Source organism: Salvia hispanica, chromosome 1, assembly GCF_029641045.1.
Source record: "Salvia hispanica isolate PSC_SH4W2 chromosome 1, Shi_PSC_v1, whole genome shotgun sequence".
NCBI lineage: Eukaryota > Viridiplantae > Streptophyta > Magnoliopsida > Lamiales > Lamiaceae > Salvia > Salvia hispanica.
In genome coordinates, this window is record NC_142692.1 from 51,960,243 (window position 1) to 52,032,006 (window position 71,764).

Consider the following 71,764-nt stretch of genomic DNA (forward strand, 5'->3'; position numbering starts at 1 on the left):
AGTTTTGAAAAAAAAAATCGAAAATCGGGATGTCCGTCGAGTTACCACAATAGCGGACGAGACGACGGACGACCTCTCGTCCATCGGCCGCTTGTCCGTCGCAATAGTGGACGTCACCGACGGACGAGCCACTCACTGGTCGGACGTCCCGAGCGGCTCATCCATCGGTGACATCCGCTATTGTGGATGCTCTTAACCCCTAATATAGCGCATTATTAGTAGTACTAGTAGTACTGTTTTTTATCTGCAAAATGACCTAAGAAAAAGTTTGAGCCTTGAAATTATGAGTCATCCATTAAAATGATCAGAGACGCGTTTTTTAGATGAATTATGAGTTTATACAAATAGGAACAGTGTAACAGTGATGTGTTTCTAGAAGACAAGACACCTATATGAGGAGTATATAGAAAAAATGGCTTTTTGTTAATCAGATCTTAACATGATCTAATTTATGCACCAAGTGATTAGATTACATATTATTGTTAAGCACAACAATGTTTGTATGGATAATCATATATTTTTAAGGCTACTTGACCTAATTTAAGCACTAAAAAGACTAAAAGAGTAAGTTGTGCTTTCCAGTGTAATGGAGTGTTTACTTAAAGAATTCATAAGCTTTTGAAAATATAATCTTAAACATGTTAGAAGTCGTAAAAATAAGTTCCAACAACTTATATAATTTTTCCAAAAAATAAATTCTTATAAGATATTGTAATTAGTTTATAAGAATAATAATATGATTTATTTTTTTCTATATAACATTTACTCTTCTAATTGTATTTATATTCATTATATTGTTCTCTCTATAATTAGGATTTTTTTCTAAATCCAGATACTAGGAGTATGAGGCAACTTATAAGCTCTCAGTGGCTTATTAGCTCATGAAAATTTATATGATTTTGTAGTTTGCAATATGTCTATATACAAGCTTTTGTTGGAATGAAGAGATACGTCTGATTGAAAGAAATAATCAAGACTACAGTAAGAAATATATATATATTTAAGAAAGGAAGAAATTAATCAATCTAGATCAATCAAAGTTCATAATATAAAAAAGATTATTTACTTTTCTTATTAAGGTATAACCCTATATAAAGAGTTGGATGTAAATAGAACTAATTATCTAATTAATCCAATAAAATAATTCCTTCAAATATTTTAGTGTCTTTTATTTTCTCCATCCTATTTTCTTAGTACTTTTTAATCAAGCTTAGCCAAATAACCACTGATTAAATTTATGAGGTGAAAAGTTTAACTTAGTACTATTCAAAAAACTTATTTGAATAATTAAGCTTTTAAATACTCCCTCAATCCTCTAAAAATAAAAACTTTTGAAATGATACGAATTTTAATGCAAAATTGATAAAATAAGAAAGATAGAAAGAAAAATGTGTAAATGGAAAATGAGTCTCACTTCATTAGAGAAAAAATTTCTAAAATTAAAAGTTCTTATTTTCAGAGACGGACAAAAAAAAAATAATTTATATTTTTAGAGGACACTGATAGGTATCATCAATGATAAAAATTACTAATATAACCACAACAAAAGGTATTACATTTTTATTCTTTTAATGGAAAATTATAACCATGTGTTATTTTATTTCTCTCTCAAAAGTACGTTGTAATTTCATCGACCCGTATCTCCTTCGATGATTTGTCTAAACTCGAGTAAATAGGAGCAATATATAAAGCTTAATTGTCAAACATTTAAAAGAAACAGTTTATAATCTTGAAAACTTTTTTATGAAAAATTATGACCCAACGTGTATTTTGGGTGCAGGTATGTTTGGAATTCAACTCAAATGTAGATATAGTACGAACCAATAAAATTACGTAGTTGTGTTACTAATAATGAATTAATTATACTCATTAAGTTTATGGTAGTAATATAATTAGTAGATTTCGAAAGGAGAAAAATTTTTGGGCACTGAGTTGCATAAGTAGTGGGTAAGCACTTTTTCCCTTATCACTTGGACATCATGATGGAATTCCAACTCAAATTTATTCGCTTCCCACATATATGATGGATGAATTAACATGATCACAGTTGCAATTTTTGACTTTATCACTACTTACACATGTGCTATGTTGCCTTTGTTATTACTTATTAGTAATGTGATATTGCTTCATTTCAGCATTTATATGCTTATATGTTCTTAACCCATGGATGAATTTATATGTTATCCATAAAAGAGTGATAAAGTAATTAAGTAGTGTATCTTATCCTTCCCACAATCTCTCTCTTGCAACACATAAAGAAAGAAAGAATCAAGCATGTTCACATGAGTAGGTTATAGAATACCTGAACCATAGGAGCATATGAACCAAGCAATATCAATAATCTCAAATGAAAATCACCAAGTTTGTGCAAGAACATAGAGACCAAATATCCACACTCATAAGCATGTTTGGTACCAGCTCATGGCCAAATAAGACATGTATCACAAAAATCAAGTGTTTGGAAATATTGTTTGAGATGTCCTTTTAGAAAGCAAAATAAGTTAACATGAAACATAAAAAGGGACTATCTTCCTGATGGATTGTTTATTAGCACTAAAATAAATTTAAGTAGACATGTTAATTTAGTATAGCTAAAAGTAAGAATGAGTGTCGAATTATTAATTCAAAGTAGACACGAAATACTATATGGAAAAGGGGTTTAAGCTGAGTTTACTAAACTAAGAAACTGAAATAACAATTAAGTTAAACTAAAGTAGACAAGAGTTGAAATTAAATCAGGCAAAAGAGATCTCCTAGGGCTAGGATATTGATTTCAACAAACTATGAATAAATTTATCATGGCTATGATATCTTATGGCAACTTTAGGAATTACTTTGACACTCACTATGTATTCTAAACCTCCTTTTGGATAATCAAAATTGTTGATTACACGTGTGTGTGTGTGTGAATTGACCTAGTGGTAGAGTGATAATGTCTTATGCCAAAAGTTTCGGGTTCGAATCCACCGTGACGCAGCCTAACAGGTCAAGACAATTGTTCGAATGTGCAGATCGAGTCAATATTCGAATCTAGAGGCAGAAACAGTCTAATAGCTCAAGGCAATTTTTTACTCGTCCAGAGATAGGACCGTGGATCCAAAGCTCATCCATGGCCCCATTACTGGGAAAGGGACAGGGAAAAAGTAGTGAAAGAGACCTAGATGAATAGGAAACTCACAATTACATTAAACAAAACTATAGCCATACAAGCAAGAAAATTCCCAACCAGGTGCTTCCACAAATAGAGTAAAAACACCACCACCACTTAACCAACTGAAATGGCGAAAACAACCGGCGGCAACCCTACTAAATTAATAATCAACAACAAGACCGTGTGTCTCTCGAGTCTCGAGTCTCTAAACAATGTATACATGTATTTCACCTCCCATTTCAGAAAAAAAAGAAAAGAAAAAAGAATCCGGCTACGAGAAACGTCGTTTACTCAAATTTGCTCCTCGTCTATACATATTCAAAGAACTATCTTCAGTGAGAAATTGAACCTGTTACACGATTTTGCCTGTGCGGTGATGGTATTGATATTTCTTTGTCTGCCTCAGCAAGTCAGCATTGCTACGGGCCTTGTACAGTCTACGTGTATTTCCTTCTCTCTTTTTTCCTTTTGAGAGATCCTACAGTAAAGCATGCCAAAGGGCCTCTTCTCCTTCACCACATCGTTCGTGGACAAATTTGATCTTTTCTACAGATTTGCAGATTCCACTGCAGCTCCAGTCAAACGAGGCAATGCACACATTTCCTGCTTGTGCTTTCCATTCACAATCTGCACATTGTCAATGCGAAAGAATAAGACTGATGTTCGAACTTGTACAATAAAAGTCTTGAGGCATTATTAGTCGAGAAGCTTTTTTTCGTCTGAAATTACACAGAATTCTCTATCACATTTTTTTGCATCCCACTATTAGTTTCTTACATTTTTATTTTATTTTCTTCAATTCCAATTTCCTATAGTTTTGTTAACTTATCAATTATGAGGGTTGACTATATGCAGTTAAAATCACAAAATATGGGGTATTTTTGAAGATCCGAACTAAATTAAGCTCTCACATACCGGATGTAAAGGAGAGGTTAAACAAAATAATACCTGGCGGAGTACCACAGCACATATTACGCTCATCAATGTGCTCGACATCAAGGCCGATAAACCAAGAACCAAGCGACACATCTTCATTGGCATACTTGTGCAGTATGTGCCTACAAATTGCAATTTTTTTCAGTGTGTGTTATATTGTAGAGTTCAAAAGCAAAATTAAAGTTCGACTACAACCACACATCTTCATATGCTTACCACGGCATCTATAAACTAAATATAGGAAAAAATGAAAACTTCCAACTTCAGAAGACAGCAAAATACTTTAGGCCTTTTAACTTCATCAAGAGTATACACGAACAGTTTCGTGTCAAAATATGCAGGTTTTGTTACCCCAACTTTGTAACATACACTCGTTGCTAACTAAAGTGAAACGAAATAGAGGTGAGTAGGTTAAACCAGTAGCAGGAGGCTCTTACTGGTTAATCGAGATGTAAGTTGCCAAATCCTTTGAAATGGCATAAATCTGTCCTGTTGCATGCCGGAAGTATTTATTTCCCTCTTCTCCAAATTTCCAGTACTCAGGCTCGTGGTACTTAACCGACCTGAATAATGAACATATCCAGTTATTCAGCGTCCAAAATTAAGAGACAAAAAGGGTAATAGTAATTCATTGAGTCTTGAAGATTACTTCTGAGCTAGAACAGGTCCGGATTTCATGCAACCGATGTAGACTCTGGGTTTTGATCGATGACGAGCAAGAGTTGCAGCAAATGTACCTGTGGGATCAAAAGCTTAATGAGCACACAAATGCGAGATAAGGATTTTGAAGGAACTATCTGAAATGAGGAACGGCAGGTAGCAATTACCCAAATTAAGATGAACATCATCGTCCACCTTGACATAAAAATCAGCATCCCACTTTGCAACCGCAGTGGCAAAGAAAATTTTCGTTTTTGCTGACAACTCATGATATCCTTCAACATGCTCCTGCAATATTTTATGATGTGAAGAAGGTTTCCACGGAGCAAGAAGAGAAAATAAGACGGTGTGTGGAAAAAATGTTTTTACCAGCCTCAGGAAGTCCTTATGTTGAGCTTCTTCAGAGTCGAGAGCTCTATCTAATATACTGTTAGAAGTTGCACTGGATCAATCAAAAACACAGAGATTCCCCGTAAGTTCATTTCAACTTTTATAATTTCCCACAGTTGAAAAAAAACAAAGACGATCGAAAATTAAATATTGCACTTCATTCATCTCCTTCAGCAACTAGAAACAATACCCTCTCTTCACAATGACTAATCTGTGTGTATTTTTTTGTGAAGTCACCAATTCACACGAACATAGTAAAACTTTAAAGATAACTAAGTTGTTTGATACTCGTGATCTAGGATTACAACCTAGGTAAGAATAGTAATCAATGGACTTCATTTCTTAACCTCACTTCACATCGACACGTTAAGGTTAGAATTAAATGAAGAGGAAATAGCTTGAGCCAATGAAATCAATAGGTAATTCTATAAATATTGCAATGATTTTAAGGAAGCATATACAGAAAGAAAATCCAATGGAAAAGTTTCCCAAGTTTACAAATCGCAGCAGCATACCTATGCCCAATCATAAACCTCACAACAATCCCCTTCTCTTCTTCCAATCTGCGAAGTTTATCACCTGAAAACACAAGTAATCTCAGACCAGTTTTCTCAAAGAATAAAAGAATATAGTTATTACCTCGAGGCATCCAAGTCTCACGGACAGAATCACGCCTTTTTCGACTACTGAAAGCTGTGTTTATACCAATGACCATGAAGGCCTTCTTCCTGACAGGCAGTTGATTTGCAGTTGGGATCGGGCCATCACCTCTGCTCGCACTTCTAGATGCAGATAGCTCCATCTGGAGCATTGAAATCGACTTGTCTAATCCCCTGAAACGACCTCACATTGAGATTTGACCACACATTAAGTCTATTACTTGTAATATTAGGGAAGGGGGCTCACTGGATTGCTTCATGTGTTTTATAAACCTCCTTCATTACATCATTGTCCTTATCTTCTTCCTTCTACAGATGCACATAAATTCATACAATTAATTGAATACTACATAATTTCACAAAAAACTAGAGAAGGGGAGATTTGAATCAAAAGGAGCTTTACCAATCAGATTGAGAAAAGTAAGATAGTATAACTTCAGCTGATCTAATACAAAAAAATGAATCTCCACACCAAAAATATCAAAAAATCAATATAAAAATTCAACCTTTTTCTTAGTATTACAATCCTCTGAGACGATCTGCAGCTCTTGATCCCTTCTTTGCTGAGTTATGAGCTGATTATTCGATTCCAAAGAACCCCAAAATCTGCACACACAGAATCCGTTAGAGCTAAATCGCAAAAAACCTTGGAAAGGAAAATTAGCAAAGACGTACTTGTTGGTGAAAAGCATGCCAATGAAGAAGAAAGAAATGGAGAAAATAGGAATCCATTTCAGTGAAACCTTGGCAGTTTTACTCTTCATCACGAAGAATAAGGAGAAGAGACAAAACACAGGATTGGAACTGAATTCTGAGATAGATAAACTGAGAGATTGTCGGAGAGACGTGCGCCGATGGAGGTGGGAGAAAATGGAGAAGAATGTTGATGGAAATTCGGGAATAATATCACAAGACAATAGTAATGTGCAATAAATATATTTGAATTGTTGATTTTAATAAATGAAGAAATTTTGACGCCGGTTTAGACTTTGGACTTGGTGAATGAAACATCGGAGGTTTGGCCGAAATTAATTGGGTGGAAAGTTTCCATGTGGTTGTGTAGTGGCAAGATTTGTCAAATATTTTAATTTATTGAATCTAATTATTTGATTTCATCTTAATTCTTATCCTATTCCTATCAGTTCGGAATGCATAATATGATTAAAATCGAAATTTCGATTATAAGTAACAAATATCCAGAAAAAGATGAGATTAAAAGGTATGAATTGTGAACAGATGAGAATTGAATTTAAAATAATAACTAAAAACCAATTTTATTGTTTGGATATCAATATCCTAAGGTATCTAGATTATATTTTATGTTACTGGAACATTTTTTTATTTTCCTTTAATCTTGTACAAAAAGAGTATTATTGTCAAATTATTATTGTCTTTTTACACCCGAAAAATGAAATCAACATTATCCAACATATTAAAGCATATCAATTTACAATACAAAATGAAGTATATTAATTTTCTTTGACATCAATATCAATAAGTTAAACTAATTTGACAAAACATATTAATTTACACTCAAATTTTTATTTACACGATTAAAACGTGATATTATACCATTAAACTTGATTTTTAAACCCGATTTACATAATTTAAACTTGATTTACACCGACCTAGAGAATGAAATTAAAACATACTACTCCACTATATTTATCAAAAGAATATAAAATATAATTTTTAATAGCTCACTCAATCCAAACTCAACCTAAAATTATCAAGTTCCTAATGGGCCATACAATAAGGACATAAACTCAATAAGGCTTGACCATTAATTTTGTGCTTGTTCGCATCAGGCTTTTTGTATCATGTCGAAAGTTGTCAGTTTTACAGCATAATATTTTCTCCATCTTTATCTAATATGACATTTATATCAACTCACAGAAAATTCTACTGATTGGTTCTCATTCTCTCTCTTTTTGTTGATTGCTATGTGAGCTTGTAATCAACTATATACACTGAAAAAGGACACTTTACCGATGAATCACCGATGTTACAAAATCCCTTAATAATTACCGACGGTAAACAGTGTTATCGACGAAATTATTGTACTTCATTGCTCAAAAAAGTGATTGATGAACATTTTCCATCGGTAAAACTACTTACCAAGAAAAAAAATAAGATTTACTGATTAAAATTTCCAAAGGCAAAGTTGTTGTTGCAGTGATATCACAACTATCAATGATGCATCATTTATTTTATAGATTTTCTTGGTTTTTCCTCATGTAAATGACATTTTTAGGCATAAGAAATTTGAATGCATGAAATTATTAATATTTTCCAGAAGGAGTGAAGCCCATTAACCCAGCATTATTTTTTATAGCCGTAATATTGTAGTTAACATAATTACTTTGCCTTTAGCAAGCTGGTTACTTTTTTTGTTTTTTATGGAAAATCCTAATTATCGAAGATTATCCCAAAGACATGACATTTGGTTGACATAACTCTAAGGTAGTATTAAAAATATAGTTAAAGATATTTGAAGTTGACTACGTCCATGGGCAGAAACGAAGAACAGATCATATTCCGATTGTTTTCAGATTACAAAGTTATGTACCATATTTCTATATAAATAGGAACACGGACGATAGGCTAGGCCCAATATATTAATTCGGATCTAACACAGAAACATATCATAGCGTTGGACCAGTGGCACTATGTGACATCCCTAACCCACACCACATATTATCTTACATAATAGCATATATTATTGGTATTTATTATTCTGCAGTATTATAATTTACATTATAAAAATAATAAATAAGTATCAAAATGATATGCTGGTAAATTATGTGAAAGTAATATAGTAGTGTACATGTGTATAGAGTCAAGTGTAGCAGTATGCATGATGGACTTGGGTTTCGGTCGGGTGTGTAAATGCAAGAGTATATCCAACTGATCAGGATAAGATTCCCAACCTAGCTGAGTCGTTGACACGACAACCGGAACCTGGTATCAAATAAATTTCCTCAACCCACTTCTACTGGTTAGTATAGTGGAGGTAAGGGTCGAATCCCACAAGGATGGACACATTCGGATAACTGTGGTGATATTCCTTGGTGTTTTTGGTTAGCTACCACGCTTTTGGGGTTGGGATTCTACCTAGGCGATAAATAAATATGGTACTCTATTGACTAGTAGGCGTGAAAATGACAGACATGTGGTTGTGTTCGTGAAAATAGGGGATAAGGTAACTCAGAGACATGTGAAAAGTAAACAGTTACTAAATGAGGATACTTAGACAACATGGTATATCTGGTGGCTGAGTGGCTTTCTGACAGGTCTGGAAGGTACAACTGAAAAGTAAGAGACAAAAGCAAAAGTAACTAAAAAGCAAAAGTGGTCCAAGGCAAAAGTTGATTTTGACGTTTTCTTCTTCACCAAGTATTAATAGAAATCATATGAACACAAACTCCATGACTAAACTCAGATTCATAAATTCAAACTCAAGATCCATTAATTAAAATGCTCAACTTAAGATGAACAGCTGAAACTGCAGATTACTTCTACGGACTAACATGCAAGGTGGTAATAATAGCGCAGAACAAGAAACTCATGCACGAAAACTTAAACTGAAACATAACTACAAATTTCGATCAACAACTTCAGATCTAGCCTACTCGAAGGAAAACACATACACACACTTAGAAATTAAAAGCGATAACTAAATCTAACTCTCCTAGGCAGAATGAAGCAAACTCAAACCAAAGAGACATACGAAATAGAAACTTCATAACTTAAACATTTGGATCTTCACCAAGTACTTTAAAAGGCAACAAATATGAATGTTTGCAACAAATCCAACGAAGAAAGCAGGTAAAAATTAAACTAGAAAGCAAATAACGATTGTTTTGCCACTCCGGGCGGTGAAACTGCTAGACTACTACGACGAACTGATTGGAACAATGGAATGATAACTTCTCCGGCAGACTTTTGGACGTCAAGTGACCATAGCTGTGGCGAGGAACAAGAGACTGAATAATGCTGAAAGACTGATCTTCTAGAGAGAATTCTACTAAGTGTAGTGGTTGGACTTTCTTTCGAACTCCAAAAAACGGGAATTCCTTCTCTCTCTCTCCAAGTGGCTTCTTTTATAGGGAGGCTTGCCCTTGCTTTTAGGGTAGACTTCCTTCACGATTTGACTTTTCTGGCCTTGTTTATGATCATCCCAACTATCCTTTTTCTCCATCTCGATCCTTTTCTTTGGCATGCATCCTGGTCAGTATTGCACCCTTCTAGCGCTCTTTCCACCTGCGTCGTCCGAATCGTCTCCTACTGACTTGGATCCCTTAATCCTGCACACTTAAGCAACTGTTTTGCAGATAATACATGCATTTCACGACATACTGACCAGTAACCAAGGTTTAGAATACGACTTATCAATGCACATATGGGACGCCATTTTTATTTGGCTTTTAAAAGTGATTAAACTTTATCCTTTAATTATGCTTTAAATAATATTTAAATCTTTTGTGCATGGCAAATTGGATACTACACGTGTAAGTGGGAAGAAGGATTGCATGATCTTTGTGCTTAGGAGGATTACTCTAAAAAGTGAAGACTAATGAGCTAAGCAGGCGTTCAATACACACATGAGGAATTATAATTGGGAAAAGAAAAAAAAGAAAAGAAGAGAAAGTCAGAAGAAAAATATAGGGAGATATTATAGTAGAGGAATTGAGCGGAAGAAAACAAGTGGAATCAGGGGTTTGATCAAACTACTTATCATAATCTGGTGTGTATAAATAACACTTTTAATTTTATGTGTGATGTGGTATTGATGGAATATGATATGGATATTCAGTAGATATGTTTTATTATATGGCATTAGACTCATATGAATCATATAGCTAAAGAGGATTTGTGACGGTCTTGTCTGGATCTGAAATCACAATGGACGTATTGGGACCTTCGGGTCAATCACAATGGGACCTTCAGGTCAAATTATATTGGGACCTACGGGTCAAATCACAGTGGGACCTTCAGGTCAAATCATATTGGGACCTACGGGTCAAATCACAGTGGGACCTTCGGGTCAAATCATATTGGGACCTATGGGTCAAATCACAGTGGGACCTTCGGGTCAAATAATATTGGGACCTACGGGTCAAAGCATGTTTGGACCTTCGGGTCAAAGCATATTGGCATATTAGAAATTCCGAGCAGATACCAGGGTTGATTTGTCATAGAATAATAAACTGGACAGAGAGGCATATGCATATGTATGTGAAATTATTTATGATATTTAATGCTTATAATATGTGTTGGTTAAATAATATTTTTGATAATTGTAATGTGAAATTAAAGACAAAATTTATATACAATGAGTTGTGACTCATATAAACCACTAGTATTTTTAAGGAGCAAGATATCAATATATAGATAAATGTTGTTTGTTTGTTTGTTTGTTTTGGTAAAGAAAGCAGGCTAAGACTGAGAAGAAAGTAAACTAACGACAATAAGAAATGTCTAACCTATCATGAAGGAGCCAAATATTAAGACCTGATGGTGTTTGATCCAAAACATGCACCCCACGAGCAAAGCTATAGGCATGGTGCGATAAGAAGTCCGCCGCAAAGTTCCCCTCACGATGCACATGATGCACCACTGCTGAGTCAAATTCTGAGATTAATGTATCTGACATGAGTGTTTTATTTGACAATATATATAGATAAATGTTGGGTTTTTTTTAATGTATCTGATATGAGCGTTTTATTTGACATGTGCGTTAATAGTTTTAAATTTTTAGATTTATTTTACTATAATAGTATATGTTAGAGGGGTTGAGGTGTGATAGTTTGAGGGGTTGAGGTGTGATAGTTTAAGTGGTATCAGGGCAGGAATATGATCTCGCTGGGATAGTATACAATTGTATGTGTCATATGAAATATGTTGGTCATAAGTTAGAATTTGTATTTAACATGTCAAGAATATGGAAAATCTTAAGAATGTGCCACTGAGAAAAGAAGAGTCAGCCATCTTGCATCATTATTTAATTATATGAGTATTTTATACATATGTGGTATCACATGGAAATTCATCTTGCTTGGTAATAGGAGTATATGCACCAATAATAGTGTACAATTGATAAAAAGATGTACGTTGAGATTAAAGTTTATGATGTCTTGTGAATATCGGTAAGCAAAGTTTTTGTGTAACTCTGAATAAGAATTTTTTAAAAGTGTCTAAACATAATATTGTTGATGTTATGAATTAAAGCTCAATTTATCTTGAAACTCAATTTATCTTGAAACTTTGTTCATTTAAGAGGGAGACACTTATAGAGAATTTCGCATAAATATAGTGGTGGAAAGTGTTTTCAATCTTTTATAGATCATAAATAATGATGTATGGATTTTTATTTTTTTTTTTTTTCAAAAGTATTTGCAAAAGTCTAGTCTACGATTACCAATTAAGATTTTAATATCAGTTTATGAATTTTTTTTATTTATTTTTCAAAAGCATTTGCAAAAGACTAGTCTATAATTACCAATTAAGATTTTAACATCAGTTTTTATAGTTTTTAGAAGAGCTTATGATCTCTAGAAGATAAAGTAATTGAATAATAGTAGTTTATCGATTTTATAAGATCTTGAAATAAAAAGATGTACCATCATTTAAGCAAAAGATATCAGTATAAACCTTTAAATAGTTAGAATAGTTTGAAAATATATCATAAACCCTAATGATAAGAAGAACTCACATTTAGAGAAATGTGAAATGTTTCAACGGTACTAAGGAAGATATTAGTAATACATTATTACTGCAAAGAGAATGAGATGAAATGAGAATTGACAAAGTTTGTATTACCACATAGATATTAGAGTTTGAGATATTACACTAATATGAGAAAACTTATTTGTTTGTGTTTAAACACGATAACTTTGTTGAATACTAAATTTTGCGGACAAAATTCTTAAAGGGGGAAGATTGTAACATCCCTGACCCACATCACATATTATTTTACATAATAGCATATATTATTGGTATTTATTAATGAAGTATTATTATTTATAGTATAAAAATAATAAATAAGTATCAAAATGATGCGAAAATAAATTATGTGAAAGTAATATAGTAGTGTACATATGTAAGTGTACATGTGTATAGAGTAAAGTGTAGCAATATGCACATATGAGACGTAATTTTTATTTGGCTTTTAAAAGTGATTAAACTTTATCCTTTTAGGAGTATTTTGATTATGCTTAAAATAATATTTAAATCTTTTGTACATGACAAATTGGATACTACACGTATAAGTAGGAAAAATGATTGCATGATCTTTGTGCTTAGGTGCATTACCCTAAAAAGGGATGACTTATGGGCTAAGCAGACGTTCGATACACACGTGGCAATTTGGATACTACACGTGTAAGTAGGAAAAATGATTGCATGATCTTTGTGCTTAGGTGGATTACTCTAAAAAGGGATGACTAATGGGCTAAGCAGACGTTCGATACACACATGGGAATGATAATTAGGGAAAGAAAAAAATAAAAAGAAAAGAAGAGAAAGTCAGAAGAAAAATATAGGGAGATATTATAGTAGAGGAATTGAGCGGAAGAAAGCAAGTGGAATCAGGGGTTTGATCAAACTACTTATCATAATCAGGTGTGTATAAATAACACTTTTAATTTTATGTGTGATGTGATATTGATGGAATATGATATGGATATTCAGTAGATATGTTTTATTATATGGTATTAGACTCATATGAATCATATGACAAAAGAGGATTTGTGACGATCTTGCCTGGATCTGAAATCACAATAGACATATTGGGACCTTTGGGTCAAATCACAGTGGGAACTTCGAGTCAAATCATATTGGGACCTATGAGTCAAATCACAGTGGGACCTTCGGGTCAAATCATATTGGGACCTACGGGTCAAATCACAGTAGGACCTTTGAGTCACAACGTATTTGGACCTATAGGTCAAATCACAGTGAGACATTCAGGTCAAATCATATTGATATATTGGAAATCCCGGGCAGAGACCAGGGTTGATTTGTCACAGAATAATAAACTGGACAGAGAGACATATGCATATGGATGAGAAATTATTAATGATATTTAATGCTTATGGTTATATGTGTTGGTAAGAGAATATTTTTTTATAATTGTAATGTGAAATTAAAGACGAAATTTATATACAATGAGTTGTGACTTATATAAACCACTAGTTTTTTTAAGGAGCAAGATATCAATTATATATATATATATATATATATATATATAATTGATATCCCTATATATATATATATATATTGATTTTTATAATGCATCTGATATGAGTGTTTTATTTGACATGTGCGTTAATAGTATTAAATTTTTAGATTTATTTTACTATAATAGTATATGTTAGAAGGGTTGAGGTGTGATACACTACGCCCCCCCGGACCCCCAGGCAAGGGTGACTCACAGACCGAAAAAACTATACTGATTCAATAGGGCGTCGCCCCCCACCCCAGCGAGACCCCGGTTCGGCTAGCGGCAAACTATACTGATTCAAGGCATACTAACAAATCTCCACCTTGACTTGAATTCTCCTGACAGATGCATCATTACAATGCCAGGCGAATAGCTTGCCTCAGATTTTCCCTCCTCGGACAATTAACAGCTCATGACGTTAAGCAAGTCCAAACAATGTTAAAACTTGTTATGCGGGACCGGCTTGGTGAACATATCAGCAGGATTATCAGTAGTACCAACTTTCTTCACCTCAATTCTCTTCTCATTCTTCAGAAAATGATACCTCGCATCAATATGTTTGGTCCTCTCAGATGGACCTGATCCTTGGCTAAACAGATAGCGCTCTGACTATTACAGAACACAACAGCTTGCTCTTGATGTAAACCAAGATCACCAACTATCCCTTTCATCCATATTCCCTCTTTAGCGGCTTTTGTCAATGCCATATACTCTGCTTCAGTCGTATAGAAAGTAACTGCAGCCTGTAAAGTTGCCTTCCAACTAACAACAGAACCACCAAGAGTGAAAACATAGCCAGTCATAGATCTTCTACCGTCAACATCTTCAGCATAATCAGAATCAGAATAACCAATCACAGAACAGTGAGTATCACCTCCATAAACGAGACCAACATCAGACGTACCTCTCAAGTAACGAAAGATCCTCTTTATAGCCTGCCAGTGCTCATTTCCAGACTGCCCCATGAGCCTGTTGACAACACTAACAACATGTGCTATGTTTGGTTTAGTGCAGCATTCGAGTACGAAACTCGAGACATGTACTCCTCCTTAGCTTCATATTTCGGTGCATGATCAGATGACATATAAATGTTTATGGCACTTGGAGTATCAATAGGCTTTGATGTAGATATGGCAAATCTTTACAAAATCTTCTCAATGTAGCTCTTCTCTGACAGGAAAAGCTTATTCTTTGTTCTTTCCCTAGATATCTCCATACCCAAAATTTTCATTGCAGCACCCAAATCCTGCATATCAAACTCAGCACTGAGGTGAGCTTTCAACTTCTGAATTTTCAAACTTCCTCTCTGCAGCTATAAGCATATCATCCACATACAGAACAAAATAGATCATGGAACCATCATCAGCTTTGTTGTGATATACATAACAATCATACGAACTCCTGGTGCATCCCAACTAGATCATGTAGCTGTCAAATCTCTTATATCATTGCCTCAGAGATTTCTTTAGTTCATATAAGGACTTCTTTAGCTTGCAAATGTAATCCTCCTTACCCGGAACTGCAAATCCCTCGGACTGAGTCATGTAGATATCTTTCTAGAGCAGTCCGTGTAGGAAAACCATCTTCACATCTAGTTTCTCAAGCTCCTGATCATAATATGCAACTACCGCAAGTAACACTGTGATGGAAGTGTGTCTGACCACTGGTGAGAATATCTCATTATAGTCAACCCCCTCCTTCTGCGTGAACCCTCTTGCAACTAACCGAGCTTTGTATCTAACACCCTCATTTGTTGTGGTACCTTCCTTCTTCTTGTATATCCATTTGCATGTAACAATCTTCCACCCCTTAGGCCGTTTGACCAGTTCCCTAGTCAGATTCTTCCACAATGATTCCATCTCCTCTCCCATTGCAGCGAGCCATCTAGCACGCTCACTACCCGAAACAGCTTCCTTGTAGGTGGATGGTTCATCCTCCACCTCACTGGAAACCTGTAATGTATATGTCATCATGTCCTCAAAACCATACTTCGGCGGAGGCTTCACACTTGTCCTCCTAGTTCTATCAATAGCAATGCTTCTTTGACGAGTATCTGGATGAATATCAGAACTAGTAGGTTCAACAGTGGTGTGTTGATCTTCTCCACCTTGGAGTTGTGATTCACCCTCATGGTGAGTGACTTGTACCTCCACCTATTTATCAACACTACCAAAATCCTCTACACCGACAGACTTCACAACTGAGTTAAGTATAGAATTCTCATCAAACACCACATTCCGACCGTGAATAACTTTATTCTCCGAAGGTGACTAGATAAAATACCCCTTAACTCCTTCTCCATAACCAACAAATACTCCCTTCTTGGAGTTGTGATTCACCCTCATGGTGAGTGACTTGTAGCTCCACCTGTTTATCAACACTACAAGAATCCTCTACACCGACAGACTTCACAACTGAGTTTAGCATAGAATTCTCATCAAACACCACATTCCGACTATGAATAACTTTATTCTCCGAAGGTGACCAGACTCAATTCCCCTTAACTCCTTCTCCATAACCAACAAATACTCCCTTCTTGGAGTTGTGATTCACCCTCATGGTGAGTGACTTGTAGCTCCACCTGTTTATCAACTCTACCAGAATCCTCTACACCGACAGACTTCACAACTGAGTTTAGCATAGAATTCTAATCAAACACCACATTCCGACTGTGAATAACTTTATTCTCCGAAGGTGACCAGATTCAATTCCCCTTAACTCCTTCTCCATAACCAACAAATACTCCCTTCTTGGAGTTGTGATTCACCCTCATGGTGAGTGACTTGTAGCTCCACCTGTTTATCAACACTACCAGAATCCTCTGATACCACTTGTTCGGACAGATGCAGTCGACATATCGAGAGTTTACGGGCCCGACTCGAACTTGAGTCATCCTGAGCCCACTCGACCTCGCTCTGATACCACTTGTTCGGATTGTCGACTGCAACAGACTCTTGGGTGTGACTCAAAAATAAATCCGTGCGGGCTTGACCCAAAGCGGACAATATCAAACGTCTGTTGCAGTCGTCAATCCGAACAAGTGGTATCAGAGCCAGGTCGACTACGTCTGTCTGTTCCCGATATGATCTGGTTTGAGGGGGAGGTTTGTTGAGTACAAACTCATTCCACATCGGGAGTCTGAGGGAAGTTGGAAGGTGTATATAATTTTGTCCAAACCCAATTAGTTTGAGGCCTTTTGGGAGGGTGACGAAAAAAAAATCCGTGCGGACTTGACCCAAAACGGACAATATCAAACGTCTGTTGCAGTCGACAATCCGAACAAGTGGTAATAGAGCCAGGTCGACTGTGTCTGTGTTCCCGATGTGATCTGGATTGAGGGGAGGTTTGTTGAGTACAAACTCATCCCACACCGGGAGTCTGAGGGAAGTTAGAAGGTGTATATAATCCTGTCCAACTCCTAATCAATTTGAGGCCTTTTAGGGAGTGACTCAAAAATAAATCTGTACGGACTTGACCCAAAGCGGATATCAAGCGTCTGTTGCAATCGAGAATCCGAACATCTTTTAATACTTTTTCTATATGAGTAATGGGTAATGTTTATATAAATATTAGCAGTGGAGTACATAATATATATGCACTCTTGATGTGAATTTTCGTACCAAAAAACTAATCATCTATTTGAACATATTTGGTGGTAAGGTATTGACATTTGAACTAAACGTTTGAGAGTCAAATCATAATTAAGGGGGTCATTTGACTTTTTGTAATAATGTCTTCGGCCTTAGAAATATTTGGATGGATGATTTGATCAAAAAATTAATAAGTTGGATTGATTGCATTTTGTAGTGGACTAGTAGTATATTTTTATTGTAAGATCTAATTTAGCAGTGAGTATGGAACAACAAATATTTAATTACCAAATGCAAACTGCTTTTCTAATTGTTACAGACATTGACATATGGAATATTTATTTATCCAATGTCTTTTGTATCCATGTTGGAAAAGTAACTTGTTTGGTTGCAAAGAACATTATCTCTTTATTTTTTCTAATTCAAAGATATCTTATCAACTAATGAAAAACTAACATTTTCAGGAATTGTCACTACCATCTACTCCTAGTCAATAGAGGAACAAAGTAAGTAGCGAAGAACATTCGAGTACACAAAACATGATCCTCATTAGCACTATCCGCAACGCCTAGGCTTATTTTTACTTCTAATCACGGAATCATGCAAGAACTGACATCATAAGATTTTGTGACTATGATAAAGTTTTGATCCTAGATCTTAACATTATATAATTCCAGATTTATTTAAATACGTTCGATCAAAAACAAAAATGGCCACTCTTTTTCTAGCCAATAAATGGGCTTATTCTATTTTTCCAGGCCCTCAAACGTGCCCTTATGGAAAAAATCTACATGCCCTCGTATACAATTTGAAACACCCCCAATGAGCATCCACAGTGGTGCATTTTTCGTCGGGGCTATCCCTTATCCACGGTCGTCCGGCTATTGCAGGTCGGCGGACGAGCGGCACGCCCGAAAGTTCAGTCGCGAGTGAAGGCTTGCCCGACCTGTTAGGGTTGGTATTATGAAAAGCATGTTTCGAGCAAGTTTCGCGCGAATAGAATCTTGCTTGTATACATAAAACTCTACAAAAAATCCACTTTTAACCCGATTCAGTATTATTCGAGCAGTCTCGCACGAATAGAATCACTATTATTATTACACTGTGTTTGCTTGTGCATTTATAAGATGTTTTACAAACATTTAAATGCATAAGAAGTAAACAGAGTCTAAGTCTTTTGATTAGTAGACTGGTTGTGGGCGACGTCGACTTGAAGGTAACACGGTCAGATCTATGCAATGCTTTGCAAAAGAAAAAGAAGAATTTCACAACCCAGATAGGCTTAGACTACCTATCGTGAAAGGTTGCAATGTCAGATTATTTCTAAGCCTTACTGAAATAAGATGACATTGGTGTGGTATAGCACTGAACGAATCTAACAGCAAGACGTGTCTTTATGCTATCTACTGAAAGACTAGGTCTTGATAAAATACTATTTCTTAATCTACATATATTAGTATTGAGCATACGGTATTGATTATGCACTACTTTGACTTATCAAATGGTGCGGGTTTTTCGCAACCCAATAATCCTAATATATTGGGTAGTGGTGATTAATATCTAGTGGTGCTAGGATTGCTATTATGTTGAAACGTGCGCAAGGTGAGTCTCGTTTGATAATGTCCTCAAAAGGAGCTCGAACAAGGTTTTATTATTCAGAAAACTGGTCAGTTGGAGTTTTATCGCTCTATGAATAATAATTAAGTGTTTCTTGCTAAGTCCACTCTTGGAATTAATAAGATGTTAATTAATTAAGTCCATAGCATATATTAATTAATTAATGGATATTTATATCTTAAGCGCGGAAAATAAATAATAAACAAAGTGGAAATCCGGATTACTTGTAATTTCGGATTTGGATGGGGAGAGTTCAATATTATTTATGTAGTGGCTGCTCGTAATATTCCAATATAAGCTTGTATTAAATTGTGAGTTCAATTTAATTAGTAAAAAGCTAATTGGGGGAGCCCATATCCAAAACCTTCCATAGATCCATGTCTGGGCCCAAAAGGAACTTAATATAAATAAGAGAATAAAGGAGACAGAATTATTCATTAGTTCATTATTGAAAATTACGCCAACTCCCTTTTTGAGTGGGACGAATTTTTCTTTAATTTTCTCCTCCGTAAAAATTTTAGCTCCTCCTCCGTGAGGAATTTTCTGTCTTCTTTATTCGAGTCCTAATATTTTGATAAGATCAGCCCACCCTGATATCGACATACAGTTCGGGAACCAGGGAGAAGATCTGTGGTCTAGTATTGAAGATCATCACGTGGAGAAGGCGCGAGCAATCGACGATTCTTTGGAGAATCAAAATCGGTAACCCTAAACCGTAGAAATCATGTTTAGGATTTATATTTTCTAAGCATGAATTATTTGTGTTCTAGCATGTAATTAACTGTTTAACATGTGAATTGATTAATCGCATAATCGGTCAAATAGATCTGTATCTGATTTATTTGTTTTGTACAAGTCTTCCGCTGTGCAAGGGGCACCAAAACCTCAGCACGACCATCGTCTATAATTATAAGAAAAGTAATTTTTAATATAAAATTTTGATTTTAAATTAAAAAATCCTTTTTTAAATTAAAATAATAAAAACTATAATTTCACAAATGACCCATGACACCCATACTGAAAGACGGATCCGTGTATTAGTGAAAGATTATAATATTTTGTATAGAATATAATCATTCACACTAGATGAGCAAGTTTTACATTGCTTGAGTAAACCTTTTATAGATAAGTTTTCAAGTCAAACTTTCATTGTGACTTCGATGCCGGATAATTGGTAGTTTTCTAGATAGGTTTTCAACTCCAAGTTTCTTTATGGTTTTGATGTGGGGCATTAGTTTTACACTTAAAAGAGTTTTTGTTGCTTTATATAAAACTTTGTTTGATTTCAATACAAAATTTATGTTTAGCCTAGTGGTAAATGTGTTTTGAAAAATTATAGAGGTTGTGAGTTAATTTTGACTTTAATTATATTTTTTTCATTTTATTCGATTTTTTTTTATACTTTTTCTTATAAGCATGTTTATATTTTTATGGTAATATAAATTTAATTTAAGTAATGTAAGTATTTTATTTAAATTTGTTGTGTTTTATACTCCATCCATCCTCAAAGATTATACACTTTGAATTCGGCACGAGTTTTAATATAAAATTAGTAAAGTAAGAGACATTTAGAGAGTAAAAATGAAAGAATGCATATTCTTATGGGACGGAGGGAGTAATATATTATATTTTTCTATTTATTATTTGAAAACAAAAAAATAAAATAAAATATAAAATTTGTAACTTATTTTTAAAAATTAAATAATGTATATTTTTTTATAATTAAGTAATGTAGGTGTTTGTTGAAACTTTTTATTTAATATAATATTTTGATATTTTAGTAATTGAAAATAAAAAAAATTAGATTTAATTAATAGGAGAATCACTGCAGAAGGAAGGGTCTGATTAATAAATGTTAATGTGGTGATCAAGGGGTCCGAATGCTCTGTAAATTGGGTGACACTATGACAGCAAACTGTGGTCACAATGAATGCCATATCTGAAACAGAGAGAGCCATTAAATCTGGTTTGATGGAAGAAACTCTATCCCCCTCACTATTTAAAAGGTGCTACACGGTAACGCCTCCATCCCGACAAGATTTAGGTAAACCTTACTTTGCAATTTCGTATTTCGTTTATCGCATAGATTATTTGTTCTACTCATACTACAACTGAAGCGGCTTGTTTTATTTTATGGATTTTTTCCCTCCTTCAAATTTATGAATACTTCAACTATTGCGAGTTACGTAATACAACTCACTCATCAATAGTTACAATGCAATTAGGTAAAAACAAAACAACTTTTTAAGGAAAATCATGGCTCAACAGGTGTAGTTTTATTTGTATACAAAAATTAGGGTGACGCTGATGGAAGTGCAGCTCATAAAAGCGTTTTCTTTTTCTTAAACAAAAAATATATTTCTTGGTGGTCAGGCAAGGGTGGCAAACAGAAGTTGGCTAAGTTATTATCATCTCGGTGTAAGAAGGCTTGCAGGAAAGAAAGAACGGGACAATGCTGTATGCTCCATCTGCTTAGAGTCTCCTCACAATGCGGTCCTCCTGCTTTGTTCCTCGTTTGCCGTCCCTACATGTGTGCTACGAGCAACCCATACTCAAACTGTCTTCAACACTAAGGTAACGTCAAACTCACACATTTTGAGGCTGTGTTGAGTACAAATTTTGTTAGTTTTATATTTTTAAATTAGCTCAAGAATCGTTAAGATTAAAATTAAAATCTATTTTTATTCTAAACATAGCTCTTTTACAATTTTGGTACACCATTACTCTGTTTTAGCCATGAAATGACAGGACAACTTTAACAGACCATCTATTGATTAACTTAACAGATATATTTGTCCATCTATTATGGATCGAAAGAAAACTCATAATAAGGTAAGGTCGTGTTCATCAAAATCGTAGTCTCTTGATGTACGGATTGAGGACTCGATGAATGCGGCTTGATTTTACATGATATAAGGTGATATATTGACATGTACTACTATTACTATACTATGTGAACTCATAATAAGGTAAGGTCGTGTTCACATAATCAGATGATATAAGGAGTATATTTTAATCTTATGTGAACTTAGTGTGTCTAACTGGATATTATTGTGACATAATTAACATTTATGTATTTGAATATAATTAAATGTATTAATCATAATAATACACCAAATCATCATAAGTTAAATTTAAGAAAATGTAAAGGCCATCAACGAGATCAATCAGTTGGAAGAAGCAAAGCTCACCTTGCCACCTCCGGCCTCCGGGAGGCATAGGCAAGCAAAGCCACGCGAACCGGCCCCGACGATGGCCAGAAGTAGCTTGATAACATACTATAAGTTCATGATATTAGCTACTATTTGCCGCTGATAAAATGAAATGAACATGTTCACATAATCAGATACACTCATTGTTCAAAAATCCTTCAATTTAAATACAATCACTCGTCCCATTGTTGCATTTCCAAGCGCCACATATTTTCTTTAACAAGCACTTCAATTTCTTCTGCGCAAAACTAGATCAGTCAAGATGAAATTTAGGTTTCTTTTGTAAACAATGATTAAAAAATTACTTACACAAAGATGAAATTTATCTATTCTTCCATAGCTCCATTTGGCTTCACCCTCAATTGATTCATACTTCCATAGCCTCTTCTTCACCCTAGAGAATCCACAAAACAATCTTCTTATCCTGTCTCCGAATCTCCGCTTCTGTGCAATAAATAGAATTGCAAACTTAATTTAACTAAAAGAGATAGTGAAGATGTTAGGAATAATTCCATTTTGAAAAGAATTATAAATATTATGAATACCTTTGATTTAGGGGTGAGATTGTGAAAGGGTTTTGCATGGGCACTGTGAGTATATGAGAGGAGTTGGGCACGACGATCACCTCGGAATCTGTTGTTCCGATGGATTTTGTGATGAGATCGGAGAGTTTTTGATTCCACGTAAACACTGATCATCACTCCCTTTCTCTTTTCCACCATATTTTCTCTACATCAATCCACATTATTCATTTTCTTTTCTGTTTTTTATCACTCACAAGATACAGTTACTTCAGATGCTATAATATCGCCTATATATATGTTAGTTTAGGAATATGTCCAAATTCCAATTCTCAAAGTGGTGTTCATGTTAAATTTCTTTAATTGTTTAACTGAACTTACTCAATATGTCCTTTCTTCATCAAGAGTATATATGTGATTTGGAGACAGTATGTGTTTGTCATAATAAGAATTAATATGTAATTCATTTTTTACTTTAATTACTTAAAAATTGTACTATAGTAGTAGTATTTTATGTTTAGATAGTAGTATTTCATTTGTAATCTATTTTTTTTTTCTCTCCCTCCTCACTTCCATCTCTCATTCATCTCCCTCATCCCATCAAAAATCTCTCCATTCTTTTACCAAGCTAAAGCCGAAAATAATTCAGAGATCACGATTCGTCATTCTATTTACAAAGTATATATATAAACCACACAAAAATTTTCTTTTTCTAAAGAATGGTGATATACTGTGGAATTTCATTCAAAAATGAAAATGACAGATGATTCTGATAAGAGTCACATTTTGTCATTTTAGTCCATCCCACAATAAGAGTCACATTTCATTTTTACCATAAATGGTAGATATGTCTCACATTACACTAACTCACTTCATTCACATTCTATTATAAAACCAATATAAAAAAGTGGATCTCATATTCCATCAACTTTTCCAATCCACTATTCTTTATATTTCTTAAAACTCATGCACACACAAAATAGGATGGAGGGAGCAATGACGGACCCAGAAAATAAAATTCGTTGGGTCGAAAAAAATTTAATAGTAAAATTTATGTATATTAATTATTTAATTTATAATACTCCCTCTGTCCCATTAGAAATGAAACGTTTTCCTTTTTGCTCTGTCCCATTTAAAATGAAACGTTTCTAAAAATGAAAATAATACTCTCTCTACTTTTTCTTCTCTCTTACTTTACTCTCTATTCATTAACTCACAAAACAACACTATATAAAATCTTATTCCAAAAAGCAAATGTTGCATATTTAATGGGATGGAGGGAGTATATTATTAAAATAATCATATTTAAAAATATAATTTTTCTAGTTATGCTTTTATTAATTTTAAACTATAGTCGAAAACAAACTAAATGAAATTAATTAACATATTAAATATAATAGTGTTATTAATTAGAGTAGTAATCTAGTTACAGCATAAAAACTAAAAATAAAATATAATAAAATGGAGTACCATGTATCATCAATAAGAAAAATATTCCTTGGTTTACTAAATCGGCTCCTCTCTTCTTTTCTTCTTTTCCCCAATTCAGAGCTCTCATCTTCTACATTAGAGCTCTCCTCCTCAACTTCAAATGTTCAACATACTTAAATTTTTTAATTAACAACCATGTTTTTTTTTTCTATATCTCTCTTCTCCTCTCAATTATTCTCTAATTTTTCATAGAAGCGATGTTGTTATACATGGGGTCGGGAGGCGACCGTGGGTCAGGCAGATGAATACGTACGGAGCTTCACAGAAGCATTCACGGACCGACGGTGGGATCGGCGGACCCCGCCTGACCCCACCTGGGTCCGTCGTTGGGAGGGAGGATTTAAAGTAGGACAAGATTGAGTAGATAAATAAAAGGGCAAATTTTGTAAGTTGCAATATGAGAATGCAACGATGGGAACATAAAAAATACTAATGTTAAAAGTTTTTTAGAGAAAAGAAAGATAGAAAGGGAGAAACGCTTTTATATCTATTCAAAATAATAGTATTACGATTTTTTAGTCAAAACATAAATTATAATTATGGATATAAAGTGGATTTATCGTGTAAAAAAATTATTTTCCTACTCGAAATTATATGGGCATGTGTTGTGCTAGTGATAAAGTATTAATATTTAAGTCCAGGAGGCTCAAGTTGGATCATTATACTACAAAAAAAATTTCAATTACCAGTGGTAGGCAACTCTTGGTAATTACCGATGGAATTAGAATATGAAAAGATTTATTATCAAACATATGATATAAACTGAAAATAATTATGACACAAAATTTCACCCAAACTATTTTTCCGTTGTTATTAACAATAAAATCTAAAATTGGCTCATCTTTCAGATATTCACCCAAAATAAATTGTTTCCTCTTCTTTTTAGGCGACATTTTTAAGCCGACAGATGGAGAAATTCTCGTGCAAAATCCACATATCGACCTAGGTTTGCACATATTGTTGAAGAACTAAGGTTTTTCATTTCAGAATTATGTGAGAGAGATGGACAAGAGAGAGAGAGAGGAGAAAAAAGAGACGAACAAAAGAGAGTGAGCGTGAATTTTATTAGAATCGCGTGTAGTGGAAACAAATCCCAAAACAAAACTGAAAACTATCACATATATGGAGTACATAAACCGTTAATGTTGTTTTTTACATAATCTTTTGTTGATACTTGTTGATAATTGAACTGATATTCATAGGTTATGAGAGCATGCCTAACGTTGCGGGACCGCACCTGGGTCCCGGCCCGCAGCCCGTCGTGTTGGAGGGAGCAAAATCGCGGCCTGGGCCGCGCCCAGGTTCAGCCTGGCGTAGCGTTGGAGGAGCATGGGCCATGCCCCAACGAGTCTCGACCCGGCGTTGAATGGCCTTCGGGCCGGACCGCAAGCCCCAACCTTTTTTTTACGAATTTTTTTGTCTATTTATATCCCATCTCTTCAACATTCTTCCATCAATTTCTTCATTTCTATCCTTTGAATACTTTCAATGTTTGTGGCTGCGATGGAGTGGTTTAACAACGACGTTCGACGGATGAACGAGTTCGTCAACACCAACAATTGGTACCTACCGACATCGCCCAACCCAAATTCAACGCCTAGTCCGGGGGTGGCGTCCAACATGGACTTGCCATCGCCAGTTAGCACTGATGAGTACGACATTAGTGATATGGAGTCAGCTCAAGGGAAGGGCAAGGTTGCGGCTGCGGATGATGAGGGGCCGAAGAAGTATTGCACGTAGGAGACTTGTGGCTGGCCAAGAACTTCGTCGACGTCTCCGAGGATCCTATCATCGGAAACCAGCAGAGCTGCAATGTTCTAGGAGCGGATTGCTCAGAAATATAATGCTGGTCGACCAAGAGGGACGTTCGAGCGTAGCTACGTGAAGCTACGCAAGCATTGGGGTCGGGTCCAGAAGGAGATGACGAAGTGGAATGGCAAGTGGACTATAACATAGTCCGGATGTGGCCGAGCGGGCATAGCGAGATGGACCTCGTGGCGAAAGCCTGGGAGGAGTTTTACTCTGACGGGAAGAAGCACTTCAAGTACTACAACAATTGGAAGATTGTTGAGAAAAGCCCGAAGTACGCCGGTGGGGCAGAACCGGTGTGAAGTGGGGCGTCGAAGAGAACCAAAGTTTCCGCCTCCGGAAACTACTCTTCGTGCGAAGGAGGTCCGGCAATCAACCTCAACGTGACAGACGACGACGTCTTCATTTTATCCCCTAGTACTCAAAGCCGACCGATGGGAACTAAATCGGCAAAGAGGAAAGCGAAGGGGAAGACAACTACGAGTTACCCCACTATGCCGCCACTGCCACCCAATCCTTCTCTGGATAAGATATCCGACTCTATGTCGGATATGAGTATTACCTTGCGGATGGGCCATCTGACGGAATTGACATCGAGGGATACCTCGACAATGTCGGAGTTCGAGCTCGAGTTGCACCATGAGATGATCGCCTACATTCGCGTACAAATGAAGAATAAGTATAGTTTTTTTCATTTTTTTTTAATTTCTTAGACTTGTATTTTTTTTTTCTAGGACTTGTAATTTTCATTTTCTAGGATTTGTAATTTTTTTTTTCAACTGAACAATGAATTTTTCGTGTTTTAATTGTTCAACGTATTCTATTTTACGAGTAAAATATGTTGTAGTTGTGGATAGTGCAATTTAATAGTTGTTGCTTGGATGAGGCCTGCAGGGTTAGAGGAGTTTTGGCCTGAGATTGAAATTTAGGGAAATGATGACGTGGAGGGGACTTGGAACCTGAATTCAGGTCGGGGTTGGATGCCCTGAACATAGCCAAATCTGGACCATTCAATCCCAAATCTGATGGCTAGGGATCATCTTTGTTAGAGCATCTCCAATGGAGGCTAGCGATCGGCTAGCCTATCCGCTAGCCTCCATTGCGACCGGCCAGCGCGATTTCGGCTAGCCCATCGGCTAGCTCACGCCGATTCACGCGATCGGCTAGCCTCCATTGCAGCCTCCAAAATCGCTAGCGACCGGCTAGCGGTTTTTTTATATATTTTTTAGATATTTTAATTAATTATGTAATTTTTTTTGTATTTTAATTAATTCCTATCCTATCCTGATGATGTGGCAAAATGAGTTTCTAGTCCTGGATGACGTGACAGGAGGAGTTTTTAGTTAGGCTATTACTAGCCTATTGACATTAGAGATGCTCTTATGCACTAGGATGCTAGTATTTGTCTTATGCATGTGTGACCTTACATAAACCAAAAAGTGAGGTAAGAGTGAGTAGTTCACACGTGAATTCTACATTATGGACACATAAATCACAAAAGAATATAAATATTCTTACACCAAAATTAAACCAATGAAGCAAAAAATAAAAATCAAATAATCAAGAAATCAAAACAAGAATAAGGCCATATCCCATCTTCATAGCCGGAGGAAATCGCACTATTATCAGGGTTAACTCTTCAAATAAGAGAGTCTAATATTGGCAATATTATATTGCAACACTTTCCCAAAGCTTAGCTAGCCAAATACTCTCTCTGTCCATGAAATATTACCAGTTTTGTCATTTTGGTCTCTACACTTACATTCCTTTATAAAACTAATATATAAATGTGAGACTCTTATTTTATTAACTTTTTCAACTCATTTTTATTCACATTTCTTAAAATTCATGTCAAGTTTCATAAATAGTGAGAATAATTAATACTGAAGATTTTTTGTTGAGACCTGCAAAAGCATTGGCCGCCATGTTCAACTAACGGAGCAATCGATCAGTGAGTCGAATACCATTGGGGTGGGAACATCGGCTCATCAATTACCAAACTGTCCCTAAAAGATAACTGAGCCTATTCATTCACAAAGTTCGTGGTTGAGCTTTCACATGAGTATTAATTAAAACAAACTTTAATTGGAGTTTAGTTTATTAGCCGGTTCGAAACAACAATTAATTACTCCCTCCGTCCCGGCTAAGATGACACATTGCTTAGCCGGCACGAGATTTTAGGAGTTATTGGTTAAAGTGTTTAATTGGAGAGAGAGAAAATGAGTGTAAGTAATAAAGTAGAGAGATAAAGAAAGATGGATATTTTAATAAGAGTGAGAAAAAGTGGTTGAGTGTATTAATTGGAGAGAGAAAGTTACCAAAAAAGGAAATGTGTCATCTTAGTTGGGACAAACTAAAAAGGAAAACGTGTCATCTTAAGTGGGACGGAGGGAGTAGTAGTTTAATAATAAAGTGTTAGGTATTGAATCTCCTTTAATAAGAGCATCCACAATAGCGGCTAGCCCACCGGCTAGCCGATTCTTGTCGCTAGCCGGTCTGCTAGCCGAACTATTGGAATCGGCCAGCGCAAAATCGGCGAAGAAATCGGCTTGGGCTAGCCGATTTGAGGGCGCTGGCCGCCATCGTGCCGATCGGCCAGCGCTATTTTTTAATTTTTATTTTATTTTTTGAAAAACTATATAAACGCGATTTTAGTTTCATTTTATCCGGTTATATTTTTTTTAAATAGGCACACAGACGATGGGTTATGCCTAATACAAAATTAAGACCTAAAACAGAAACATGTCATAGCGTCGGGCCGGAGGCGGTGGCAAACTATAACGGATTCAACGTATACTAACATTTTTTAATGTATTTTTTTAATAAATTAATGAGGAGTAGAGTGGGGCGGTGGCTCGTGAGTGGAAGCCCGATTTTTTTTTTTATTATGTAATTTTTTTGATTTTTAGTTAATGTACTTTTTTTATTTAAATAAAATTAAAGAATTTTTCCCGTATATGTGTCGTAAATTTAATTCCGCAATTTAATCATAAATTTTATTCCATAAATGTAGTTGTCTTTTTGAATTATTTTTATTACGGTCGGCCTATGGCTGGCCTATTTGAGTAAAATGCTGATGTGGCTGGTGGATTTTTAGTGTTGATGACGTGGTAGGGAGAGAGAGTGGCTGGCCTATTCTTATCGTGGATGCTCTAATACGAGTACAACATAAATCAATAAACACTGGATTATTATAGCACTTCATGAATCAATCATAGACTTCCTTTAAGTACAACCCTAAACATAACTTTTATTTATCTTAAATACGAATAGAAACCCCTAATAATTTGTTCACTTTAATTAAACAAAATTAATAATAAATAAATATACATACATTTTGTTGTTTCCCATTTTCGAGTATACCATCTTTTTGTTTCTATAACAGACAATGGTGGGCGGGGATCGGCCGGCCGACGACGAGATGTTGGAGGCGGAGCCGCGGCAGCAGCCGGCAGATCAAATACCTGCGGCTCTCAGCCACGGCGGTCGCTTCATCCAGTACAACATCTTCGGCAACGTATTCGAGGTCACCTCCAGATACAAACCCCCAATCATGCCCATAGGAAAGGGCGCATACGGCATCGTTTGGTAACCAAAAAAATCCTATCTTTCTTTTGTGTTTACGTCGTAGCTGAGATTGATTTTTATGATTTTTCTTTTTTTTTTTTTTTGTTAGCTCGGCTGTGAATTCGGAGACGAGTGAGCACGTGGCTATTAAGAAGATAGCTAATGCTTTTGATAATAGAATCGATGCGAAGAGGACACTTCGAGAAATCAAGCTTTTGCGTCACATGGATCATGAAAATGTTAGTGCTTTTTTTTTTTTACTTTTTCTTTGGGAGCTTCAATTGAATGTAAGTTTTCATTTTCTATGAGTTTTAGTAGTATTTGTTTTCTAACTATTGCCGGGTGTGCATTTTGCATTTGATTATTCGTTTCAAAATGGGAAGATTGCTTCTTGGATCATGAATTGGGTGGTTCTGCTACTGTTTGATGTATGAGTTTGATTTAGTAGCTGATGGCTAATTTCCAAATCAAGATGATTATTATTGAAAATAGTGAAAGCTTGCTTTTTTTTTTAAGATCCAAAGGAACATCTTTCCTTCTAATTTATGTTCAATAATTATGCATAACCTTCCCAATTGATGGATATGGACCAGTTGTGAGCATAAGCAAACATGTTTTTTTGTTTTAATGTTCGGAAAAGTTGAAATACGAACCAAAAATGTAAGTGTGAAATTGGGAGTGTGACACGGATGGCTGATTAGCTGAATAGAACTAGTCTTGTTTGAACTTTTTGTGTCCATCATAAGTTCTTGGCTTTTCTTTTGATTCATGATAAGAGATACAGTCAAGCTTTAGTGTCCTATTTCAGAAAGACTGGCCCTTTTTAGTTACTCTTTTACCCTTTTGTCTTCTTTCTGTATAGATTTATGCAATTATGCTATGGCAAAAAATGGGGGAAGTCATTAGGATATAGTAGTATATCATATTGTAAAGCAGCTTATAGTTTTTTTCTGTTACTGTTGTAGCTAAAGATTAAAATCATTATTAATTACCTATACTCTCTATTCCTTAGTTTAAAGAAGGAAGTTCAATCTTAAATAGAAGTGTTACTAAATACTACATGGATTACTTTTGCATAAATGATGAACAGGTAGGAGTATGAGATGACTTTTTTTTCCTGAACTACTAATTGTTAGTACATTTACTGTATCTTCATGTTGGAATCATTCCTTTTACCGACATATATTCCTTTTCCTCTTGCAATTATCTTTCCTTTTCAGTGTTGAAGTTTTTGTTCTTGCTGTTGTGTGATTAGATAGAAGAATGTTGTTCATTAGCTGCCTTAGTTTAAGGCTTTGGTAGATAAATTCAATGAGCATTCACTTCTCTCAATAAAAACTCCCTATTCAGGCAGACATGGCTGCGGTGTTCACCAACTTTTGACAGTATCACTACGAAATATCCCATGCATGGAGCTAATTTTGTGGCACAACTTGTACAACCTACTTCACAAAATTATTGGATTGAGTCATAGGCTTGATAGGTTTGCAGTGTGTGGAACGCTTTTGTTGATAAATTAATGATCCAGATGTGTGATTTCTAGGATGGAAAATTGCAGATTAAGTAATAATGTGTGTTATGAATTGTTGTTGTATGCAACACTCATGGATATAATGATGACGCACAAAAAATTTAATTAGCTATTTTACAACTATTTCGTATTTATTGAACTTTTCATTTCAAAGGATATGCTAGGTAAGGGAAGAAAAGGTTGCCTTTTTCGTTGATGTACATGTTTAATGTGTGTGTGCTGCTGGGTTGAGCCACGCATTACTATTTTTTCTTATAAGATTATTTTACGTTTAGTTATATATTTAAGAGAGTGTTACATCAGAAATAACCAATTTTATTTTCCATTTCATCCATTCTTTTGAAATCAGAACTTTGGGTCTTCAGCTCAAAGAATTGATTCCAACAAAAGACCTTGTGCCGTAAATATTATCCTTTTTCATGTATGCCATTTGTGAACACAGCTCAGGCATTGACATTTACAGTCTGACCACGCCTGAACTAAAGCCTCAAATAGTCAAATTTTGCAGAAATAACCAACCTAATATTGTTTGAGGTTTCTGTTACCTCGGGAAAATTGGTCACATGTATACGGTTAATACTTTTTGTATTAGTTGGCTTGGTGGAACAATATCCAGCAACACCATGTCCTCTAATTATGTAAAAAAAGTCAGAGTTTTAGGAGTGTATCTAGAGAAATCCCAATTATTTTCATTCATTGGGCTGTCATGTGACTGTAACTACTTGTTCCGCATTTACTGCTTCAAAAGACAATTACACTTATGCTTATAACAGCCACTTTGCTTGGTAAGTTGTAGCACTACAGAGCCCAGCCTAATATAGAAAGTGACATCAGGGATAGTAATAGATTGAAATATGTTTTGGGGGGGAGGGGGAGATAATGGTGCACTTTTTTTGCCACGGTTATATTTATTATAATAATGTCGTCCAAATCTTGTATTGTGCAGATTATTGCAATCAGAGATGTAATTCCACCACCACAAAGGGAGGTTTTTAATGATGTCTACATTGCATATGAGCTTCTGGATACCGATCTCCATCAAATTATTAGATCTAATCAACCTTTGTCAGAAGAGCACTGCCAGGTTCAATTTAGCATTATTCATGTTATCAGTAGCTATTTTACTGGATCTGTGTTTTCTCATTTAGCATAGTATACAATTTATTGACTGGGCACCATTCCTTTGTTTTCTCTTATGAATCATGATGCAATTAGTTAGCAAGGAATCATGAGTTCAACTTTTGTTTAGGGTTTAGACTGCTTATACACCTACTCGTTGGCTTAACTTTTAGCTAAACTGATTTGGAAAGGTACTTTGCAATTTATTCAAACTAGTTGGACCAAAAAGTGTGCATAATATTGGGTTGATTACAATCATTAAAGATTCTCATTTTCAACTATGGCAAGTCAACTCAACCTTACTCATTGTGACAACAGATAAATAAAGTTGATTTGTAGGTTGTTCCTCCACCTGGCTCTCTGGTAGTATTGAAGTATATATAATATGTCAAAGCAATTGGTTAGTGAGAGCATTGTGAGGTATAATTTGGAGACCCATACGTACCAAAGTGTAAAAAGAAATCTCTCTCATTGTTAGAGACTTAGAGTTATGGATTGAGGAAGATAAGCTGTTGTTTATGTAACACGTTTTATACAGAGAGAGAAATTTTGATTGAGGTCAGAAAGGTAACTCCTTCAAGCGAAGGCTTCGACTTAGACAATGCCTTTCAATAAAATATTCTAAGATAATAATAATCCTCTTCAAAGATTATATAAGATCCTACCAAAAGAAGACAATGATTTATTCAATATTATAAGTAATTAAAGTTGCACTGAGAATCCACCTCTTCTGCTACCATGTAACCAATCTCTCATGCCCACCAAGGCACCACTGCCGATGTCTGCTCCATCATCCTGAAACGTCTCCTAGCCATAACACAATCAGAGCAACAGTCATCAAAACATTCACTTCCATCCACTCTATTTCATACGTCCTCCAGTACCTCGCACATCCTCCACAACATCCCTTCATTTAGCTGAATCCACCACCTTTCGGCCACCTCTCCAGTACACCGACAATGGATGTGTATCAATTGGCTGCCCCTCGGAAGCAGTCTTGTCCTCCAAGGCTGAAATAATGAAATTGTTCTCGCACGTTGATTTCATCCATCCAAGACACCTTCTCCTCCGCCAATCCAGTGCACTTGATCTTACGGAACCTCCTTCCCTTCATGATGCACAATCCTATAGGCTACAGCGGCTTCTAGCAAGAATGGAGGATCCACATCGGCCATTTTCTTCAGGCTACTTTGTCTGTGGTCAACATCTGCTCTAATCGCCTTCTTGAGCAAAGAGACGTGGAACACGGGGTGCACCTTGGACTCGCTAGGTAACTGTAGGCAAGCCACTGATCCAATCTGTGCAAGCACTTCTTCGAATGGTCCAAAAGAATGCAGTACTAACTTGTGAATTCACGGTGGAAACTATGAATATTTGGAGAGCTTGGTGGACCAGGGTAATTTGGTAAAAATCCAAGGCATGGGGCGATGGGGCGCACGCCCCACGAATGAGGGCGCACTAACTGTTCATCTATAACTCAACAGATTATCACTAACGAAGTGAGAAAAAATGTTCAGATTTTGTCTAGGATTGGGTGGGGATGGTTTCATGGAGCCTAAGATTTTTTAGATGGATAATATAGGCTATTTATTACTTTAGAATATCAAAAAAAATAATTGGAAGTGTAAATGATACTATTGAATATATACATTTAATAGTTTATTTCAAACGACATTAATAGTTTAAACGGCAGCCTTAGTTTCAAAAGGCAAGTTTTCTTTTTTAATTGGACAAAGGCTATTAATTAGGTTGTTATTGACGATATCAAAAGGCACATTAGTTAGATATAAATAACAATAATATGAACCTATCTTCTAACTTTCTATGCACACCATCGCCCCAGCTGCTCCCCCTTGCACCCTGCTCACCTTAGCACCTTGGGGCGACAGCAGGCGCGCCCCTAAAAACATTAATATAGACCAACTTCCCCATGTCGATCTGCATTTCACTTCTATGAATGTTAGCTTCCCCAACCATCCTCTGATGTGCTCGTTCTAAAAGAGAATGAAGTTGCTCCAAAATTGCATTCCTTGTCCGTAAGACCTCCGCAACCGATTGCACTCTAACTTCACCCAGTATTGCTAAAATATTGCACTGCTGCCATCGCGCCGAGGTGGTTGTGGTGAGCAGGGTGAAGGGGGCACAAGTGGGATTAAAGTTGATTGAAAAATAGTAGGAATTAAAGTTGATCACTTTCCTTTCACTTTATCAAGCTTTTATTATCGTGGTCAATATTTTCATAGTCATCTTGCAGTCCATAACTTTCTGCGCTTACAAGAAGGATGAAAGATTCTCAATTAGACCATTACCCACTTACCCGCCCTCTTCCCAAACTATGTACTATAGTTGTATGTTTGTGTCTGTGAATAAGTTGTTGTTTCCGTATTCTTATATTTAAACCAAAGTTGTAGTTGTGGTTTTCATGTAAGTTAAGGGATCAGGATTGAAGAAAAATTAGGGGCTGACCTGTGTCTGGGGTGGCACTTACTTTTTTGGAAGAAATTTATGCATTCATTGTTAGAGATTTGATGGCAAAATAACTCATATCTTCATTTTTGCAGTATTTTTTGTATCAAATCCTCCGCGGGTTGAAGTACATACATTCCGCAAATGTCCTACACAGGGATTTAAAGCCAAGCAATCTTCTTCTGAATGCAAATTGTGACCTAAAGATATGTGATTTTGGATTGGCACGAGTCACGTCTGAAACTGATTTTATGACTGAATATGTCGTCACAAGGTGGTATCGGCCACCAGAACTTTTGTTAAATTCATCCGATTACACTGCAGCCATTGATATATGGTCAGTGGGATGCATTTTTATGGAATTGTTGGACCGGAAGCCATTGTTCCCTGGTAGAGATCATGTTCACCAGTTACGCCTGCTCATAGAGGTATCTCTCGTGTATCTAAAATCTAATTTCAGATAAAGTCAGTGAATTATATTGTAAGTCATTCTTTGCCCTAGCATGGGGTTGCCTTTTAGCATTTGTATGTGAAAGTATGACTTTCTTTCTTTTTCCTTCTGGAAACTGCCACAAACATCTTAGATTTTGCATCTTCCATTGAAATAATGAGATAAATAAAAAATAAAGAATATATTGAGTTGATTCTGTAAATAATGTTGCAAAAGAAATTTGCCTCACATTTTTTGATTTCTTAATTAAAGTTTTCTCAACTGTAGTCACTCTTTGAGATCGATTTGTTCAATAACAGTCAGCCTGGTGTTGCATGTCTATTTCTATCGTCGTTGCATTTTTCATCTGCTTTGAATGTGGGTACATTAGGTGGTCATGTAACATGTTAGGTTTCATTGAAGGGGATTTGCTCGTCCATACTCACTCTTTTGTTGGAATGCATGCATTTGATTATCACACACATATATGTGTGTATTAGTTATCCGTGCTTTTGGAATGCACTTATGGATCATATCTCTTGGAAATTAGAACTGCGACTCATTGAAAACCATTTCAGGGTTAGGCTCCGTCAGGGGGGAAGATTGATGGATTTTACTTATTTGTACTGATGTCTGGCTTAGATGTCGCTGAGCTGTATCACTGCTGTCACGACGTATTCTTAAAATTCATTTCAAGCTAATTACTATCTAAGTATGACTACTTGCTTGGTTTGCAGCTGATTGGTACTCCAACAGAGGCTGAGTTAGGTCTTCTGAATGAAAATGCAAAACGATACATCAGGCAACTCCCTCCTTATCGTCGACAATCATTCACCGAAAAATTCCCTCAGGTGCACCCCCTTGCTGTTGATCTCGTCGAGAAGATGCTGACATTTGATCCTAGGCAACGGATCACAGGTTAGAACTGTCACTTTCCTAAGGCCTACAGTCTTGGAAGCTGTATTAATCATCATCGTATAAGGGAGCACATTTACTAAACGTAGTAAATTGTTTGCTTCACTCTCCGTGTTGCCTTAATCAAATCTGTTTCTTGTTGTTTGTGGTGAATATCCATCGTGGCTTCCAGTTGAAGGTGCATTAGCCCATCCATACCTGAACTCGCTCCACGACATCAGCGACGAGCCCACTTGTTCGAGCCCTTTCAGCTTCGACTTCGAGCAGCACGCTCTCACGGAAGATCAGATGAGGGAGTTGATCTTCCAGGAGGCACTCGCGTTCAATCCCGACTACCGGCGCACGTGAAGAAATTTGTTGGTCTGAGATTCTGTATTTAAGTAATGAATGATGTATGTGTTTTTTTATTGGGTAGTCTCAGTGGTGTACATACTCTTCCTTCCCAACTGGATGGCTTCCATTTTTAGAAATATTTAACGATGCCATAAAACAGCCATTTGATGTACTCATGTACTGCTTCACACATTAATAAAACTCATTTCAATTTTCAATTTTAATACCCCAAAATCACAAGGCTATTGTTCTCAACTTGTCTTTTTTCTGATACAGTGGTGAAGTCAGCCTTTCAGTTTAATTTGAAGGGAATTTGTGTTGATTTAATGCTTCCAGATAACATCCGTTACAAGAAAATAAAAACTACTCCATAACCTACTTTTTCTTCTCTGTCATTATTAATGGGCATTTTCATTTTTCTCAACTGGGAGGGGTGAATGAAAAGGAATTTGTATTAAGCTTAGAGTTTACCAAGTTTGTAGTAAGATTGCTATAATGTGCCCATTTCGATTTATGCTCATTGTGATTCTCCCAAAAAACTCATGCACTTTGATCAACAAGACTTCTGTGACATCGATGATGATGAGCGTCAATAATTTTATCTCCTCCAACGAACACTTCTTGTAGCTTTCACCCACAATAGAAGAGAAATCTTATTCTCTTGAAAGGATTGGTTGTGCATCTCATCCACTTGGTGGCGACAAAAAGCGGTAATACCACTTCTTTTAACCATGTGAAAAAAATATTTATAATTGTGCGACGCTGTATTCGGAATCCTTGAATTATATGGATCTTAACCCTTTTGTTGACAAAACGTTATGACACTATGACATCCTAGGCCAAGTCTGAAACTGAAAATATTGAATTATTTAACACTATGAATCTTAAGTATTTACTTACTTTTTATTACTCATATAGTTTTTTGCAAATGAACGTTATACTTACATACTATTTTATTCATTTTTCTTTATATTTTTTATACTAAAATCAAATCAAAATAAAATAATTAATCACAAACAAAGCATCTATATCATAATTGGAACTCCTTTTATTTCATAGCAGTGGAGGCGTGTCTTTTTGGCACGCAATTTAAAAAGAATTATGTTAAGTGGGTTAAGTAATGAAATAATAAAATAGAAAATGGAAAAGATAGAGAGATAAAAAGAGAATAAAGTAAAAAGAGAATAAAATAAGTGAAGAAATATTTTGAGTTTTAATAAAAAGAAAAATTACCCCATTACTATGAAACAGATGGAGTAGTACTCTATCACATGGGGGAGCCAGAAATATACAAAATTATGAACCCACTATCCACAAAAATATACTTCCTCCGTCCGCCATTAGGAGTCCCGGTTTACCATTTTAGTTCGTCAGCCATTAGGAGTCCCGATTCACTTTTACTATAAATGGTAGGTATACCTCACTTTCCACTAACTCATTCCACTCACATTCTATTATAAAACTAATATATAAAAATGGGCTCCACCTTCCACTATCTTTTCTCATCCACTTTTCTTTATATTTCTTAAAACTCATGCCGAACTCAAATGAGACTCCTAATAACGGACGGAGGGAGTACAACATTATGCACACACTATCCACAAAAATATAACAAAATTAGACAGAGTAAGAGAGAAATAGGAAAAAGTAAGAGAGTGAGAGGAAATGTAGTAAAATGAATGTTAGTTGATTATGGTGTTCATATTATAAATGACGTGTAGAATTATTATTTGTTGAAAACTTTCCATATTTACACTTAGTATAATTTTAGTGGACATCCCAAAATGAAATAGGAAAACTAATATAAGTATATTTTTTGTGGGCAAATTGAGTATATAAAGAAATTTTTAAGAAAGGACAAACAAGAAGAAATTTAAAAAAATTAATTCAAAAAGTGTATACCATCAAAATATTTGGTAAGATTATAAGAGCATCTCCACGGGGAGAGGTAAATGGAGGGGTAAAATTATATAACTACCATATTTACCTTTTCTTCATGAAAAATCATTTTCCAATGGGAGAAGTATTTGAGAAGGTATTATACCCTTTTCCATTTTGAGGAGGTATCTTTACCTCTCATCAATAGAGAGGGATGGATGGAGAGGTAAAATCATATAACCACCATATTTTCCTTCTTTTCATGAAAAATCATTCTTCAATGGGGAAGGTATTTGAGAAGGTATTACACTTTATGTTTTTTAATGCATTTTGTACTATTATTTTATTTTTTTTAAATGATATACCTTTATATATATCTTTTTCTTTTGGAATATATTACTTTTTGGAAATATATATTTCACTTTTTGAAAAGGTAAATAGCTGATATACCTCTTTCATTTACCTTTTCCTTGTTGGAGATGCTTAAAGGGGCATTTTCCCCCATCTAACCATAAAGTGGATCCACCCATAACCCGCAACACTCCCACACCATGCATTGCGAATACACTTTTAAAACACTACACATGAATAAATATCAGGACTTTTTAATTTATTAATATCCCAGAAAAAAAATATAAGAATGGTATTATTACAAGTTACTCTCTCCGTCGCACTTAAAATGCGTAAAGGATCACCTACTCCGATACTCCTATTTCATTCCTACTCCAACACTCACGACATAATAAAATGATGTTATAAACATGTAAGTGGCGGTGGGATATTATAACATTATTTTATTATATTATGAATGTTGGCATAGAAATGAAGCTGCAGTGTTGGAGTACGAGATCTGTATTTCCTTTTTAGTTTGTCCCAAGTCCCAACTAAGATGATACATTTCCTTTTTTGAAAATTTTCTCTTCAATTCATATATTCAACCATTTTTTCTCACTCCTATTAAAATAATAGAACTCATTTTTTTTTCTCTCTATTTTAATAATTACACCCATTTTTTCTATCTCCAATTAAACACATTAACAAATAACAACTCCTAAACTCTCGATCGCGAAGACCAAGAAATGTATCATCTTAACTGGGACGGAGAGAGTACAAGTTTATAACCTAATAAAGGATTGAATAGGGATGAACCGAATATTGTTTTACCAAGAACATTAATAAATACTACCAAGACAAAACACATTATAATTTTAGAGAGAACATTTTTTTAGGTCTACAAACTTTGTTAAAGTATCATTTTAGGTCCGTGAACTTTGAATATATCATTTTAGGTCCGTGAACTTTAAAAATATCATTTTATGTCCGTGAACTACAAGTTAATACTCCCTCCGTCCCATAAAAGTTGATACAAAACTTTTAGGCACGGAGATTAAGAATTTATATTAAATAAATAGGAGAGATGAAAAAAGTAGGAAAGATAAGAAAGAGTAAAGTAAATGATGGAATAAAGTAAGAGTGATTTGATGTTTTGTCTTTTGTTAAAAAAGGAAATGACTCAACTTTGTTGGGACGGACTAAAAAAGGAATACGACTCAACTTTTATGGGACGGAGGGAGTATCATTTGAGGTATTTAATCTTTTTTCGGACGAAAATACCCTTAAGGCCTTCAAAGGGCAATTTGGACAATTCTTTCGCTACTCATCTTGCGTCAAAGACCTAGAGTCCAACAATTTTTTTACTACTATTTAATTCAGTTACCATCCAAATTGAATTTAAATATAATTAAAAATTTTCGTAAAAAATGTGTTAGTTTTTCAATTATTAGATGACTAATTACTTAATGATATTGAATTGGAACTTGATACTTTATTTTATTTTTTCAATCTAAACTGCATTTTATTAACTTACTATACGTGATGTGTGAACTATATTTAGTTTATTTTTAAAAAAAATTAGATAGCTATTACTCCCGCCGTCCACGATTAAAAGTCTCATTTCTAAATGGCTCGAGTTTTAAGAAATGTTAAGAAAAGTGGGTGGAAGAAAGTTAGTGGAATAGGAGTCTCACTTGTATATATTAATTTTAAATGATATGTGAGTAGAATGAGTTAGTGGAATGTGGGATCTGTTTACCATTTATGGTAATTATGAACCGAGACTCTTATTCGTGGACTGACCAAAATGAAAAAACGAGACTCTTATTCGTGGACGGAGGGAGTAATTTGGATTGTCATTCGGAGATGAAATTTCAAAATGGAGATCAATTAACATCTAAATTGAATTTAAATATAAAAATTTTCCGTTAAAAATTGTTGGATTCTATGTCTCTCGCAAGATGATTGACGCAAGAATTGTCCAAATTGACCTTTGAAGGTCTTAAGGGCATTTTCGTCTAAAAAAAATTCAAAATACCTCAAATAGTATTAACCAGTAGTTGATGGACAAAAATGATATTTTCAAAATTTACGAACCTAAAATGATATTTTGACAAAGTTCGTGGACTTAAAAAAAAGTTCCCCCATAATTCTATAGGATCAAACACATTGTGCATTCACATAAACATCAGTAGGTTATAATATTACACAAAGGTGAGGAGATTTCCAATTTGCAGCAAATAAAACAAAACATTGTTTCCATATCACCCCACAAATAAATTCAAAATTTGAGGGAGATTATGAAAACACAGCCTTGTCAAATCACTGGACAAAAATCCTAACCATTACACAAATCATCCAACATTTTTCCTACAAGCAAACTCCACACACACACACAGCAACCTACATTACCTAAACCTCATCATGAGAGAGATACTCTACTAGGAGTAATTAGTACGAAACCCTAACTCCTCGCTTGGTTGATCAGTCTACCGACGACCACCGGAGAAGTAGCGTTGGTTCCACCACGTGGTGGATCGAACACCGCCGGCAAGAATTCGGGATTGTCACAACGAAAGGTGGAGCTCTCGAACCTTTTCACTAGCCTCTCTTTGCCCTAAAAAATCATATGGAGTGCTCAATTAATTGTGTATGTATCAAACTGCAGTTAAGCAACTAAAATTCAAATTAAGGTAGTACTCCACGTTATTAATTGTACCTGAATTCTTGCCCATGTTATGGCACAAATTTTCCTAGATGTGAAGATGCCCTTGTCCGTTTCCAAAGGTCCCCATTTGAAACCCTGAACTATTTTCTTGAACTTCAATGCATCTCCACCCTTTGTGAAGTTCACGAACGCATACCCAAGATTGTCCTTGCTCCTATCAATTCCAATTTAATTACAAATTAATATAAATCACAAAATTGGAGTCCAAATCATGACACCAATATTTAAAGCAGAATATTTCCATCATAGTATTTGATAAATAATCTCATAATTTTAAAATAAATCAATAATTGTGATATATAACAGCAATTAAATAAACAGGTTACCTGAAATCCATTGGGAGATACATGAAATCGTACTCCAAAGACTGTGAGGTGCAATAGCTATCCAGAAACTCGAGCATGAACTCCCTCCTAACACATTTACACAATCATGAAAAATCACCAAATTATTCTCAGTTGATATGGAATTTAAAATTTGATTTAAAGATGTTGAGACTCTGAAAAGTAAATTGATCTACTACTAGCTAGGAAGGCCTGCATTTAATCACTTGTGTCACATAATTAAAATTCACACGGTGCATGACATATACAACAGGTGGCATAGAATTGGAAATGAAGAGTCTCGATCTCCTAAAAAAAATACTACTAGTAATCATTTCTTATGATAAATGACAATTGAAACAGAATATTTATGAGATTGGAGATTAAGCGGCTGCCATTAACCTTCATCGGTATTTTTTTCTTTTTTTTTAAAATGCCCCCTTTTTCCAGTGAAATTGAATTTTCCTCAAACAATAGTAAAATACTCCCTCCGTTCTTCCACTGTAATAGACTTCGGCCAGCAATAAAGATATTTTATTTTCTGCACTCATTTTAAAAAAAAATAATAAATAGTTAAAGTGGACAGAAGAATTTTATCTATAATATTTTATCTTTTATTTTACTTTTTCTCTATTTTAATTATATATAATTATTTTTATAGGACGAGGCATTTTATTTTTAGCACTCGTTTTAAAAAAAATGATACTAATAAATAGTTAAACCGAATAGAAGAGTTTTATCAATAATATTCTCTCTCTTACTTTAATTTTTATTAACTTTAACTATTTATAATTATTTTTATAAAACGAGTGATGAAATGCGTCTATTACTATGAATTGAGGGACTAGTGCATTATGGTACTACAAATAAAGCCAAAAATTATGTTACTCCACCTCCTAAGAAAATTCATCTTTTTGCCTTAAAACTATCATATGGCGTAGGAACATTCATTTCATTACTACAATTTTACAAGAACACTCAGCCCTAAAATCCCAGAATAGTTCCAGGAAAGAATTAATTAGATGTCGGAAAAAATACCTTAAAACTTACTGAAAATAAGGTTGCAGCTATTGATTCAAAAAAAAAGAAAAAAAAAAAGAAGAGGATATATATATGTACCTTAACTGATTAGGAATGTTTCGCAGCATAACCGTGGTTCTTGATGAGGATGATGAAAAGTGATGAGTAAGATGAGACGCCTCTTTGTTCTTGGGTGGCTTAGACACACCTGATTTTTGGCCTTGTTTGACGATGGAGCAGTCCGATTTCTCGGAAGCATTCTTCCCCTGGCCGCTAAAGGGGATGGGCGGCGGTGGCGGAGGAAAGGAGTGGTAGAAGAAGTGAGGCAAAGCGCGTTGAAAGTAAGGCATGGGATGGTATTGATAGCAGTGTGGTTGAGGAGGAATATGCCATAGCAGTTTGTGAGGAGGAGAGGGGATATGGTTGAGTCTAGTTGGGCGCCATTCTTCAGCTTTAGGGTTTAGTGGTGGTGTAGGTCTCAACAGTGGAGAACTCTTGCAAGATTTGATACACATGATGATGCGGATGGTGTTAGAGAATCTCAGATTTGAATGTGATCGCAAGGGTTTGAGCTTTGTTGATGGTGGTAGTGATCGTTGCTCGAATATATAGAGAGAGGATGAGTAAAGCATAAACGTTGGAGTAGTAAATAATTAAGTTGGAGTAGTAAATAATATGGCAGATTTTTTAGTTAGCACCAGATTTTAGAAGTTAATTGATTAAGCTTTAAACGTTGGAGTAGTAAATAATTAAGTTGGAGTAGTAAATAATATGGCAGATTTTTTAGTTAGCACCAGATTTTAGAAGTTAATTGATTAATCTGATTAATTGAAGATAGCAAAAGTATATAGAAGTATTAAATAAGGAGAGAGAAAGACAGTTAAATATTTAATTGAAAAGTGAAAAAAGTATTTGGATGTATTAGTTGGAGAGAGAAAATTACTAAAATTAAAAATGTGTCATTTTTTTAGAATAAACTAAAAAGGAAAATGTGTTATCTTAAGCAAGACGGTCACTTAGAGTAGTAAATAATTTAAGTGAGGAGGTGATAGAAAATAAAAATATTTCCATCAAATAAGATAAATAGTTAAATATCATTAATAAGAGAAACTAACCTTAAATAGATACTCCACAAAATAATTTTGACAAACATATTAAATTAGAAACTATGACTGTTTTTTGAAAATAAATTAAGTGTAAAATTCATATTATGTAAGATTAAGCCTAGTTCTAATACGAACTAGCTAGAGTCTAAATTTTTGGTCCGCTTATTCGGCCGGTTCCGGTTCTAACCGGACTGGTTGATCGGTTAACCGATTTTAAATTTTCATAAATCCTAGAACCGGAACCGGAACCGATGTGTAATTTTAATCCGAATTTATTTATAATTTTAAATAGTTCAATACTAAAAAAATAATAAGCCAACATCTATAAATATAACAAATAATACCTAAAAAATCAAGTAAATACACAAAAGTACAAACCAACAATACAATATTCATATATGGATAAGAGTGATGTCAAGTGTAGTAGGTCGGACTAGTTTGTGTTAGCAATTTTTTAATAAAAAAATAGAAGTTCTAAACTTTAGCAATTTTTAAAAAAAATAAGTTTTAAAATTGAATTTCAATTCCCCTTTTTGGCTAAACAAATATTCAATGGAATTTGTAATATTACTAATTGATTTTGTTGTGATTTTTTGGTTTATAACGCAACAGTTAATAAATTTTTCACAAACATGTTAAAAGCGTATGTTAAATGAATTGTTACATATATTTGTTATAAAGTTAAATTTCTATCATATGAAATGATATTGTAATTGTATAAGTTCTTTTGAAAATTAAAAACAAACTTATGATGTTCTACTCATTGTAATTAGTTCATCAAAAATTGATTGGGGAAATAATTGTAGATTCAAAGTATCACGGTTTAAACATTTTAAATACTTCAGAAACAGAGCTCGCAAATCTAACACTTTTTAAATCTAAAAATCACTCAATGTTTCAAATTATTTTATTTTAATTCAAAATTAATTCAATTAAATTAGATTTATTAGTATATTAAATTATAAAAAAATAAAATTGAATTATAATCCGGTTCCCGGTTAGGAACCGGAACCGATTTTATTTAAAAAGTTGGAACCGGTACCGGAATCGGAACCGAAAAATCCGATTTCGGTTTCTTAATTAACCGGTCGGTTCCGGTTCTGATTCCGGTTAACCGAGAACCGGAGAACCGTTTAAGCACCCTTGCTAAATTTCTTCAATTTTAACATTTAAATGATACTTTAACAGTCGTATAGATAAAGTATTTTCCTGTCTTATAAGAATATACACTGATAATAAAATTCAATATATAATAATTGATAATTGATAAATTAAGAGAACAAAAGAAAAAATTATTGAAATATTATTAGTGGTCGGAGAATGCATCCCACCTCAAAAGAGATAAAGAGTTTTTACTGGTGAATACTTTGGCCGTCCACGACTTGTGAAATGTTGATAATATAGACTTTGATGGTAAGTCATTTAAAGAATATAGATCATTGTTTCAAAACACATAACACCAAAAGAAAATAGATCATTGAGCATAACTCATTATAAATCAATCTGAGTAAGAACAGTTTTTAAATTCTATTTTCAGTATATACAATTAGGTCACTTCAGTTTGTTGGATATTGATCAATTAAAGTAGTCTTAAAGTCATTTTTAAAAATGGCCAAAAGACACAAAAGTGTGAAATTTGAGATGGGGAAGAGAGTGGAGTGAAAGGTGTAAAATGAAGTAAAAAAATTAGTGATATATATAGAAAAAAATATAAAAAAAAAATTAAAAATGAAAAATGTGTGCATGTCCGGACTATCGTCTTTACCCCCTGCGATGGGGCGGACGATAGACCGGACTATGCAAAATTGTGTGCATAGTCCGCGGACGATGCATAGGGCACGGACTAGGAAATCGCATAGGGCGGGGTGCTGCAGTGGCGCCCTAAGGCGCGCCCAATGCATAGAGCGGGCTTTAGGGCGCCCCACTGTGGATTCTCTTATATCTCCTATTTTTTTCTCTTTTCTATTTTATTTTACTTCATTTAATCTATTCAAAGCAATTTCTTAACCTCTGTGCCCAAAAGTTTTGTATAAACTTAGTTGGGACGAAAGGAGTACTATATATACTGTTATGACAAATAGGGCAATTGTGAATCGAGAAACAAAAGAACGTAAATAGACACAAAATTTATGTGGTTCACCAACGTTGTGTTGGCTACGTCCACGGGCAAAAACGGAGAACAAATTGTATTATGACTACGGTTTTCAAATACAAATTTATGTGCTCTACTCCCATATATATAGACACACATTAGACAGACTGGGCCTAGGAAACATAATCCTATCCCAATTAGGAAACCTAATCCTATACAAATTCAAGGCATACTAACAAATCTTCACCTTGACTTGAATTCTCCCTTGCAGACGCATCATCATAACACCAGACGAACAAACTTCTCCATTCTTGCTTCAGATTTGCCCTCCACGGGCAACTAACAGCTCATGACATTAAGCAAGTCCAAACAATGTTGGAACTTGCTCTGCGGGACTGACTTAGTGAACATATCAGCAGAATTATCAGTAGTACCTACTTTCTTCACCTCAATTCTCTTCTCATCTCTTAGAAAATGATACCTCACATCAATATGCTTAGTCCTCTCATGATGGACTTGATCCTTGGCTAAACAAATAGCGCTCTGACTGTCACAGAATACAACAGCTTGATCTTGATGTAAACCAAGATCACCAACTAGCCCTTGCAACCATATTCCCTCTTTAGCAGCTTCTGTCAATGCCATATACTCTGCTTCAGTAGTAGACAAAGTAACTGCAGCCTGCAAAGTTGCTTTCCAACTAACAACAGAACCACTAAGAGTGAAAACATAACCGGTCATAGATCTTCTACTATCGACATCTCCAGCGTAGTCAGAATCAGAATAACCAGTCACTAAACAGTGAGTATCACCTCCATAAATGAGACCAACATCAGACGTACTCTCAAGTAACGAAAAATCCTCTTCACAGCCTGCCAGTGCTCCTTTCCAGGATTTCCCATGAACCTGCTAACAATGCTGATAGCATGCGCTATATCCCTAGTACAGACCATGACGTACATCAAACTCCCTACTGCATTAGAGTACGGGACTCGAGACATGTACTCCTCCTCAACTTCGGATTTTGGTGCAAAATCAGATGACAAATGAATGTTTGTGGCACTTGGAGTATCAATAGCCTTAGATGCAGACATGCCAAATCTTGACAAAATCTTCTCAATGTAGCTCTTCTGTGACAGAGAAAGCTTTTTCTTTTCTCTATCTCTAGAAATCTCCATGCCCAGAATTTTCTTCGCAACACCCAAATCCTTCATATCAAACTCAGCACTAAGCTGAGTTTTCAACTTCTGTACTTCAGACTTCGCAGCTATGAGCATATCATCCACATATAAAACAAGATAGACCATAGAACCATCATCAGCTTTGCTGTGATAGACACAACAATCATACGGACTCCTGCTGAATGCCAGCTTGATCATGTAACTGTCAAACCTCTTATACCAATGCCTCGGAGGCTGCTTTAGTCCATACAAGGACTTCTTCAACTTGCACACATAATCCTCCTTGCCCGGAACCACAAATCCCTCTAGCTGAGTCATGTAGATATCCTCCTCAAGCAATCCGTGTAGGAAAGTCGTCTTCACATCTAGTTGCTCAAGCTCCAAATCATAATGTGCAACTATCGCAAGTAACACTCTGATGGAAGTGTGTCTGACCACTGGTGAGAATATCTCATTATAGTCAACCCCCTCCTTTTGCGTGAACCCTCTTGCAACTAGACGAGCCTTGTATCTAATGCCCTCATCTGGTGAAGTGCCTTCCTTCTTCTTGAAAATCCATTTGCAAGTGACAATCTTTCTCCCCTTAGGCCGTGGAACCAGACCATACCTCGTACGGTGTCTTGCAGTCAATGCCAGTGTGAGGTCCACGGTTGATCAGATAACAAGTCGTGTTTACTGCCTCTGCCCAAAACTTCCTAGTCAAACCGGCTTGGAAGAGCATGCATCTTGCTCTCTCCAACAACGTCTGATTCATGCGTTCTGCCGCACCATTCTGCTGTGATATATGTCTAACGGTGTGATGGCGAACGATCCCTTCACTCCTATAGAACTCATCGAACTCAGACGAACAAAATTCCAGACCATTATTTGTTCTCAATCGCTTGATCTTCTTCCCAGTCTGGTTTACAATTAGAGTCTTCCACTCTTTGAACTTCTTGAATGCCTCACCTTTATGTTTCATCATAAACACCCAGGTCATTCTCGAGTAGTCATCAATCATCGACACAAAATACTTGTGTCCTCCAATAGACTCAACACGTGAGGGACCCCAACAATCCATATGAATATAGTCAAGTGTCCCCTTCGTTCGATGAACACCTTTCTTTGGAAACTTGCTGTGATGAAGCTTCCCCAACACACAGTGTTCGTAGAAATCAAGTTTCTGCACCTTATGGTCCAAAAGAAAATCACGATTCGACATGATTCTCATGCCACGTTCTCCCATATGACCGAGCCTCATATGCCACAGCTTGGTCATATCCTTGGTTGCAACCTCGGATGATGCAATATCAGCAGAATTTGCTCGATGGAACCTCTCAGAACATACAAGGTACCTCGTTTCAAAGCTGTCAGAACCACCTTCGAACCTTTCAAAATACGCATTACTCTACCTTCACCTTTGAAACTGAACCCCTCACTATCAAATGTACTCAGGGATATCAGATTCTTCGTCATCTGTGGAACATGCCTAACATCGTTCAAGGTGCAGAAGATCTGCACCCCATCATGAGTCCTAATCCTGATTGAGCCGATGCTAACCACCTTGCAGACTGCAGTGTTGGCCATGGTAACGTTGCCCCCATCTATCTGCTCATAAGTGTCGAAATACTCTCTGTGAGGACAGAGATGATATGACGCTCCAGAATCCAAAATCCACACATCATTACAGTGTGGTTGTTCATCCGCAACCAAGGCCAATTTTTCTTCCGAATTTGTGTCATCAGCTTCTGCCACAGTCGCATAACCGTTAGCATCTTCCTTCTTGCCCAATTTCTTCTTTATCCTTGGACAATCAGCCTTCCAATGCCTTGGTTCTTTACAATATCTGCAGATGTCATCTGGCTTAGGGCCTTTAGGACCTTTTGAACCTTTTGAGTTCTGCTTCTTCTGTCCGAATTTCTTCTGTCCTTTACCCGTACCAGATAATCCCGATGGCAGATCTTCTGTGGCTGAACTCGTTGCCTGTTAACGATCCTCTCTGATGTGGAGAGCAGATCGAACATCCTCCAACGAAAGGATTTCCTTGCCAATCATAAAAGACTCAACAAAATTTTCGTAAGATTCAGGCAGAGACACAAGCAAAATTAAAGCAGCATCCTCGTCTTCTACTTTAACTTCAACATTACGCAATCTAGCAAAATTTTATTCAAATTTTCCAGATGATCCCGAAGGGGCGTACCTTCCTGCATGCGTAACCGAAACAAATGTCGCTTCAAGAGCAACTTGTTGGTTAGAGACTTCGTCATGTATAGACTCTCCAACTTCGCCCAAAGAGCAGCAGTCGTCTCCTGATCCGCAACTTCGATGATAACATCGTCAGACAGGCTCAATATGATGGTCGAGTATGCCTTTTCGTCTAAGGTTGTCCACTCCTTATCATCCTCCGTAGCCTTCTTTGTTTTGAGCGGCTCCCACAAACCCTGCTGCTTAGAGATCACATCTTGATCTGCCATAAACCAAAACTATTTCTCCCGGTGAATTTGTCAACCTTCACGTTCAGAGCAGACATCTCGATTTACCGGACAAAACCCTCGCAGCGGAATTCAAAATCCTAGTTCGAAAACCAAGGCTCTAAATACCAGTTTGTTATGACAAATAGGACAATTGTGATTCGAGAAACAAAAGAACGTAAATAGACACAGAATTTACGTGGTTCACCAACGTTGTGTTGGCTATGTCTACGGGCAAAAACGGAGAACAAATTGTATTATGACTGGTGGTTTTCAGATACAGATTTATGTGCTCTACTCCCATATATATAGACACACATTAGACAGACTGGGCCTAGGAAACATAATCCTATCCCAATTAGGAAACCTAATCCTATACAAATTCAAGGCATACTAATATATTCTATGCATTCACGAATAGTAGTCTTGATTTTCCATATTAGCTTATTCGAGAATCGGAATCTTAGTTCATTTTTAATATCAATGATAATAGAGTCACACATTTCTCTAAGTCATTTCAATCCTATTTCACCAATTTCTTAATATATTTTAAAATTTGTATTACTAAAAAATGAAAATCTTAATAGTCGGAATAAACTAAAAAATTTGTACTGTAATATATTCGCATAGGACAAGGATTCTAAAATATAAATGTTGATATAAAATGACTATCCTGATTTAAACTGACTATATACTCCTTCTGTCCCCGATTAAGAGTCACACTTTTATCGGGCACGAATTTTAAAAAATGTAAAGAAAAATTGGTTGAAAAAGTTAGTGGAATGTGAGATCCACTTTTTTATATTAGTTTTATAATAAAATGTGAGTGAATTTAGTTAGTGAAATATCTGACCTATTTACCATTTATAGTAAAAATGAAATGTTACTTTTAATTAGAAATGGATCGAAGTAGAAAAGTGTGACTATTAATCGGAGCGGAAAGAGTATAAAATTGTCCGTAAATCATAAACAATTTGCGTAAGGCTGTCATTGATTTAGTGAAATTGATCAACCAACACCATGGAGAGAACAGTATAAAATCCTGAAAGATAAATGTTGGGATTACAATCAAATCGAATGATGGCCTTCATTAATTGTGAGCGATGTGACAAAATTTTGATTTGAGATTTGGCGGCCAAAACCTCCCACTTTCCATGCGTAGTGTACGACAGTATTTACGGCACAATCTTCAAGAACCAAACCCCACCCTATTTGTTAACCATAAATATATGCAACCAAATTTTGTCAAAACCAAAAATTAATTTATTTAAAAAAAAAAAATTATTTATACATTTAATTAAAAATTATAGACATATATATAATGTAGGGAACGTGCATAATATTATGATATTTTTGTATAAATTTTAATTTTTTTAAACTATAAAATATAATTAATGTATACTTTAATTCAAATTTGAAAAATAATAGAAAAATAATTCAAATATAAAAATAAAAAATTGAAAATAAGGCCAAAGACTAATAAAGTTTTTTAATTTGTTAACTAACTATATTTATTATTTTAATATTTATTAACACATTAAAATTACTAATATAATCTTAATATAATTTTATTTTGATGGTACTAAATTTGATTGTTTATTATTATTTGTTTATTAATTACACACACTTTAATTTTCTCTATAAAATTGATATACCCCATTTAATCTCGAATAAGTATGTACTTATGTTCTAGGACATGAACATTAAGAATCTGAAAATAAGCTTCGTCAGAATCTAATTTTATCATGTCACATCAATATTTTTTATTTACTAGTAAAATTTAAAAAGGATGAATTAGGGATTGCGGTGGAAGTGGATAATACCACGGAAAGGATGAGAAAAAAGATAAAGTCAGTCTTTTTCAATTTCCAACAGCCTATGCTCTAATTTACTCCCTTCGACCCAGTTCCATTTAGGGTTTTAAAATCTTTTTGGAGTGCGTGTGTGATAGTAAAGTTTGGACCCACTTACTACTACTACTATTACTCATTTTTAAAAGAGTGATGCTAAATGGCCATATTATGGCCAGCCATAATATTAAAAAAATATTGATATTCTGTGTACTTAATTCTAAATTGGTGAAATTTATGCATCTAGAGAATTATGATTTTTTAAATACTAATATACCCTCAAATATTAAATACTTATGTAGTAATAGAATATATTGTATTTGTATCTTCAAATATACTCCTGATATTTCAATTCTATTATTAGTGATTATTTCTGTTTAGCTTCACTTATTTAATTTAAACTAATTTAAAGCACGGAGTATAACTTATCCTATTATTCAAACAAGTTGTGAATAAAATACATGTAAATACTATAACAATCTATTGATATAAAAACAATTCAATTTTAGTTATACTACATATTAATTTACTTACTGTTTAATTATAGTGCAATAATTTCATTTTAATGAAAACACATACTATTATATAATATTAATATTTTGTCAATATAATTCAGATTTAACTATTTACTAAATTTTATAACTAATTTTATTTATAAAATATATTTAACCTTGGTGTTATATCACAACCTACTCACTAATAAGGAAGTGTAATGCCACATATTCACAACTTATTTTGAAATTATATAGAAAATTGTTAAATTGATTTTTGATATTTCAATAGCTTGTAAAATAATGAATTTATATCGACTTTTAAAGTAATAAACTAAACGGAAAAAATGAAAAAAAACAATGCATAGATGGACTAAATTAGAATGGTATTAATGAATAAATCTCATGTAAAATATGTAGCATAGTAACTTAATTTCTCCCTCTTTATTTCTGAGTATGCTATACCATAACATCTTATGGTGTACATAAAATTAATAATTAAATCTAAATCTATTAGAACCCTCCATCTCACAATACTTTATCAATAATTTATATAAAATTAAATAATATAAAAAATTACTTTATTAATATATAAATATCATTTATTAAACAAAAATTATACAATGAAAAATAAAATCCATAAAGGAATCTCCATTGATTTACATTAAGCTCAAACTGATTTTTGAGTATATGTCACACTAAAATCCAACCATATACACTATTTTTGGGTATATGTCTCACAAAATTTTTGTGGTAATATTAGATGTTGTTCCGTAGAAAAACACAAAAATAAGTTTGAGTTTGCAATACGCTTGAAGAAATTTTTTACATAAAAAATGGCCTTTTGGTGTATGCTTGGAGATGATCTAAGTTATAAATTTGTAAGTTCAAAAATTAGATATAAGAACATATTTTAAAATATTCTGAATATAAATAAATTGTAGTATGAAATAATTATGATTAATAATTTCATAAGCGTGAGACATTATATTTATAAAAATTATTTAGTGTGAACACGATAAACTTCTACGACAAAATCGCAAGGAATTAAGTCTTATTGTTATAAACAAATTCTCAATTTAAGTATTGGAGTACTATATAATACAAATTCTCTTTTATCAATTTACTATTCTTAGTCGACTTATGCTACAATCAGTTTGAAGTTATATTAACTGAATAATCCCAAATAATAATTACGAAAAATGATTTTATAATTTTAATCAATTTTAACTACACTAGTACGATTTAATTCTAATAACATAATCTGTCGTAATTAAACACATGCATTAATAATGAAAATTTATGCAGCAACAATTATTTAATCTTCTCAGAATTGGATAAATTCTTTTAATTAATAACTAAAATTTTAGTTTTAACTAATTTTTTATTTAAAATACATATAATCATAATATTCAAGTAAGTTTTAAAATAGTGGTATTAATAAAAATATTATTTTAATATTTTCGAAAAAGAGTATTTCACTTAAAAATATAATGTCATATTTTGATATTTTCATTTAATTTATTATATATGTATATAATATTATAATATAATTTATATATAAATATTATTATTGACTTTTTGTAATATTTCATGATATGGTGGTGTATATACTGATTAGTATACTACATTATAGTATTATGTCACACAGTCACAGTATACTTGCTAGTCAAAAAATATATTATATTATAAATTTAAATATTATTTTGTTTTTATTCATTTTTTAGTTATTGGAAAAAAAGGACAAAATAAAGTTTGATTTTTAAGCAACTTATAAAAGTAATGAGTTCTATAACTTTTACCAATTCTGTCTTTCTTTCACTTAATTATATTTTTGATTGATCTCTTATTAAATCAATCGATTGTCAATTCAATTTTCTATGTGAAGATTTAAATTAAGCTGATAAAATATTGGATTCATACTTAGTTAAACTAGATGTTTTAATTAATATTATATTGAACTGGTAATTTCAATTAACCTTAAATTCATTTGAAAAAGTAAAAAAATAAACATATTATAGATAACTTCATCATTATCTTATTGATTAATATATTATGGAGTATTTTACTCGTAATAACTAAAATTAATAAAAACTACTATTATTAAGATTATATAATATAATAAAAAATAAAAATAAAGTAGTGAAAAAGTTGAGTACAAATTACTCAAAAAAATAATGGAATTATTAATGAATTAAAAAAAAACAACAATTAAGGAGTAAGGGTAATATTGTCAACTGAATTATGCATTTAATGAGACAATTAAACTATTAATATCCAAAAATACCTATATTTACTAAAATGCCATTTATAGCTAGCCACATTATGGCCACATAGCTTTATCCTTTTCAAAAATAGAAATCATTTGAAATAATTGTCATTTAAAAAAAGCTGTCTTTATTGTTTATATTGGATAATTTCCAACAGCCTATGCTCTAATTTACTCTCTTTATTTTGTAATAGCAGTCCCATTTTAAATTGGCACGAGTTCTGAGAAAGTTTTGAAATGTGTAATAACCGGTGTGTGAATGTGGAATTTGAACCCACCCGCTACTACTACTCATTTTCAAAAAAGAAATCATTTGAAATAATTGTCTTCATTTAAAAAAAGTTGTCTTTATTGTTTATATTGAATGATTGTGTTGGTTATTTTAGAAATAATTAACGTGGCATAGTTAACGTGGCACGACGCATGAAAACATGTGTGGGTTGATTAAATATACTCCCCTTCTATCTACAAAAATATAACACTTTAAATCTGAACGTATAATTAATAAAATAAAAGAAAAAAATAATTAAAATATTATTAATATAGAATAACTCTTTCCAAAGAGTTATAAAATCACAATATTCTACGACTTTAAATATGTGTTTTTAAATAAAGAAATATTAGTCCATATAACTATGAATTTTGCCAAAATTTGATATTTCCCAATAATTTTAACATTGGTTTAAAATATTATAAACTTTGCATTTTGTTTGGTATTTTCTGCGGCATTTCAATCACCATATTTGACTAACTTACGAGGCTTTTTTTATCATACTTGACACGATTAAATCAATGTTGTTTTCTATGTAACTTTTTATCCTACTTGTTATGAACTTAAAAGGTGGTTTAAAATACCATAAAACATATCACAGTTTCCCATGTAAAATAAGATTTTAATAAAAATATCTTATATGGGTCGGTTTGAAAAATACCAAACAAATTGCAAAGTTTGTGATATTCATATTCTAGATCAAATTTAAAGTTCATAGGAAATACCAAATTTTGGGCAGGGTTCATGATTTTAAAGACAATACCCCTTAAATAAATTAATAGAAAGGTGAGATTAAAAAAAAATTGTCTATCATAAATGTATGGTTTGTATATTAACAAAAGAATTGTGCGTAATTAGAGCAATATCTTTAAAAAGCATATTTAATAAAAATTAATCTGATTTCTTAAATTGAAAGGATAATAAATTTAAAGGGTAATAAAGTCTATAAACATAACATAATTTTACGTAAAAAAATAATATAAGGCACAATTATTATCTAATCCTCATTATTGCATGCCATTATGTCAAAAAATCATTTCCCTAATTAATAATCAACCTCATGTCAAATAATGAATACAGAGTTGAGAAAAAATAGGTTAGTTAAATCATTTCCCTAATTAATATTCTAGTTTTCGTTTTATTTCCTTTTGAATTTCCAGAGTTTTCTAAACGGTTATAAATAGCGGAGATCTTTGTTTTGACTATAATTTTATAATATTATATTTTTATTTCAATGAATTAGTGATTACGATAACCTCCCAGTTCAGTCATTCTTTATTCGTATTTTATTTTGCGTCACTAGCATCTTTAATTGTTTACCTCTTCATTTCGCGCTCACTTTTAACTATATAAGTTTGCATGCATGAACCTATTTAATACTCCATTGATCACACCATAAGTGATGTACTTTTTTTTTGCACTCGTTTTCGAAGAATGATACTTTATCTGTGCCATGTTACTTGAGTTGCTTCTTTTTTTTTGCACTCGTTTTGAAAAAAATATAATCTTTTAAATAGTTAAAATGGAGAGAGAGTAAAACAAGAGAGAGAATAAGAACAAGGAGACTCTCTCCTTTACATTATTCTCTTTCCACTTTAAGATTTTATTATCATTTTCTCAATACAAGTGCAAAAAAGAAATGACTCAAATAACGTAGGGTGGATGAAGTATTAATATAATAATTAAAATGAAGAAAAAGTAAAGTAAGAGATCTCTATATTATTCTCTCTCTTACTTTACTTTCTCCTATTACACTATTAAATGCTATCATCTTCCCTATTGCAGAAAATAAACATCTTACTATGATTCAACACTCCATCATTCCGATTTTCCTCTCCACCGTATGCCCCACACTTCTATATATAGATGCATTGATACTCTCATTTACCGATTCCCACTGACCAACACATGTTTTCTTACTCAAAAAACACATATAATGAGAATGAGCAAATGAAGATATTCATCCGAAAAAACATGGAAATAGTAAAAAATTACTTCGATTGATATTAACTCATAGTTGACGAACCTCAAATGATATTTTCAAAGTTCACGGACCAAAAAAGATAATCACTCTAAAATTTAAGCATAACAAATTAAATTAGTGAGCCTAAGAGAGTTTAATGATCGATATTATCGTTACTTATAATGACTTTATTATTTTTTTCTGATTTGGTTGCGAAGATTGAATATATTTTTTGACTTGAAAAGGATGGGATTAATAAATTTTAAAGTTGTGATAGAATCGTTAACTAAAGTTCATTTTTGGTCTCCTACATTTATCTCAAAAACTTTTTGGACATTTGGTCTTAAATAATAATACTTTTTCCGTTCTATAGTAATAGATGCTTTTCTTTTCGACATGAAGATTAAGAAAAATTGTATTAGGTGAGTTAAGTAAAGTGAGAACAAAGTGGAAAATGAAAAATGTAGAGAGATGAAGAAAGAAAAAAAGTAAAAGAAAGTAAAGTAGGTGTGGAAAAATGTGTTGACTTTTACTAAATGGAGAAATGACTCTATTAGTATGGAACGTACCAAAATGACAAAATGACTCTATTACTATGGAACAGAGGGAGTATGTTTTAGTCAAAATTTAATTTTTTCGTTAAAACTAACGGTCGTTTGACCAAATTAATAACTTAATTATAATCTAATAAAACTAATTAGCTTAATTAATTTAATATTAAAATTTATAAAAAAAAAAATTACTGATAGTCTCGAATTTCGGTCGGGTGTGTAAATACAAGATGTATCCAACTGATCAGGATAAGATTCCCAACCTAGCTAAGTCGTTGGCACGACAACTGGAACCTGGTATCAAATAAATTTCCTCAACCCACTTCTACTGGTTAGTATAGTGGAGGTAAGGGTCGAATCCCACAAGGATGGACACGTTCGGATAACTGTGGTGATATTCCTGGGTGTTTTTGGTTAGCTATCACGCTTTTGGGGTTGAGATTCTATCTAGGCGAGAAATAAAGATGATACTCTACTGACTAGTAGGCGTGAAAACGACAGACATGTGGTTGTGTTCGTGAAAATAGGGGACAAGGTATCTCAGAGACATGTGAAAAGTAAACATTTACTAAAAGAGTAGACAACAGGAATATCTGGTGGCTGGGTGGCTTTCTGACAGGTCAGGGAGGTACAACTGAAAAGTAAAAGACAAAAACAAAAGTAACTAAAAAGCAAAAGTGGTCCAAGGCAAAAGTTGATTTTGACGTTTTCTTCTTCACCAAGTATTGACAGAAATCATATGAACACAGACTCCATGACTAAACTCAGATTCATAAATTCAAACTCAAGATCCATTAATTAAAATGCCCAGCTTAAGATGAACAGCTGAAACTGCAGACTACTTCTACTGACTAACATGCATGGTGGTAATAACTATGCAGAACAAGAAACTCATGTGCGAAAACTTAAACTGAAACATAACTACAAATTTCGATCAACAACTTCAGATCTAGCCTACTCGAGGGAAAACACATGCAAACACTTAGAAATTAAAAGCGATAACTAAATCTAACTTTCTTAGGCAGAATGAAGCAAACTCAAACCAAAGAGACATATGAAATAGAAACTTCATAACTTAAACGTTTGGATCTTCACCAAGTACTTCAAAAGGCAACAAAGATAAATGTTTGCAACAGATCCAACGAAGAAAGCAGGTAAAAATTAAACTAGAAAGCAAATAACGATTGTTTTGCCACTCCGGGCGGTGAAACTGCTAGACTACTACAACGAACTGGCTGGATGGAATGATAACTTCTCCGGCAGACTTCTGGACGTCAAGTGACCATAGCTGTGGCGAGCAACGAGAGAATTCTACTAAATGTAGTGATTGAACTCTTTTTTCGAACTCTAAACTCCAGAACTCTTTCTCTCTTTTCAAGTGGCTTCTTTTATAGGAAGGCTTGCCCTTGCTTTTAGGGTAGATTTCCTTCACAATTTGCCTTTTCTGCCCTTGTTTATGATCATCCCAGCTATCCTTCTTCTCCATCTCGAGCCCTTTCTCTGGCAAGCATCCTGGTCAGTATTGCACCCGTCTAGCGCTCTTTTCACCTGCGTCGCCCGAATCGTCTCCTACTGACTTGGATCCCTTAATCCTGCACACTTAAGCAACTGTTTTGCAGATAATACATGCATTTCACGACATACTGACCAATAACCAAGGCTTAGAATACGACTTATCAATTATTTAAAATAAAAATGAATTAAATTAAGAGTGATTAAAGACCAAAAATGATCCTGAACATATGACGATTTTATAATTTTGATCGAGAACATTATCTATTGAATTAAGGTGATAAGGCCTAGTTAAGGTGCCTAAATGACCAACCAAACACACCCATACTAATTCTTTAACTTAGAATCAGGATTCTGATCCACTCGACCCGATTGGTATAAAACAAAACTGGGAAGCAATAGCCTATGCTGAAGCTCCCGTTTCTGGTGGTTAGGCCTACTTGTCTAATTTCCTCACCTCAAACCTCTGTATTTCGAGTTCGTATATCTACTCAAAAGGTAAATACTGCTCCAATCTTTAATTCGTAGTTGTCTAATTATATAATTCACGCACTTGCGTCGCGGAAATCTCTGTGTTGCTTTTGATAAATCGAACTACCTTTTGTTAGGGGGCATAGTTCAGTGACTTTGGATTTCACTGCTGTTTCTTCTTAAATCATTTTGTGAGATGTGTCTCAGAGCTTCAGCTTTAACCTTTTTTATCAGGCCTCGCATTCGATTATGTGAGGAAATGTGATGTTTGTTTCCCAAATAGATTTTGTATTTTTTTTGGCTTTAGGAAATTGGGTTGTGGAAGAATGGGAAAGACAATAATGATAGAGTGCTATGCAGAATTGATGCTTTAATTCTATGGTTAGTTCAGTTGTTTTGCTGAAATTGAGGGTTCAATTCTTGTTTGGTCCAAATGAGCAGGGCACTGGATGGCAGTCATTCCTTGTGGAACTACGCGGGTTGCGCTGTGGGGTGTTCAGCCTCAGTTTGTATTCGGATCCTCTTCTGTAACTAGAGCATCTGCACCTACGTGGTAGGCGTTTTCTTTGTTGTTTTTGAAAAACTTTAGGATCAACTTATCTAAGTGCCTAAGGCTATCTTTTGTTGCCGAGTAACTGCAGTTCCCGGTTCTTATGATTTTAGACGTTTGCAAACAAGCATCTGTTATTGATACTTATCTTTTATTTGTTTAGTAGCTGCAGTTGGTGATGCTTAGTGTTTTACCATGTTGCTCATAAGCATTTGATTATCAATCCTGGGGCAATTCGGTGTTTGTTGATGGCTTTGTGCTTTCTTTTCCTCTTATAGCTAGTATTAGTAAGTGCAGTTTGGTTTTTTGGCTCATCCCCGGGTAGCGTGTTGAGATTTAGGATTAGATATTTTGTAGAATGTGAGACATTAGAGTCCCGCTGGATCCCCACTTCCAATGCACGACTAGTTACTTACTAGGTCATAGTTATGCTGATTTGCAATTTGCAAATAACTATTTGTTGCCATCATACTAACATCTTTCTGTCTTCCTCACTTTAATGCTCATGCTTCTACTTTCTTCCCTACGTATATGTGCCTCATTCATGTGCACCCTGACGCACTATTGGCACATGTATAAAATTCATCCTCAGATTCTTTCTCTCATCGATGATCTCGTTGTCTATTGTGTGCAGTTTGTCCAAAAGATCTGCATTTCTAAGTTCAACAATTTTATATCAGAAATCCTTGGGTGAACATTTTGGTTTAGCATCACCCGCCAAACAATGCCAGAGAAGAGGTGCCCGCCTTGTTGTTCGAGCTGAACGAGTTAGTTGGCTACTGTTTATGGTTTTGTAGTCTTTCTAATAGTATTATGCTATCTGTTGGAGTTGACTAGTTGGCCCGAGGAGAACCTTAATTTTTACCGCATATCCCCACATCTATCCACATGCTCAAATCTACCATCAATTACTAAAAGTAAAATGAAGGAAAGTAATGAAAGAAAACCACAGAAAACTACACATAAACCTCTAATTTTATGCAGACATTGTTATGCCCATGAAAAGATCAAGTAAACTGCTACAGCTATCCTACTTGCGAATTGCAACAATTTTTCTTTACCTTAACAAAGAAAAAAAGGGAACCATTCACATCTTGTCACGTATTTCCCATATATATATATAACCTTTTCTATGCAGGATTACTACTCTGTCCTTGGCGTCTCTAAAAATGCAGACAAGTCTGAGATCAAAAGTGGTTAGTGTTATCTTGACTCTTTCTTGTGGTTTACTGTTGTCTACTTCTGCTTATCTAGCGACCTTGTTACCCAAGCTCTTGATTTAATGCTGAACTCCATTCAAGAATGGCTACCTTCATCTCTGCGTCCCATTTAACCATGTTTTCCCCTCCACTGACCTTTAGATCCAGCACATCTTTTGTTGGACTATGATATTTATGTTTGAATAATACATAGTCCTGTCTAAATGAGTCAATCGATTCAAAGACATATTTTAGTCAATGTTTTATGGTGACCATCAAATCTCTAATTCCTGCCATGCTATTTACTTCTCTGTTGACTTCTCATATTTGGGAATTGACATAAATATGTTTCATTCAAACTCTGTATATCATCATTTGTCATTGTTTTAGCCTCCCATTTAATAAATGTTTTTGTTACATGTTCCTTTCATTTTTTCCAATCTTCTCCGTTTGGAATTATATGCATGTTTAGTTTCCATTGTTTCTTTGTATCTGAATAATAATTATTAAGAGCTGTAGGCCGATTTAAGTTAATTTTACATGACAAATGCCTATTTTAATTAGTCAATCTGAATCCTCATATAATGCCATTGAACTAGTCTTTTTTTTTTTTTTCCTGATTTGCTTTTAGCGCTCCTATGTTAGTTTTTTTCTTATGCTGCATATGATTTAATTTATATCTCATTTGTTTTACTTTCTTCTTCAGCATATCGAAAGCTTGCTCGTAACTATCATCCAGACGTGAACAAGTAAGTCATAACGCATCTTTTGTTTTTATTGGATTTCAAATACTACTTTTTTTCATTTCTCTATTTATATTTGTTGTTTATAAGTTGGTTTGTTGTTCAATATTCATGTTCAAAATCAGCATGTCTTTGGTTCTGAAACTAAAAGCATGTCTTTTGTTTGTTGTCATTTCTGTGACCTTGTCAAGGAATAAGCTCTGAAACTGATGTAGAAATGATTTTGAAAATGAAATACTACTAAAACTGCTGGCGTTGAATATTTAAGCTGATATTAAAAGCCATTAACATGCGATTCTGTTGCTGAAGGATGCTTGTTTTAAGGTACTGCTGCACATAAATCTATGCACGTTTTGTAATCTATGGTAAAAAAATCTGCATCCTTGTGGAGAACTCTGCTAGATTCTCATCAATGTGATAGGGAAACATATAGTAGCGTACTATTATTATGCCTTTCTTTTTGTTATGTTTGAGGTTTTCTGTAATGATATGAAACTCTGTAAATTTAAAATACTCTTATTAAGATATACATCTGAAACGCAGAGAACCTGGAGCAGAAGAAAAGTTTAAGGAGATTAGTAATGCTTACGAGGTAGGAATCTGTTCCTTGTAAAATATACACACTTTACGCATTTTACTTGAGCATTCAACATACATCAATTTTCTAAATATTAAATTCCGTGACAGGTTTTATCAGATGATGAGAAACGTTCCATATATGACAAGTATGGTGAGGCCGGGCTTAAAGGTGCCGGCATGGGTATGGGGGTAAGTTATGTTGCCACTATTGGAATTCGTTAGCCATTAAAATAGTGGAACGATAAATATGGTTTAGGCACAAAACACCCTAGCTATTAGGCTAATGTTGAGATAGTCCATTTAACATATGCACTACAATCAATATTTTTTGTTGAAGTTATCAAATCATATATGCTTAACAGTATTAGAAATAGATGAATGGTTATTCGTAAATTTTAAGAGTAAGCTATCAATATAATAGAAAGTACATATTGGAATTGTTAAAGGATGTTTATATATAGTATGTAATGATATATAGAGTTTTAACTTTATAATTATTAAAGTACATGGCCTCTTATAAAAACATGAAACGTAGATGTAGAGGGGCTTAGTACATTAGCCACCTTCTATTGTTCTAGGTGCGGTGCAAATCACCCTTTATTGTTTGACATTGTTGGTTCGAGGGTGGTTATTTGCACCTAAAAGAAAGCTCCTTTATTGTTTTCACTTCAAGAGAAAAGAAGAAATTCAGTGGAATATACTCGATCTAACTGATACGCTTATTTTTGTACCTTAGCACTAAAGAATGTAGCAAAAGCAGATGTTACTTAATGGTGGTTTGTTATTGTTGCAAGTATTCTAACATTTGTCTACTTTCAATGGCAGGATTTTAACAACCCATTTGATATATTCGAGTCATTGTTTGAAGGCATGGGTGGCATGGGTGGTATGGGTATGGGAGGAAGGGGATCCCGCAGCCGAGCCACCGAAGGTGAAGATCAGGTCTACAATTTGACCCTCAACTTCAAAGATGCAGTGTTTGGCATCGAGAAGGATATTGAAATAACTCGTCTTGAGAGCTGCAGCACCTGTGATGGTTCGGGGGCGAAACCGGGAACAAGTTCGACCAAATGCAGCACGTGCGGAGGTCAAGGGCAAGTCGTAGCATCCACGAGGACACCACTTGGTGTCTTTCAACAGGTCATGACTTGTTCGACATGTGGTGGAGAGGGAGAGATATCGACTCCCTGCAACACATGAGGGGGCGAAGGCCGAGTAAGAAAGTCAAAGCGTATCAGCTTGAAAGTCCCAGCCGGGGTGGATTCTGGAAGCCGTTTGAGGGTGCGTAATGAGGGAAATGCCGGACGCAAAGGGGGTCCTCCCGGAGATCTTTTCGTCACCATTGACGTCCTCCCCGACCCCGTCCTGAGAAGGGACGACACCAATATTCTTTATACGTGCAAGGTTTCTTATACAGACGCCATCTTAGGAACGACAACCAAGGTACCAACGGTTGATGGAATGGTCGACCTCAAAATTCCGTCAGGCACGCAACCAGGGACGACCTTAGTCATGGCCAAGAAAGGCGTGCCTCTTCTTAACAAGAGGAACATGAGGGGAGACCAGCTCGTCAAAGTGCAAGTTGAGATCCCGAAACGTTTGAGTGGCGACGAAAGGGAACTCATTGAACAACTGGCTAGCCTAAAGAAGGAGAAGGCTCCCAGCGTGAGGTAACTGTTTTTGCGATATGTCATTACTTTAGGCTAGAGTAATAGATGTTGTATTTATAGGATTACAGCCATTTATAACCCACATTTCTACCTCAGAGAATCTAATGAGAGCTAAAGAATGCTTGAAATTTTGGTGCATATGTTTTTGAACAAATACCAATCAACATATAGTATACTATAATATATTTTGGATGTGAATTTGTATTGTGTTTAAAACATTACCAAACTAGAAAACACCTTCAAAAGTTGCATTAGACATATATGTTGAGGTTAATTCAACAAGTTTTCCAAAGAGTTGTGATGATCAATGTAAAAGCCATCATCATCCACTTGATCCCATTTACCCTCAATCCACTTGCTGCTGCACACACTAATTTGTCGTTATGGTATGAGCAAGCAGAATGGTTCCTGCCAAGAACAAGATCGAATTCTGACTGAAATAAATGTGACATTGGAATGTTGATAAGATTTATATATATTGGCATGGAATGTTGTTACCTGGACGAGCAGAAGGAGACGACGTAATCGGAGGCGGAGCAGGTGAAGATGCTGCTTGGATCGTCGTAAGCGTAGCTATAGGCGGTGGGGCAAGCCTTCTTGAAGATCTTCGAATACGACGTCGGTTGGCAGGTCACCGGATTCGCGTACAGCCCTTTGCAGCAGTACTCGTCTGTGCTAAACACGTCGCACGCGCTCCTGCACCCCACCACGCGGCCCCCTCCTCCCCGCACTGCCAGCTCCTTCGGGCAGCTCGGCCGGAGGTCCCCGTCACACCCGGCGGCACTGCAGTTTCCGCCGCTCCCGTTGATCGGCGTCACCGTGATCGGCAGGTTGAACCCGTCCACCAGGCTGACGTCATAGAAGTCCGGTGAGGCCAGGGTGAACTCCGCCAGAGATGCCGGCGTGTTGCCGGAGGCGCCGCACTTGAAGCTGGTGCCGCAGCTGCCGGTCTCGCATGATCCGTTGCCGCTGCTGTCGAACTTGCAGCCGGTGCGGCCCCATATGCGGCCGGACCAGCTTACCGGGGCGGTGAATATGCGGGACTCCCCGGTTTTTAGGGTGAATCCGCCGCCGTTGAAATTTTCACCGGGAAATACCGCCGGCCAGATTGTTTGGCCGCAGTAGTTGACGATGGTGAAGACTCTTGCGCCCTCTGAAGATTTCGGCCCTGCAAATCATGCAAACTCATTACAAAACTCCACCTCTCCATAAAAGTAAAATTATTATTTAATTTTATTGTATTGAATCATATAATTGAAAGTGTTAAAATAGAAAAATGAATGTAGCTGCTCATAAACATACATAAATATTATTACCTGATATGAAAATAACTGAAACCAGAAGTAATGGAAAAAAAAGATTTTTGACGAGTTCCATGATGTCTCCAAGTTCTGTTTCAACAATTATAGTAATTTGTGAAGATTAATGTGGACTATGATAGAACCATATATATACAAATATTTCGTTTATGATCTGTAGGTAAATGTGAATAAAATTATATATTTATGCATATTAAAGAGAAGAATACGTGCGGTGAAAAGCAATGGCAGTAGAAGTTATGAAAAGATTTATTTGTGATAAAGGGGAGAAGCATTCTTATGCTAATTGTGTTGCGTCAAAGTTTAGTATATTCCATTCTTTCGACATTCCTATGACGTTTCTCTTTTCATCATCAAAATGGAAGGCAAAGTTTCTTGTATTTCCCTAGTTATCTATGGTTAATTACACTACCTTTGAAGTTTGAATCATATTACAAAAATAAGCCCACATTCGTTAAAATCACGATCATTAAATATATGAATATTGATCCTTAAAACCATGAACTTTGGTAAATTCTAGTATTTCTCACAATCTTTAAAATTTATCTAAAATATCACAAACTTTATGTTGTTAGTTATTTTCCAACTAAACTCAAGTAAAAACTTATTCTAAGTGAACAACTGTGAAATATTTATGATTATTCTAAGCCACCTTTTAAGCTCGTGGAAAGTAAGATAAAAAGCCACGTAGAAAACCATAGTAATTTAGTAGTGTCAACTAGGATAAAAAAATGCACATAAGTGATCGGATATAATAATTGACCTGCCATATAAAATAACATTCAAATCATAAAATTTGTTATATTTTAAAACATTTTTAAAGTTTGTGGAGAATAACAAAATATGACCAAAGTTTATAATTCTTGAGACTAACATCCCTTAAATAAAGTAGCAAATGCAATTATGGAACATAGAAATTTGATAGACCGAGGGAAAAAGATTTTAGGTACCTTTGTGCATTTTTAAAAGACCAGACCATTTATGCAAATCAGTTCATAGTTTGGACCATAAACTATAATTAACTTTTGATATAAATTATTACTTATTACTCCATATTGTAATTTATGATACTATAAGATATGTCGAATTAATAATTTTATACTACTATACTACTTTTGAAGCTCAATCGCCTTTAGTCCAAGTAGGGTCGTTGAGCTCCTAGACAGATTAAATAAGTGATGGATTTGTTCTCATTATGTAATTAAAATAATTGAATTAGATTTCAAATGTTTCTAGCTCAGTTTGGTTAGGTATTTAGTTTTAATTACATAGTCTAGTTTGGTTTTAAATTCACAAAAAAAAAACTTTGTTCGAGAACCTAAATCATCCGGGTTCAAGAAAATAACAATTTCTCAGGGTTTCGTGAAAATAACAATCCGAGAACCACCAAGCTCAAACCCAGTGTTCCAATAATTGGATCGGATCAGATCGATTAGTTTGGCCGAGTCCGCTTTGCATGTTATAACTAGTTGAATATTGGACAGAATTGAATCGGAAAAACTGGCCGGTTTGACTGTGAACCGGCCAGCAGTCGATCGGTTCAACCATTCTCTCTCCTGATCACGCCGTTTTTTTGTTTATGCAAAAAAACGGGGCTGGGCTGTTCTGGACTATCAAGATATGATTTCACTACTAGTTTCCAAAACTAACTGTGTAGAAAAAACACACACAACATACCTAAGTTGAGCAACTGAACCGGGGCAACGTGACTTTGGGCTCGTGTAATCTCCAATGAACTGTCTGTAATGCTTAAATTCATATAATTCACACACACTGCAGCATTTCAGAATGATAATATATACTCCATACAACTGCAACAAGATACTAATGTTGCAAGTCATAACCTAAACACGATAAGCGACTAGTCACAACTCACAAGTTTATCCGGCTTGATCAGGAAATTAATGCAAGATCAAGACTTAAATCAGAATACGATGATCAACTTACAACTCTTAAATACTTCATAAAACGAGACTGAGCAGGATGTGAGTATGATACCTGCAGTGTTGAAGTACTCATCACACAAGTGATCAGCTCCACAGCCTACACGTCTTGTTTTGCAACGGAATCTCCATCGAAGGAACTCAAAAATCTGATTACATGCTCATAAACCTTAATCCCTTCTAAATAGACACTATCTTGGAGAAACTGTGGATGAAGAAAAATTGTTATCTCAAACAGCATGAATATACACTTGCACAACACAACACCTTACCAAAATTAGTAAACAGTAGAGTTACCTCATTGTGATCATGAAGCAATATGGGTGTATTCTTCATCGGAGAGAATCCAAAGGTAGGAATTCCTAACTGTCTCAGAAACCTAGCATCAGTTGTCGAAGCTAAGATTTCAGGCTTTGCAAGCCTTCCCCCAGCTGCTGCAATGGCTTGGTTGAATACGGTCCACCATGGATTAGAACCATCAGTTGCTGTCATCAGAGGGCGCCCTTTGAAGTCTCTTAGAGGACCCTTTTCTGTTATCTACAACGCAAGAAAAGTGATCAAGGCAACATAACTTCCCATTAAGGAAACACAGGTAAGGTATACTATGGAATTCTCCGTGGAAGGTCAAGCTTTGTTTTCTGGTTATTCTATTCAATTTAGCTTCTCATAGCCTTAGAACTCCTATACTCTTTTCTTGTAACAACCACCCAATTTTCCAGATTCTTGACCACAAGAAATAGAATTAATGATTCTCTATATAATAACTCAAATAAACTTATCAAGTTGCCCAAAAACAACATATTCACCACGTTGACCAAGAAAATCCAAGTATAAGTCATTTGTTCCAACTCCAATGGCAAATACCCTCAATAATTATCATATTCATATACATAACAAGAAAACAGTCATCTTGAATCTAGTCAATGACACACATTTGCACACCACTCTCAACAAAAAGAATTCACCTCATAAGTCATGTTCCTCCAAGTCGGCGCCCACTCCTCCGCGATCCTCCTCCTCATTAGATCGGGATCTGCACTGGGTGTCATCCGGATATCGAATCCAGCCTCTGCCTCGGATGGTTGCAAATTCATCACATACCCCTAATCCACCCAAATCACCAACATCTCCACATTAGGACAACAAAACACAAATCAACAAGAAACAATCAAACAAAACAAAAACACTCACATCATTAAACTTAATCCCAGCATTCAAGAACACAGGATTAACCGAAATAACCTCCGAATTGGCAGCCAAACCGGCCTTAACCAAATCAAAGCTAGTCTCCCTAAACTTCATCATCATCTCCACACTCTTCATCAAATTCTCCATAGCTCCACCATCGAACATCCTCGAGCCGTGGCCAGGCTCGCCCCGCGCCCTGATCACGACGTGCCAAGGCGAGCGATCAGCGTAGAACACCCTGAACTCATCACTAACAGAGGCCTGCCCTTCATCCAACATAAACCCAATATTCAATTCCTCAAACTCCCTGGTCTCAACAAACTTCATCATCCCATCAAACCCACCGATTTCTTCTTCCGGTACGTAGGAAATGTGCACGGTGCGAAGAGGGGTGTGATCAAGATTCGATTTTTTTAGCTCCCTGATGGCTTCGAGATACTGCATACCGATGCACTTGTCGTCCTGGGCGCCGCGGGCGTAGATTCGGCCGTCGGCCGTGCGGTGGGCGGCGAAGGGGGGGTGGAGCCACTTGGAGGGCTCGGCGGGGACGGAATCGAGGTGGGAATTGAGGAGAATTGAAGAGAGAGAAGGGTCGGAGCCGGGCCAGGTGATGAGGAGGAGGGGCTTGTCGGGGGTGGTGAGGTAGAGGATTCTGGTTTGGAGGGTTGGGATGGTGGCGGCGAAGGAGGTCAGATACTCCACTGCGGCGGTGTAATTTGGTTTTGGGTGAGCGGTGTTGATTCTTAGGTAGTTTTGGAAGCGGGATATGGGGTCTGATTCTTTGGCGTCGCTGGCGGAGAGTGGGGAAAGAAAAAGGAGGACCATGGCGGCGGAGATGAGTGGCTGACGGCGCGTGGTCATGACGTCTGGATTTGAGCTTCGATCACCTGTGACAAAGAGAGATTATTTCTAACTTTATACAAAAAAGATATTACTCCATTAAATTTTGTAATTAGTGTGTTACTACTCCCTCCCTTCGTCCCGCTTAAGAGCATCTCCAATGGCTTTAGGCCAGCCACAGGCTAGCCACTTTCTTTCCCTTACATCATGCACTAAAAATCCACCAGTCACATCATCATTTTAATCAAATAAACCGCCTAAGGCTAGCCACAGACTAGCCGCAATAAAAATAATTCAAAAACAACTACATTTGCGGAATTAAACACAAAATATAGAATTAAATTTACGACACATATATGAGAAAAATTAGTTAATTTTATTTAAATAAAAAAATTACATTAACTAAAAATAAAAAAAATTACATAATAAAAAAAATCCGGGCTTCCACACACGAGCCACCGCCCCACTCTACTCCTCACTAATTAATTTTATACTCCCTCCGTCCCAAGATAAGTGACCTACTTCTTTTGGACACGGGATTTAAGGAATGATATTTAAATAAGTTAAAGTGGAGAGAGTCAAGTATGAGAGTGGGAAAAGTAGAGGAGAGAAGAGAGAATAAAGTAGGTGGAAAATAAAGTAAGAGAGATGACTTTTTGCTAAAAATGAAAATAGGTCACTTATAGTGGGACACCCCAAAAAGGAATACAAGTCATTTATCTTGGGACGGAGGGAGTATAAATTAAAAAAAGGTCCATCCTAAAAAAAATTACATAATTAAAAAAAATTCATAAAAAAAATACATTAAAAATGCAATAAAAAATGCATAAAAAATACATTAAAAAAATGCATGAGAAAAAGACATTAAAAAAAATTCAACCGGCTAGCCGAAATTGAGCCTACAGTGGCGGCTAGCGGGATCGGCCAGCGGCCGGCTAGCGCCCGCAAATCGGCTAGCCGAAATGCCGCTGGCCGGTTCCAATGGTTCGGCTAGCCGACCGGCTAGCGACGCGAATCGGCTAGCCGGTGGGCTAGCCGCTATTGGAGATGCTCTAAGATGACACGTTTTCCTTTTTAGTTTGTCCCAACTAAGATGACTCATTTCATTTTTTAAAAACTTTCTCTCTCCAATTAATACATTCAACCACTTTTTCTCACTCCTTTTAAAATATCCATCTTTCTTTATCTCTCTACTTTAATACTTACACCCACCTTTTCTCTCTCTAATTAAACACTTTAATCAATAACTCCTAAAATCTCGTGCCGGTTAAGGAATGTGTCATTTTAGTCGGGGCGGAGGGAGTACTTTTTAATTAGATGCGAATTAGATATTTTTAATAAAAACTTATTCTGTGATGAAACGATTTTGATATTTTAGTTCGTTTTTAAAGTTTGTGATGAGTAGGATTTGCGATTATACTAGAACTATATTCTTATTATTCATTTTGGCATAACCAAAAACATACATATCATAATACAAATTATTTATGACAAGGTAATACTTGAAATAAATAAATGTAGGATTTTTAAAGAAACAATAAAATCACATTTTTCAATCATTTACTTTGTACTTGAATTTAATGTGTAAGATATAGATCCCACTCTGATGCTTTCCAATTCAAACAAAAAATCAGAATCGATCTACACTTCTTGCGTTAGCTCTTTTTGAAACAAAATGACAAGCTAATTAGCTTAAGAATATTCTCAAATAGATGAAATATTCCATTGGAGATTTGCATCATATACTTCATTTTACTTAGACGACTTTAGTTCTTATATTCAATTAAATCAGAAAATTTATTTTCTAAGATAAATTAATCCAGAAATTAATACTCCCTCCTTATTGCTCTTAAAAATCGAATGTTTAATTACTTTAGATATTCTTGAATCGAAAAAGTCAATCAATTGAGGTTAATTAAACCAAGAGACTAAATATGTAACTATATCTAAAAACTTAATTGTAACAAAATAATTAATTAATTACAAGTTAATCAAATTCAACATTTATTTTTGGATAGATTATTTACCACACCCACTTACTTGACTAAAATAAGCAAGCCCAAGACCATAATATAGAACCCATCAAAGCTAATTAGTCTTGGCCCAGTTACCTTCACTGTTTTCTTATAGTCGTAACATTTTTTATCCACGCAACAACCAGAGGAAAGGCATGCACAAACCAAACCAAACCGAACCGTCGCTTCACAAACTGGAACCGGCGGCGGCGGCGGTTCGGCGATTCTAGCGGGCCAGTTCAGGTTCAACGAAATTTGAAACTGGAACCACCGGTTCCGAATCGTCAATTCAACAGTTAAACTGGCGGTTCAATTATTAATTTTTTTTATAAAAATTGATTTTTATATATAAAAAACAATTGTTACAAATAATAAATGAATATAAGAAATTCATAATAGCCCATATATTTGATGGGATTGTGAATTCTATGAAACCATTCTTGGATATTTCTTATTTATAGAGACATCATTGAATGTTTTATGTTAAATTTTCGATGTGAGACAAAATGTGTTGAAGCATTCATTCATCTTTTTCTAATGTGGGATACAAAACTTACTTTTATCTTCCACTTTTCTTAATTTTTTGTATAATATATATAAAAATTTAT

General features: G+C 35.0%; 6 protein-coding genes and 1 pseudogene across 11 annotated transcripts; 2 read left to right on the forward strand and 5 right to left on the reverse strand.

The window, feature by feature from the left end:
* Positions 1-3,279: 3,279 nt before the first annotated feature.
* LOC125224158 (beta-1,3-galactosyltransferase 7-like) lies at positions 3,280-6,755 on the reverse strand. The gene is made up of 11 exons (XM_048127516.2): positions 6,472-6,755; positions 6,303-6,402; positions 6,044-6,105; positions 5,777-5,970; positions 5,653-5,716; positions 5,117-5,189; positions 4,915-5,035; positions 4,737-4,824; positions 4,525-4,650; positions 4,100-4,209; positions 3,280-3,778 (listed from the first exon to the last, which is right to left on the reverse strand). The coding sequence occupies exons 1-11, from the start codon at positions 6,558-6,560 to the stop codon at positions 3,630-3,632; spliced, it is 1,176 nt and encodes a 391-aa protein (XP_047983473.1). The 5' UTR covers positions 6,561-6,755; the 3' UTR covers positions 3,280-3,629.
* A 15,621-nt stretch (positions 6,756-22,376) lies between these two features.
* Positions 22,377-23,162, reverse strand: LOC125218724 (uncharacterized). The gene is made up of 3 exons (XM_048120463.1): positions 22,985-23,162; positions 22,749-22,883; positions 22,377-22,677 (listed from the first exon to the last, which is right to left on the reverse strand). Exons 1-3 carry the CDS (start codon positions 23,159-23,161, stop codon positions 22,603-22,605), a joined length of 387 nt encoding a protein of 128 aa, XP_047976420.1. The 5' UTR covers position 23,162; the 3' UTR covers positions 22,377-22,602.
* A 6,447-nt stretch (positions 23,163-29,609) lies between these two features.
* LOC125223450 (mitogen-activated protein kinase homolog MMK1-like) lies at positions 29,610-36,845 on the forward strand. Its single transcript, XM_048126606.2, has 6 exons — positions 29,610-29,848; positions 29,937-30,066; positions 32,305-32,442; positions 35,039-35,371; positions 36,111-36,291; positions 36,461-36,845. Exons 1-6 carry the CDS (start codon positions 29,649-29,651, stop codon positions 36,634-36,636), a joined length of 1,158 nt encoding a protein of 385 aa, XP_047982563.1. The 5' UTR covers positions 29,610-29,648; the 3' UTR covers positions 36,637-36,845.
* Positions 36,846-41,071: 4,226 nt separating this feature from the next.
* LOC125217626 (protein terminal ear1 homolog) lies at positions 41,072-43,484 on the reverse strand. The gene is made up of 4 exons (XM_048119147.2): positions 43,003-43,484; positions 41,887-41,973; positions 41,552-41,714; positions 41,072-41,449 (listed from the first exon to the last, which is right to left on the reverse strand). The coding sequence occupies exons 1-4, from the start codon at positions 43,416-43,418 to the stop codon at positions 41,297-41,299; spliced, it is 819 nt and encodes a 272-aa protein (XP_047975104.1). The 5' UTR covers positions 43,419-43,484; the 3' UTR covers positions 41,072-41,296.
* Positions 43,485-58,989: 15,505 nt separating this feature from the next.
* On the forward strand, positions 58,990-65,082 carry LOC125223198 (chaperone protein dnaJ A7A, chloroplastic-like; annotated as a pseudogene). The gene is made up of 9 exons (XR_016135562.1): positions 58,990-59,137; positions 59,552-59,663; positions 60,295-60,427; positions 60,799-60,856; positions 61,566-61,608; positions 62,146-62,194; positions 62,290-62,370; positions 63,007-63,851; positions 64,252-65,082. The product of XR_016135562.1 is annotated as a chaperone protein dnaJ A7A, chloroplastic-like (transcript).
* Positions 63,994-66,977, reverse strand: LOC125223200 (pathogenesis-related thaumatin-like protein 3.5). 2 transcript variants are annotated; one of them, XM_048126223.2, is made up of 4 exons: positions 66,848-66,977; positions 65,168-65,242; positions 64,350-65,019; positions 63,994-64,259 (listed from the first exon to the last, which is right to left on the reverse strand). In XM_048126223.2, the coding sequence occupies exons 1-4, from the start codon at positions 66,927-66,929 to the stop codon at positions 64,127-64,129; spliced, it is 960 nt and encodes a 319-aa protein (XP_047982180.1). In that variant the 5' UTR covers positions 66,930-66,977; the 3' UTR covers positions 63,994-64,126. The 2 variants fall into 2 exon arrangements, with proteins under 2 accessions (XP_047982180.1, XP_047982181.1); XM_048126224.2 differs by lacking the exon at positions 65,168-65,242 and having other exon boundaries at positions 66,848-66,937.
* On the reverse strand, positions 66,893-69,219 carry LOC125223199 (Peptidase M20/M25/M40 family protein). Of its 4 annotated transcripts, none has more exons than XM_089065003.1 (5): positions 68,305-69,219; positions 68,079-68,216; positions 67,411-67,650; positions 67,169-67,318; positions 66,893-66,918 (listed from the first exon to the last, which is right to left on the reverse strand). In XM_089065003.1, the coding sequence occupies exons 1-4, from the start codon at positions 69,160-69,162 to the stop codon at positions 67,214-67,216; spliced, it is 1,341 nt and encodes a 446-aa protein (XP_088921129.1). In that variant the 5' UTR covers positions 69,163-69,219; the 3' UTR covers positions 66,893-66,918; positions 67,169-67,213. The 4 variants fall into 4 exon arrangements, with proteins under 4 accessions (XP_088921129.1, XP_047982178.1, XP_047982177.1 ...); XM_048126221.1 differs by having other exon boundaries at positions 66,898-66,943; XM_048126220.1 differs by having other exon boundaries at positions 66,898-67,014.
* Between the last annotated feature and the right edge of the window lie 2,545 nt (positions 69,220-71,764).

Coding starts and splice junctions, on each gene's coding strand:
- LOC125223199 (XM_089065003.1), bottom strand. CDS start 69,162: ATGACCACGCGCCGTCAGCCACTCATCTCCGCCGCCATGGTCCTCCTT. Junction 67,651..68,078: donor GGAGGAACATGACTTATGAG/GTGAATTCTTTT, acceptor CTTGCGTTGTAG/ATAACAGAAAAGGGTCCTCT. Junction 67,319..67,410: donor TGCTTCATGATCACAATGAG/GTAACTCTACTG, acceptor CTTCATCCACAG/TTTCTCCAAGATAGTGTCTA.
- LOC125217626 (XM_048119147.2), bottom strand. CDS start 43,418: ATGTGTATCAAATCTTGCAAGAGTTCTCCACTGTTGAGACCTACACCA. Junction 41,974..43,002: donor AACATTCCTAATCAGTTAAG/GTACATATATAT, acceptor TAAATGTGTTAG/GAGGGAGTTCATGCTCGAGT. Junction 41,450..41,551: donor TAACATGGGCAAGAATTCAG/GTACAATTAATA, acceptor ATGATTTTTTAG/GGCAAAGAGAGGCTAGTGAA.
- LOC125223200 (XM_048126223.2), bottom strand. CDS start 66,929: ATGAATTTAAGCATTACAGACAGTTCATTGGAGATTACACGAGCCCAA. Junction 65,020..65,167: donor TTCAGTTATTTTCATATCAG/GTAATAATATTT, acceptor CATGATTTGCAG/GGCCGAAATCTTCAGAGGGC. Junction 64,260..64,349: donor GTCTCCTTCTGCTCGTCCAG/GTAACAACATTC, acceptor TGTTCTTGGCAG/GAACCATTCTGCTTGCTCAT.
- LOC125218724 (XM_048120463.1), bottom strand. CDS start 23,161: ATGGTGGAAAAGAGAAAGGGAGTGATGATCAGTGTTTACGTGGAATCA. Junction 22,884..22,984: donor ATCTCACCCCTAAATCAAAG/GTATTCATAATA, acceptor TTTATTGCACAG/AAGCGGAGATTCGGAGACAG. Junction 22,678..22,748: donor TAGATAAATTTCATCTTTGT/GTAAGTAATTTT, acceptor AGTTTTGCGCAG/AAGAAATTGAAGTGCTTGTT.
- LOC125223450 (XM_048126606.2), top strand. CDS start 29,649: ATGGTGGGCGGGGATCGGCCGGCCGACGACGAGATGTTGGAGGCGGAG. Junction 29,849..29,936: donor GGCGCATACGGCATCGTTTG/GTAACCAAAAAA, acceptor TTTTTTTGTTAG/CTCGGCTGTGAATTCGGAGA. Junction 30,067..32,304: donor GTCACATGGATCATGAAAAT/GTTAGTGCTTTT, acceptor TGTATTGTGCAG/ATTATTGCAATCAGAGATGT.
- LOC125224158 (XM_048127516.2), bottom strand. CDS start 6,560: ATGAAGAGTAAAACTGCCAAGGTTTCACTGAAATGGATTCCTATTTTC. Junction 6,403..6,471: donor GGCATGCTTTTCACCAACAA/GTACGTCTTTGC, acceptor CTGTGTGTGCAG/ATTTTGGGGTTCTTTGGAAT. Junction 3,779..4,099: donor GTGCTGTGGTACTCCGCCAG/GTATTATTTTGT, acceptor GACAATGTGCAG/ATTGTGAATGGAAAGCACAA.